This window comes from Bidens hawaiensis, unplaced genomic scaffold, assembly GCF_021521415.1.
Source record: "Bidens hawaiensis isolate Kalapana, Puna unplaced genomic scaffold, B.hawaiensis_p1.1 tig00024008_1, whole genome shotgun sequence".
NCBI classification, from domain to species: Eukaryota; Viridiplantae; Streptophyta; class Magnoliopsida; order Asterales; family Asteraceae; genus Bidens; species Bidens hawaiensis.
This window is the reverse complement of record NW_027493782.1, coordinates 258897-330985: the sequence shown is the minus strand read 5'-3', so window position 1 is coordinate 330985 and position 72089 is coordinate 258897. Positions and strand designations below refer to the sequence as shown.

General features: G+C 36.2%; 1 pseudogene; it reads left to right on the top strand.

Moving 5' to 3' along the window:
• The first annotated feature begins 37732 nt into the window (after positions 1-37732).
• LOC143568564 (very-long-chain aldehyde decarbonylase CER1-like) lies at positions 37733-47365 on the top strand (annotated as a pseudogene).
• The last annotated feature ends 24724 nt before the right edge of the window (positions 47366-72089 follow it).

The following is a 72089-nucleotide window of genomic DNA, read 5'->3' as shown; positions in this document are numbered from 1 at the left end:
AAAACAAGTGAGTAGGTTATTATATTTTATTTTATAATAGAAAGGGGATGATCAAAGTTTGATGAGTCAAAAGGATTGTATGTGTTTTGGTATAGAAGTTTGATTCTCTTATAAGTATATTTGTTTTTATTATAAAATTAAATGGATAATAGAAACACATGAAATTGATTGTGTAAGAATGATCTTTGATGATTTAAGAATCATAAGGATGTAAAAATCATAACTTTTGTGAATTGTGGTTTGAATCTGCTTGCTGCAGACTTTGTGTCTTAAATTGTATGGTGAATAACTTGATGATACGTTTGTGTTTCTGGTAGACTTTTGATTCTATGAACAAGTATTTTGAATCTAGTTTTCCGAAAGTCAAGAACTTAATTTTTGGACTTTGTTTGAATACTTTTTATTAATTTATAAAATCAGGTTGCAAACCTGATTTAGAGGTAAAGTTTATGAGTTGTGTTATAAATTGCATAACTTGATGTTAAAAATAGATATGGATATGATTCCTCTCCTGAGATGTTGTAAATTGGATTAGGAATCTAATCCAATTGGTCTTGCATCAATTGGACAAATATATAAATTTTGACAAATATTTGTGTACTGCTGTGTTGAAATAGAGATAAAAATTAGATTGATGTAGTGTGTGAATATTCTGTATGTTTTGGTGAGTTATAAAATTATGAGAAAAATATATGTTATACCTAATACATGTGAGTATATGTGTGATTTATATGGTAATTTAATTTCAAGTTTTGGTTGATGAGAAAAATTGGTTTTTGATGATTGAAATTTGTTAAGGATGATCAATATATTGATTAGTTAAAATAGTTGTAAATTGTAATAAATTGATTGTGGTAAATTGAATTTTGACTTTATGGGTCAACTTAGAACTAATTGACTAAGTGGTTAGTCTTACTTGTGAAATGTTGAAAGTAATAGGAGTTAGACTTAGTCATAGAATTGCATGAAAAATTACTAAGTGCACATTACTTGATTATTGTTGAAGTTGTGACTAGGAACATAATGTAAACATTCTAAGTCTAATGAATTGGTCAAGAGTCATCAACGGGTCGTCGGTCAACATTTTGGTCAAAGGTCAACAATTTGGTCAAAGGTCAACATTTTGGTCAACGGTCAACAAAACTCAATTTTTAGTCTTCGATCATCGAGACTTGGACTTTTTAGTCAACGGTCAACAACTTGGACCTTTTGATCAAAGGTCAAATGAAAAGTCAAACTTTTGTCAAAGTCAACAAAAGTCAAACTTTGGTCAAAGTCAACCAAAAGTCAAACTTTGGTCAAACTTCAAATAAACAAGGGAATTGTTTGGATACTAAGGGTTCTAGGAATCGCTTAGCAAATACTTATAGTGCTAGTCTGATTTAGGCACTAGAACAACATTGACTTAAGCAATTGACTTTCAATTTGAACCGCATTCGAGGTGAGTTTCACTACCCCACTTTTTACTTACTCCTTTTGGAGGGAAAGCATGCAACATACAAACTTTTTGGATAATTGTAGACTTTTTAATACCTCATGTGTACATTGTGAAATTAAACTGAAGTCCCCCATGCATATTGGACCGTCAACAATTGTATATTGGCTGGGTAATGAAAGGTAGTACTACTGGGTTTGACAAACCCCCTCGGGGCTCTCGGTTGAGGGAGTCGCCGGGCGTCTCATTTACTAGAAACACACTAGTCTTATATTAGACTTCGTGGGTGGCAAACAAACTAACAAGTCAGCCTCGGTCACAATGGAACACACACTAAAGTAACATGATTGCTAGCCTAATTAACTAGCGGTATTACTAATGCATACATTATCCATGCTTTATTGCCTACAATATTTACTTACTAAATTGTTTGTTTGAGAAACTTGTTTTTAAACTCAAACTGTGAACTCACCAACCGTTGTGTTGACCCGTTTTAGCATGTCTTTCTCAGGTCGCTGATAGTGCAAGGATAAGAGTTGCATTCATGATCACCAATAGACATTGCATCATAAGTTGGAATCTTTTTTATTTAATAATGTTATGGCTTGCGCATGTTTTGGGCGCTTTAGACTATTTGGATTTTCTCAGGGATGTTTCCCGTTATGTTATGCTTCCGCATATTAAAACATTAAGACATTAACTCTGAATGGTTTTCCCAAATATGTGACAATAAAGTTTATTTAAAATATTTAGACGTTGTTTGTTGTAACTAATGATTGAGATCCTGGTTTGTCACGCGCCTCGCGGTAAAACCCCGCATGTGGAAATTGAGGGTGTGACATATTGGTATCAGAGCCATTAGTTATAGTGAACCAGGTTGCATTCTAGTTAGTGATAAGTAAACTAGGTTGCATTCCTAACTATGACTGTACTTGTTAAGATAGTTACAACACACACATATTGGGTACTTATTCGTGCACCCGCCTATATTGCAGTATGTCATCATCCAACCCCGATCGTGCTCAAGGAAAGGAACCCATCACCGAAAGTGACGAACCACTGTCATCAATACATCCTACATCGCCTTTGTCAATAGGAATGAAGAGGCATCTTACCGAATTGCCGGAGGGAGCAACACCTTTTGGTGAATCGTCTCACGCTCACTTGCTTAGGAGACAGAAGACGTGGGACTGTTACCCGAATTATGTTTCTAGTCTTGTTTTGAAGGAGCATGTTCCACCTATGCCTAGTTTAACTAACCCTTCGTTACCTAATTATCCGACAGCCAATCCTACACTTCCAGTAATTCCGTGTCATGATTTACAAGTGATGGCGGCTGTGGTGTCTTCGTTGTAATGCCAACGTAGTCAAATGGAAGATAACAGATTAGGTATATATTACTTGAGGAAAGACTTAGATATGACTAAGCTTAGGATTACATAACTGACAGATAGGAACAGGCAACTTGGGGAATACCATCTTAGTATGGTGCGAGATTTTCACAAGGTGAGAACCGAAGTTGCTGAACTGGTTGGTAGAGTGCAGCATTTGAAAGGCCACCCAGGCCTAGCAGTTGATAGGATTATAGAGTTGTAGGAGCAACACGGACCTGAAGAGGATCCTAAGGAGGACCCTAAAGAGGAACCTGAGGAGGACCCTAAGGAGGAACCGGAGGAGGACCCTGAAGAAGGACCAGCAGATAGTGTTGGGTCTGGGGTGACTCACCGACTACAATTCAAGAAGCTATTCGTCTAGCTCATAAACTAACCGAACAAGCTATCAAGCAAGGGGCATTACCACCAAAGAAATCGACTGCATGATCAAGTGAAAACAAACGTAAGTGGGAGAGAAACAACAACCACAGTTATGGGAACAAAGCACCATATTCCAACAACACTCAGCATCGACAGAACAAACGATTCGAACCTACCCGGAACAACAATCACTTTAACCCTAACCAGAATCAAGGGGGTTATCAGGGCCGACATTCTAGATGTAACAAGTGCAATCTGCACCACGTCAGCCAGTGTGAAAAAGCAGTTTGCCAACGTTGTGGAAATCCGGGTCATGAAGCAAGAGTATTTCGGGGACAACTAAAAAATAAGCAACCACAAGCTCGAGAGAAATCAAAGAAATGTTACGAGTGCGGACAAGAAGGACATTTCAGGCCAGACTGTCCGAAGCTCAAGAATAAGAAAAATGGAGGGAACAACAACAATGGTAAAGAAAACAATGGTGGAAATGGAAACTCTGGTGGAGAAGGAAGAGGAAGAGAATTCGTGATCGGATCAGGTCAGGCTCTATCCGATTCTTCTACTGTTAATGGTAAATTTATGTTGAATGGGCGTCCTGCCCTAACCTTATTTGACACCGGGGCAGATGGAAGTTTTATTTCTACTAAGTTTTGCAAACTAATAGAACACAATCCATCCACATTAGAGTCGAACTATCTAATTGAACTCACCAATGGGAAAACCGTTGAGGTATCTCATATTCTTAAGGAATGAAAATTAGTATTGTCTACTCATACGTTCGACATTGACCTTATACCAATTGAACTCCTTAGTTTTGATGTGGTCATTGGTATGGATTGGTTGTCCGCGCATCAAGCCGCAGTAGGTTGTCATGAGAAGGTAGTTCGTATTCCAGTCGCTAATGGAGAAGTCTAACTGTTCAAGGAGAAGAGGGTGGTACCGCCATGGGTGTTATCTCGATTATGAGGGCGCAAAAGTTGATACGTAAGGGACACTTAGCAGTTTTGGCGATGGTGTCAGACACAAGGACGGAAGAGAAACGAATCGAGGATATTCCTATCGTCAGGGATTTTCCTGAGGTATTTCCTGAAGACCTACCTGGTCTTCCGCCCCATAGACAGGTTGAATTTCAGATCGAATTAACCCCAGGAGCAACTCCTATTGCTCGCGCACCTTACCGACTCGCTCCTAATGAGTTGGAGGAATTGTCAAAACAATTGAAAGACTTGTTAGACAAGGGTTTTATTCGTCCGAGTTCATCACCATGGGGAGCTCCTGTGTTATTCGTAAAGAAGAAGTATGGAACTTTCCGGATGTGTATCGACTACAGAGAGCTTAACAAGGTTACGATCAATAACCGATAACCTTTACCCCATATTGATGATCTCTTTGACCAGTTGCAAGGATCTGGTTATTATTCGAAAATCAATCTTAGATCGGGTTATCATCAACTCAGAGTTTGGGAGGAGGACATATCAAAAACGGCATTTCGCACTCGTTATGGTCACTATGAGTTTGCGATTATGACATTTGGGTTAACGAACGCACCCGCAGTATTCATGGATCTCATGAATCGCGTTTGTAAACCGTATCTAGATAAATTTTTCATTGTTTCTATTGATGATATCTTGATATACTCAAAGACTAAGGAGGAACATGAACGGCACTTACGGTTGATTTTGGAACTTCTGAGGGAAGAGCAACTCTTCGCAAAATTTTCAAAATGCGAATTTTGGAACCGAGAGTTTCAATTCTTAGGTCATGTGGTTAATGCGAAAGGTATTCATGTTGACCCAGCTAAGGTTGAGTCCATTAAGGATTGGCCGACCCCAAGAACGCCGACCGAGATTCGCCAATTTCTTGGTTTGGCTTATCGGAGGTTCATTGAAGGATTCTCAAAGGTCGCACAACCACTCACTGCTCTAACCCAAAAAGGCATTTCATACAAGTGGGAAGAGGAGTAGGAAGCAGCATTTCAAACGCTTAAGCAAAAACTTTGTAGCGCACCGATTCTATCTTTGCCAGATGGAGTCGATGATTTTCTTGTATATTGTGACGCTTCCATCCAAGGTCTTGGATGTGTACTTATGCAACGCGAGAAAGTTATAGCGTATGATTCTAGACAATTAAAAGTCCATGAGCGAAATTATACGACTCACGATTTGGAATTAGGAGCTGTTGTCTTCGCACTAAAGATTTGGAGACATTAACTCTATGGAACAAAGTGTACCGTCTACACTGACCATAAGAGTCTTCAGCATATATTTGAGCAGAAAGAGCTCAATATGAGGCAAAGGAGATGGGTCGAACTTCTCAACGACTATGAGTGTGCTATTAAGTATCATCCGGGAAAGCTAATGTGGTAGCTGACGCTTTAAGTCGTAAGGAAAACCTAAAGCCTCGAAGAGTTCGAGTAGTGCAGTTAACTATACATACAGGATGGCCGGATAGAATTCGAGAGGCTCAGATTGAAGCCTTAAAAGCAGAGAATTTTGATTTCGAAGCCTTGCGTGGAATCAATGGGAAATCCGAAGTTGAATCCGATGGAATTCAGTATTACAACGGCCGGATTTGGGTACCTCGCTATGGGAATTTGCGTGAATTGGTCATGATGAGGCACACAAATCTCGGTATTATGTGCACCCAGGTTCAGATAAGATGTACCAGGACTTACGAGAACTCTACTGGTGGCCTGGCATGAAGGAAGAAATTGCTAACTATGTAGCAAAGTGCTTAACATGTGCTAAGGTAAAGGTTGAGCATAGGAAACCATCTGGTTTGCTTCAGCAACCAGTGATTCCAATGGGTAAATGGGAAAAAATATCCATGGATTTCATAACCAAATTACCTAAGACTCCTAATGGATACGATACTATCTGGGTAATAGTGGATCGTCTGACAAAATCAGCACATTTTCTAACTATTCGCGAGACCGATAAGATGGATTGATTAGCTCGGATTTATATTAAGGAAATTGTCGCTATTCATGGAGTACCAATTTCGATTATATCCGACCGAGATGCTAGATTTACTTCAAATTTTTGGCAGTCATTATAAGAGGCGTTGGGAACATGCCAAGATATGAGTACAGCTTACCATCCGCAGACTGATGGTCAGAGTGAACGAACGATACAAACTTTGGAGGATATGCTTAGAGCTTGCGTCATCGATTTCGATAAGAATTGGGAAACTCACTTACCTTTAGTTTAGTTCTCCTATAATAATAGTTACCACACGACTATAAAAGCGGCACCTTTCGAAGCTCTGTATGGGCAAAAGTGTCGATCACCACTGTGCTGGGCAGGAGTCGGTGAAAGCCAGCTAACTGGACCCGAGATAGTCCACGAAACGAATGAACGAATTGTGCAAATCAGAAATCGTATGGCAGCAGCCCGAGATCGCCAAAAGAGCTATGCTGGTAAACGTAGGAAACCTATAGGATTTGAAGTTGGAGACAAAGTGCTTTTGAAAGTGTCACCTTGGAAAGGTGTTATCCGTTTTGGGAAACGTGGAAAACTAAATCCGCGCTATGTAGGACCATTCGAAATTATTAAACGAATTGGCCCTGTGGCATACAAATTGGAATTACCAAAACAACTCAGTGGAATACACAACTCAGTGGAGTACATAACGTTTTCCATGTATCGAACCTTAAGAAGTGTTTGGCAGACGAAACTCTCATAGTTCCTTTAGAGGAATTAGAGATTGATAAAAGGTTACACTTCGTGGAGGAACCTGTTGAGATTATGGATAGGGAGGTAAAAACCCAAAGACACAACAAAACCCCTATTGTTCGTGTTCGATGGAACTCGAAACGTGGACCGAAGTTCACGTGGGAGCGCGAGGATCATATGAAAGAAAAGTATCCTCACTTATTCAAACCCAATGATAAACCTTAGGTAGGATCTAAATTTTGAGACGAAATATATTTCAACAAGGGGATGATGTGACAATCTGAATTTTTTTTCTTTATTTTCCTCTCTTTCATTTCCAGCCCTTGAGCAACATTTTACAATTTTCGGGACGAAAATTATTTTAACAAGGGGATGATGTGACAACTGCCAATTTTCAGGTTAACTTCGTTAACTAAACACAGTTAAACCTTGTTGACTATGCTTGTAAACTTAGTTAGTTCTGTTAACTATGTTAATGAACTCTTGTACATGTGGTGTCATGTATCTGAACTCTTGTACATGTGGTGTCATATATGCGTACATTTAAGTTAATGTGTCGTTGGTGACTTAAACAAGAATAAGTGGCTAATTACAACTAGAATAATAAACTTGTCATGCATGTTATAATAAACGTGTTTGTAGGAATCGGTCTGCCCAAGACACATATTAGAGTTGATGTGGCTAGTACGTTATGATCCAAGTCAGGTCATACCCAATAACAAGCTAGACAAACACCATAATATTTATTGTAGATATGATCTAACAAGTAAATATTAACACTTATGATATTTAGAAAATGGGTTTCTAAATATTTGCACTTGAGGAATTGATAAATTATAAGGATAATTTATTTAGAGAGATTATCTTATGATATTATTTAAGTTGGTTAAATAATATATATATATATATATATATGATAATGGTTATGGTATGTTGCATGAAACTTATGACATGTTAAAAGTGTTAAATGTCACAAAGTTTCATTAGTCCTGTGAACTAATACATGGTGTATTAGTCATGCGACTGATACATGAAGTATTATGCATGAGACTAGTACATGGGGTATTAGTCTGTTCCAGGAAGAAAGAGAAAATAATATCTGGTAGGACCAGCCCACTTTTGGGGGGAAATTTCCCACCCATTTGTTTGAAATATTTTCTCTTATTAATATCTACCTTGGGACACAACATACACACAACCAACCACATTACATGCATTTTTGGTAATCTTTCTCTCACTCTTCTCTTTCAAAATCGTTCAAAGAAGAAGAACACAAGAGGGTATCTTTCAAAGTGCAAGAGTGATAAAATCCTAGCAAGCAAGGTGTTTGTTAAAGGCTTGGAGGGTATACAAGCTTGAGGCTCTTCTCCATTAAAGGCTAGCCATTCAAACCGTCATCTCCTTCATATTCATGCCTATTGAAAGGTTGTATTACATAAACCCCCTATGGTTGATAGTTTTGGTATGCATGTAATTCGTATATGGATCCGGGGCTCGGGTTTTATATATAAAATGGATTTTATATTAATCAATATAACAAGATTTAAATCTATTTTATCCGCTACGTTTTTCATATAAAAGGGTTTATATGGCTTTGATAATCTTGTTAAAACCCAACAATGGCATCAAGAGCCGCTTATACGGATACATGCATCAATAGATCTAAAACTTTTTCGGGTTTTATGGTGTGGTTCACCATATGGCCGAATTTTTGGGGCTTTTGGTTACCCCTTGGTTCTTCAAGGTTATACTTTACATGCATGTGATAATCTTGAAGAATTAAGTCATTTGGATGATTGATTGTTTTGTTTGGACAAAACCCGAAACTTTCGGTTTTACTTATCCTTGGCCGAAAGTTTGAGGTTCACAAGGGGAACCATTTAGAGATGTAATACTTGCATATTTGGATGTGCATTTGGATGTTCATAACCTAGCCATAAACTTGTGTTTGGATGTGTGTTTGTATTGGGATTTATTCAATATTCAATTTGGTTGTAATATTATTTTATTTGGGTTTGTAATCTATTTATTCATTCATATTGGTTTGTAATAATAAGTAGATTAGTTGTATTTCTTTTACTAGAAAAAAATGTATTAGGATATATTTTTTTTGTAAAAGAAGATGCAACAAGGTTATGGTTTTGGTTTTAGGCCTTAATGGACCTTAAAGTCCAAGATGGGATTTTAGCCCAAAGGCCAAAGCCCAAACGTGGAGGCCCAAGGAAGCTAGGAGCTGAAGTTGGAGCCCATTGGAAGCCCAATTAAAGTGAAAAAGTCACAACACAAGGTGGACACTTGAAGCATATGGATGCGGGATCAAGTGGGAGTTCACCGACACATACCTTGTGTCATTTCTCGTCCTTTAGGAGAGACCTTTTGGCACACTTGTTTCGGTCAACAAGTGTGGCCAAGATTAGGTGGCTAAGGTTATGAACTTGTGGTTGTTTATTTATGCTTGCATGGTTGATTTATATATTTTGTTTTATCTTATTTGGATAAGGATAATTAACAAACTTAATATCAACAACTTGCATAAAATTGGTTCCTTAGAAATCATTAGGTAATAAAATTGGTTTTATTAAAGGATAATGATTTCACTATAAAATGAGTTTTATTAAAAGGAATTTTGAAAATGGGTTTTCAAACAAAGTACCATACATTTGAATGCATGCAAATGCAAGGTACATAGTTTTCCAATCTAGAATTTAGAAAAATTAAATCTCTTTTAAAAGAACAAGTTAAACACCATTCTTTTATACAACACTTAAGTCACTTGTAGACTTGATGTGGGGTAAGGGTCACCTAACCACATTTAAGAAAACTTGTGATCTTAAGGTGGTTTTACAATACTTTTGGGATGAGGGTCACCTAACCACTTGTATGTGTAAACTCACACGTGTGTGTAAGTAGGACGACTTGATTTGGAAACCATGTGAATAGGGTCACCGACACATGGCGTTCAAAGGTGTTGATGTGATTAAACATGCCAACAAAACATATGATGTTTAACCGATCCCATAAAACTATAAGTTGCAAAGGATTGCAATCGTCAAACGTTGACTACCTTGTTAATTCAATAGTAGGATAAGGGTCACCTAACTACTATGTGAATGTAACGTTGGGTTCTAGATTTTAATTATTAATTGTCTTGGAGACATAAAGAGTATTAAAGATTAAAATTAGTTTAATTGATATCAAAAATACTAAAAGTGAACTTTATTAAATATGTAGATGTCCGCAATCTACAATCCACCTAACGCAATTATCCCACCTGTGCATAACCTATCACTAAGAGCATTACTTGATAAGGATCGTCTTAACCATAATATTTTGATGGATTGGTATCGAAATTTGAGAATTGTTCTCAAAAAAGAAAAAAAAGGTCCTACATATTGGACGATCCTATTCCCTATGAACCAAACATTGATGATTTAGATGCCTATAAAGATTGGTTGAAATACACCGGGGATTCGGTGCAAGTTTCTTGTCTCATGTTGGGAACTATGATTCCCGAGATTCAAAAGGGTTTTGAAAATCATGGGGCATATGACATGATCACCCAACTTAAGGAAATGTTCCTTACTCAAGTTAGGTTGGAACGCTTTGAAAGGGTTCAACCGCTTCATGCATGTCATATGGAAGAAACACAATCGGTGAAGAGACGTCACCCGGAACCTAAAGCAAAGGTTGCTAGAGGTAAGGGACACGTCAAGGGTAACGTCAAAGGGAAAGATAAAGCGGAACCACCCAAACCAAAGGAAAAGTAGCTAAAGGTTAGCTTAAACGACTCGTGCTTTGGTTGTGGTGAGATAGGACATTGGAAAGGGGATTTTCCAACCTATCTCAAAGAGTTGAAAGACAAGAGGGATGCGGGGCAAACCTCAGGTACAACTTTCATGATCCATATTGATCTTAATGTTATTTCTTCTAACACATAGGTATTGGATACCGGATGTGGAACTCATATTTGCAACTTGTTGCAAGAGTTCAAAAGAAATAAACATTTCAAGAAAGGAGATACGGGTATCTTCATGGGCAACGGAGCAAAGGTTGATGTCGAAGCCTAAGGAGACTATGTTTTGAAGCTTCCAAATGGTTTTGAAGTTATTTTGAAAAACATTTTGTATGCTCCTAGTTTGACTAGAAACATTATCTTCGTTTCTCTTTTAAGCAATGTTGTAAAAGTCGCTAGGCGGTCCCTAGGCGGCCGACCCCCTTGGAGGGAGTACTCGGAGTACTCGGGGAGTACTCGGAGAGTACTCGAACATGGTAAATATAAATAAAATTAATATTTGGTTATTATATATGTGTCAAATATCATAAGTTTACTGATATTTATAACAAAATAGGTGAATATTAATATAAATAAAAAATATACATTTTTAAATATAAAATATTCTAAAAATTACTAGTCATTAATTAAAAAAAATGATATTTGTTCTTTAATATTATTGAAATAACAATTATGTTTTATTTTTTTGAGTCAAAATCGGCCCAAGTTCACTGATAAGATATGATTATGGCTGAGGTTGACCACATTTGACCGATTCTTAGTAACTAGGCGGATTTACAGAAATTCGCCTCGGTGACATACCTTGTAGCGAGTACTCGGAGAGTACTCGGCCTTGTAATCCTACTTTTACAACATTGCTTTTAAGACAATGTGGTTATGATTTAAAGTTTGTAGACAATGGTATTTATGTTTTCATGAATGATGTCTTTTATTTTAAAGCGATGCCATCTAATGGCATTTATGAATTAGTTCATTATAACACATCCTTTGATAACATGTTGTACCAATCTAGCACCAAGAAACTCAAAGTGGATTTGAGTAAGACTTATCTTTGGCATTGTCGCCTTGGTCACATAAACAAGGGTCGCATTCAAACACTTCAATAGAATGGTCTTTTGGAATCAAATGATGATTCATTTGATAAGTGTGAATCGTGTTTATTGGGAAAGATGACCAAGGAGCCCTTTAATGTAACTAATGAAAGGGCGAAAGACTTATTAGGTATCATACATTCGGATGTATGTGGTCCTTTTAGGACAATGACAAGGAATAGTGAAAGATACTTTATTACCTTTACCGACGATTATAGTCGCTATGGGTATGTGTTCTTGTTAAGACACAAAAATGAAGCCTTTGAGATGTTCAAAGTCTTCCAAAATGAAGTACAAAATCAACTCAACATAACAATCAAAGTACTATGTTCCGATAGAGGAGGTGAATACCTCAATGATGAGTTTCTAGAACATCTTAGGAGTTATGGGATTGTCTCACAACTTACTCCACCTAGAACACCACCACATAATGGTGTATATGAAAGGAGGAATCGAACTCTATTGGATATGGTTCGATCCATGATGGCTAGAATCACATTACCTCTATCATTTTGGGGTTTCGCACTGATCTCTGTTGCTCGTATTTTAAATATGGCACCAACCAAGAAAGTGGAAAGGACACCTTTTGAAATATGGCATGGAAAGGTTCCTTCATTATCATATTTTAGGGTATGGGGCTGTGAGGCTTATGTTAAGATCTACACCCCTGATAAACTTGAAAGTCGTTCCACTAAGTGTATCTTTGTAGGATATCTCGAAGATTCGATGGGATATTACTTCTACAATCCAAATGAGCATAAAGTGTTTATAGCTCGCAAGGCTAAGTTCTTGGAAAGAAGGTTCCTTATGGAAGGAACTGATAGAACTATGGAACTCGAGGAGGATCGAGAACCAAAAGCCGATACAAGTTTGGTTGACACTAGCAATCAACAAGAGGTTGTTGATGATGATCAAATGGTTGATCGAAACACACAAATCGTTCGCAAGACTAGTAGAATTAGCACCCCACCTGAAAGATATGGATTTTTTCATGGATGGATGCTACGTGGTAGATTCGAATGAACGCATCACATACCGAGATGCAATGTTGCAATCTGATTGTGATAAATGGCTGGAAGCCATGAACATTGAGATGCAATCCATGCGTGACAACCAAGTATGGGACTTGGTTGCTCCACCTCTTAATTCCAAACTAGTTGGAAGCAAGTGGGTTTTCAAGAAGAAAACTCATATGCATGGAAACTTGGATACTTATAAAGTTAGACTTGTAGCAAAGGGTTTCACTCAAACTCAAGGGGTTGATTATAATGAAACTTTCTCGCCTGTGGCGATGTTAAAGTCTATAAGGATATTGTTTGCCATAACCGCATATTATGACTATGAGATATGGCAAATGGATGTCAAAACTGCTTTTCTAAATGGACATCTTGAAGAAGATGTCTATATGGTTCAGCCCGAAGGTTTTGTCGATCCACAACATCCTAATAAAGTATGCAAGTTAAAGAAATCAATCTATGGATTGAAACAAACATCTAGAAGTTGGAATCACCATTTTGATGAAGAAGTCAAGAAATTTGGATTCATCAAGAACGCTGATGAGGCTTGTGTGTATAAGAAAGCTAGTGGAAGCATCATTACTTTCCTAGTATTGTATTTTGATGACATACTTTTGTTTGGGAATGACATTCCAACCATGGAAGGTATAAAAGCATGGCTTGGGAGTTGTTTTTCCATCAAAGATCTTGGTGAAGCCGCCTATATTTTGGGAATAAGGATCTATAGGGATAGATCAAGGCGGTTGATAGGTTTGAATCAAAGTGCATACATTGACAAAATCTTGAAAAGGTTCAAGATGAACAACTCTAAGAAAGGTTTTGTACCTATTCAAAGAGGAACAATAATTGAGTGCTTCTCAATGTCCAAGCTCAAAGGACGAGCAAGACAAAATGAATGGAATCCCATATGCATCGGCTATAGGATCCATCATGTATGCCATGATATGCATTAGACCAGATGTGTCATGCGCTTTGAGCATGACAAGTCGATACCAACAAAATCCGGGAAGTAGCCATTGGATGGCGGTTAAGAGCATATTGAAATACCTTAGATCGACTAAGGATATGTTTCTAATATATGGCTCTAGTGAGGAGGAACTCGTTGTAAAGGGTTACACGGATGCAAGTTTCAAAACTGATCGAGATGATTCTCGATCACAATCGAGAATGGTGGTGTTTTCGTTATGAATGGTGGTGTTGTCTCTTGGAAGAGCGCAAAACAAGATGTGGTAGCATTGTCCACCACTGACTCTGAATACATCGCCGCCTCATTGGCAGCTCAAGAATCTGCATGGATTAGAAAGTTCGTGGCCGATCTAGGGGTAGTCCATACCATTCGGGACCCTCTAGAGATCTTTTGTGACAACGAGGGTGTGATTGCTCAAATCAAAGAACCTCGTGCACATCAAAAGACAAGGCACATTGAGCGGAGATTCAACTACATAAGGGATGAAGTTGAAAAGGGAAAGATATGTATTCGCAAAGTTCATGTTGATCAAAACATTGCGGATCCACTTACGAAGCTCCTTGAAAGGCCAAAGCATGAGGGTAATACTTGCGCCTTAGGACACGATATTCTAGTGATTGGATTTGATCTATTTTGTATTTGGATATGGGAAAAAATGTTATTTTGACTCATTCATATGATTATGGTTTATGATTATGACATTTGAGTTATGTTCCATTTTAGCATGTTTAAATCCGTGAATAAGTTAATTATTCTAAATGTCCGTAGTCGTTCATATTTGTGGGAACAAGTATGAAGGTAAGACTATTATGAACTTGGATTGGTAGATATTCATAGGGTATGAATATAGCAAGGGTTGCTGCCAAGGTTCATAGATATTTATGGGATAAATATTGGACTGACCTGCTCTCAATTTTACTGCATGGAATCCTTGTGATTTGTGATCATAAGTAAATTTGAGTAAAGGCGAACATCATAGTATCCTCCGACCTGAGATACATATTGGGTCTTGATATTCATCGACTATTATACTTTGACTTAGTTCTTCGCTGCTCTGAAACATGTCAGTACATAAGGCTGAGCTCAAGTGTAGTACAAGGTGATAGTGAGAGACGTATGTAGTCAATAGGGGATTTGTCCCACTTATTGTTGGGACTTATATTTTAGACAGACGCATCGAATTAATCTTTGGGTGAAAAATGTATTATTCGGTCTCAACCAAGGGTGGATGGCTTGAAGACCAAGTCATGCTAGGCTAGTATAAATAGATGTTTTTATTCATTTGTCTAGTATAAGTGACTGTATTGTGTATGTGTGAGATTTAGGGTTTTATCCCTTTGAGAGAGTCTCTGCCGCCAGGATGAGCTCTCCTGGTGGCGGCTGAGATATTTCTTAATCGATTGTATGTATGAATGTATGTATGAGTGTTTCATCTTAATGAGAATCATTCGGCTAATATTTCATACTACCGTTTCTATCTTGTTTGTGTTTTGATTACAATTGTTCATCCTACTTTATTGTTGATTGTTAATCAAATCAGGCTCTCTCCCAATAAACCACATCCGTCCAACTGATATCATCATTCAAGAGTGAATCTGAGTAAGACTCGATCCTAACCCTAGTTCCGAGCTCCACACCGTTGATTAGTATTGACTATTATTCACGCTTCCGCACCGGGGCTCGGAACTGAAAATTGGTATCATAGCATGGGTTACCGAATCGTTTAGACTAACCACTGAGCAGATTCATTTCGCTCTTGAATCCACCATGGACGTTAAATGATGAAGTTTGTTGAAATTATTTTTTGGGGTTTTGAAATTATTTGATGATTCGGAGAAAACTATATGGATTGATGTTTGGATTGATGACTCGTTTGGAGATCCAACATCAATTTCATGTTTATTTGGTCAAAACGGTCCAGATCTGATGTAACAGTGTTATTTGGCTCGTTTTGGGGCAACATTGTTCATCTGATTATTTCTAGATCTGAAAAGGTTGATTATGATATGAAGATAGGTTTCTTTGATTTCGAGATGACTTGGATAGGGCTATAGTGATTAATTTCATATTACGAAACTTGTTTCTGGATTTGAAAAATTAGGGTTTTGTGTGCTCGTGCTGCAAAAACAGTAGATGTTTGTTGAAAAATATTTCCGATGGTACAAACTAATAAGGAGAATGTACAAGTCAAGAATGAACAGGTACTAAAGGCAATTTCATCATTGTTTGTTGCAGCAGATGCAAAGTGAACATTCGAGCAGGTTCTGCAAGGGCAAATCAGTGACTGATGACGCAGAAATGAAGTTTTGATGTCTCGAGCACACTATGAAAAAAATAAGATTGGACTCGAGTATGGAAAATGACTAAGTGTTGCTTCGAGCACAGGAGGTGTTTTGCCCAAGCACATCTTTTTTTTGCTCGAGCACAGGTTATTTCGAGCACATCTTATATCGAGCACATCAAATTCGAGCACACTTTGTGAAACCTAGAGCATATCCTTTGTCTTCTCAAGAAAACTATCTTTAAGTCTCGAGCACACTTTGTTATTTATTCGAGCAGACTCTTTTTCGAGCATACTTTGTTTTGTCTTGAACAATTATGCTTGTGAAGAGAAAACTCAAGTTTGTGTCGAGCACACCCTTGCTCCCGAGCACACTTTTGCTCCCGAGCATGTTTGGTGGAAAATGAAAAAGAACTAAGTAATCCGAGCACACTTTTGTTTCCGAGCACTAAGTAATCCGAGCACACTCGTACTTCCGAGCACACTTTGTGCTAGTTGAAAATTGAAAAATCACAAGTGTTTCGATTTCCGGGTACACTTTGTGCTAGGAAAGTGCTTCCGGGTACATTTGTGCTAGTGCTAAAATTGAAAAATTCACAAGTACTCCCGAGCACACTTTTGCTCCCGATCATGCTTGGTGTTAAGTGAAAACTTGAAAAAATCACAAGTGTTTTGCTTCCTAGTACACTTTGTTTTCCAAGTACACTTTGCTTCCGAGTACACTTTGCTTCCGAGTACAGTTTGCTTCCGAGCACACTTTGTTTTCCGAGTACACTTTGTGCTAGGAAAGTGCTTCCGAGTACACTTTGTGCTTGGAAATTGAACCAGAGTATGCTTTGTGCTAGGAAACAGAGTTTGTGAAACATTTCAAAGTTTTGAAGAAACTTTTGATATTTTTGGTACCGTTGACTGTTTGACCAAGCTGTTCTCTACGGAAGATATATACCAGGGGTATTTTGGTAATTTTTCTCCAATCATCAACAAGCTTATGGAATTCAAACCTCATCCAATTTCACGACTTCATCAAAAGCTTTACAAGAACAAGTGTTGACCAAGCTTAAGGACTTAATCACTTTTAGTGTCAACCAACTTTTGAATATTTTTATCTGAGATTTTTACAATCTTGATGAGGATGATCAAGATTGTTTCACCCACACTTGATTTGAAGACACATTTATTAAAGATAATTGCAACGAAATTGGGGGGGTAAATGTAACGATTCCGACGAAACCAGTTATACCCTAACCGGTAGACGTTAGTTACGTCATATGTAATGTCGGGTACATGAGTTACCATAGTAACTATACGAGAATACAGGGTTCACTGTATTAATTGTGCGTGAATAAATAATTTATCGTATTGAATATGCGATTAATCGATTGATGGTTATTGAAACCCGAACGAATCGAGGTTTCAATTATAGACGAGATATATGATATTTAGTGATTTTACGAAGCATTAATGCTTCGGGATAAGTAAAGTACGGCACAGAAAAAGAATTTCGATTTAATGGTACGACGGTACATTAAACGAAACCTTTAATACCAAACCGAGCAAGAGACAATCGATCAAGCCGAAAAAGATGCGCGATAATTAATAATATGATGTTTTGAGTTAATAAATGTCATGGTTTAAGTTTTTAAAGTTTTTAAATCGGTTTTATATAAATTTCATTTTTAAGCCGAAAAACGACCATTTTAGCCTCGTTTTAAGCCGAATTAAACGTTTAACCGAAAAACGAACTGAACCAGATTATCCAAAACATTATCCAGATTTCGGAAATCGGAATATGTGGCTAGAAATGAAGAGGTGGGTCCCACCCCACCCCTCCCTTTAGTCCGATCGGAGTACTTGTCCACAAAACACTACATTTCATTTTTTTTACAAACACAATCCAACAATCCTTTAATTCTCTCAAGATCTTGAATCAAAAACCGACAATTCTAGCAAGAAAAACCGAGGTAAAATCGTGTTATTTACGTGTTCATATTCGTTTCTTGAGTTTTCTTTCAAGAAAATGAGGTTTCCAAGTGAAAAAGGGTGAAAACCCGAGATGGAACCGATTCTTGCACGATCAAGTGATGTATACGGGTTATACAAGGGATCTTGGTCCAAGAAAGGAGTTAAACGAATCAAAAACGAATTTTTACGGTTAAATCTTTGTTTTAGTATCTTAACCGTAACCATGAAAGAAATGGCTTGATCGTGAGTGTAACTTGCTTGGTATTGTGGTATGTTGTTTGTAGGCTCTGTATTTAGTGGTAGATATGGCGGAAAGACGAGTTTGTAGCTTGTAGTGGCGGAAAACGAAAGGTATATTCGGTTATGTTCGGTTTTGGGCAATTTGGACAGATTGTTGATACTTTAGAGTTAGGTCATCAAATTTTACAGGGATGTTCTACACATGAAAATAAGAGTTCTGTGAATTTTTGGTAATTTTTGGACAAAGGATGAATATTTGGTGAATTTAATGCTCGGTTTTGGCCAAAAATGGTGAAAAATAGTTAAATATCATGAAAAATTCTGGAAAATTGCAGATAAGCTTTTTATATCATGTATAAGTCACACACAAAATTTGAGGTCAGTTGGAGAAGTCTAAGTAGGCTTTTCGGTTAAACGAGTTCTAGGGATTCTAGCTCGGTTTTAGTGAAAATGGCATGTAAAAGGGGATTTTGGTTCTGGAAAAATTACAGGGGACTATGTGGATGGCAGGGGACATGCAGGAAAAATTTGGGATTTTTCTAAGATCGTTTGGTATTTACGACATATTTAGTGTTTAAATGGTGTTTAAAAATAGATAAATAAATTTTAAATATAGAAATTAATTCTGGAAATATTTTTATAAAATTCCCCACTGTTAAAAAGTGATTTGTGCAAAATTTCAAGATCCGAGAGTAAACGGATAAGTATTTGTGCTAATTATCAAACTTTTAAAGTTAAAACGCGTAAACCGGTGAAGTTCGCTTAAGCGAGCTGACTGGTGTATAAAAACCTTAAAAGTGGACTATTTTCATATAATTGAGTTAAACAAGTAAAAATGAATCATCCGAAAATAATTCGGATGATTTGGGTATTTTTAACCGATTTAACAGTTTCCGGTACGCCAAAGACGGAAACGGGTCCCGAGGTCAATCGGGGCGTCTAAACCGAGTACTAATTTCACCACTTTAATTAAATTATCAGTCAACAACTATTTTCGGGTCGTGTGTGATCAAACTCATTTTGAAACATAAAATTGGATAACCGTGCTAGGCACGCAAAACGGGGAAAACAAGCTATTAGAAGATTTGACTGTTGAACTCTAAACGACATCACAATCTGAGTCCGGAAAAGTGTTTCTGGGTTAACCTTGCCCCCAGAACGGGTACAGTGCTGGGTTAACAGTGTCCCCAGATGTACCGGTTAACCTGGTTAAAGTTATATTAATAATGAGTGTATAGTAACGATCGTAGGGATCATATTACAGATTGGACGTGTTAACTGATAATGATTGTTGTTACCTGCTTGCATGTGCTAAGGTGAGTTTCACGAGCCCCTTTTTCTGAATTGTTTTAAATGTTTTCCCGGGGCGGAAGCATGTTACTACTGAAATATTTAAGTACATACTGAACGCATGGATTTGCGTGGATTTTACTGAACGCATGGATTTGCGTGGATTTATATATATTGTTTATTGTACGGGAATCGTACGGAAATGTACTAAGATGGTAATTTTCTGAGTTGTTAATATTTTAAGGTCCCGCAACTGTGTTCTGGGTTAACAGTGTCCCCAGAGGTTATTGGAAGTGTTCTGGGTTAACAGTGTCCCCAGAGGTTATTGGAAGTGTTCTGGGTTAACAGTGTCCCCAGAGGTTATTGGAAGTGTTCTGGGTTAACAGTGTCCCCAGTGGTTATTGGAAGTGTTCTGGGTTAACAGAGGTTTCACTTGTGGGCTCAGCATAATTACATCGATAATATTATATTTTGATAATGATATATCATGGTTTACTAAAATTGTGAAACTCACCAACTATTCGTAGTTGACCCGTTTTCTCACATGCTTTTCAGGTACAATTTAGATGAAGTGATTGCTTACGTGCTAAGTGCTTGATGTGTGTAAGATTTGTGTGCGGGATGTTAGGATACATTATAACAGATAGAATTATGAATCGTATTGTATGATGTGTGTATCACCTAGACGGTAATGAAAGATGAGATAATGTAATTTTGAAGTATATTAATGCATTCAGTTTTCTTTATAAACAATGTGGTTGATATCAGACGAGTCTGTCGCACCCCGTTTACGTTTCCGCTGCGGTTGCGGGGTGTTACAGAAGTTGGTATCAGAGCAATTGGTTATAAAAGAATTAGGATGTCTTTAAAAGATACCTAAAATATAACCAGTAGCTCCAGTATTATAGGATATGAATATCAACTAATAATTTATAATGACGAGAGCTGGATGAACTTGGATGGACAAGTGGGTTATTATGGTCCGGAACATAATAACAGACTTGTCCGCACGAGGGAATTCAGGGGAAGTCACGGGGTACGTTAATAGGTAAAAATGGCAACATATGTGTAAAGTATATTATATTATTTATATGTGCTAATGTGTATATATATATGTGCATATCTTGTGGGTACAAGTATTGAGAAATAAGACCCGGATAAGGAACCGGGGGATGAGATAATAAAAAGTACCGAGGATGCTGAAATTTCTAGAGCATCGGTTGATGATAAGCCTGACTTATCGGGTCACAGCTATGATAGCACCAAGTTAGACCTTCCGTTTGACATTAACCAGAAATATCTAGTAACCGTCACTCCCAACCAAAATTGATGAATCCCTTACCCTACCAACACCGGTACCGTATATCCTAATAACCCCAAATGTTCACCCGAACCGTCGACCCTCACGTACGGACGGATCCGTACCTGAACCCATTCTTATTCCATTAAGGTAAATAAATAAATAAAATAATGATAATAATAAATTTGATAATTAATCAGCAGATAAAAATAATATATAGAAATATATATATGTATTTCTCACTCTCAAACATATGAGTCATACCCCTCCAGATCGAGAATTACCGATTTCAACGAACCTAGAACGCCTGAGGACATTGACTGAGCAAGTGATAGAGTTTTCCATAATAGTAATTAATAATATTTGAAGGCAACCCATGTTGCGCGATTACCTTGAACCTTGCAACTCCCTATGTTATCCTTACATCCGTTAGATGCCTATACCCATGTATACTCGAATAGAATGATTACCTATACACAAAGAGGTGTTGGAATCATTATAGCATTGTTGGATATTCGTTCGTAGGTGGTATGCCGTGTATGCCAGATATACGAATAAACACGGATATTATAACTCCGTGGTATGTAATCGTTTGGTGCTCACGGTGAGCAGGTATCGGTTATGCTAATATGCAGAAGGATATTGAAATCAAGCATATTAAACATTGATCTTTGTTGAGAAAGATCTCGATGTCAGTTGGTGACAAGGGTTATGAAGCATATTTAAAAGTTAACCGACGTCAGGTTAAGTCCATATGTTATTATATTTGTGGGACATATATACTAGATACTGGTGTGTGTAATATGTACGATAATATTCGGTGTGTATGCGTACCTGTTGTTATGATTGAGCTGGTAACGAGTTATATGGTGAGATTAGTATTGATTACTGCGTACGGGATGAGTACGGCAGAATGACATAAAATGAGTAACTCCAATGATGGAGATTGATATGATTCAGTTGATTGCTCAAGGATAGCAGATGATGATACCGAATGTCGTATCACAGATCACTGCTAGTGTTGATGCAAATGTGATCGCAGACTTATAGATCGAACAATCACATGATTATGAATATTTCAATTCTTAGTGTTATTACTAAGAGTGTTAATGTCCCACCGAATACTATTATGACTACAAGTATTAGTTATAAACTAAACATGAATAGTATTCGTAATGAATTACATCCGGTATGAAGGATATGTTTATCGGTTGTGTTAAGGGGATTATTAATAGTTTACTGATGGTAAAGGGAGGAATAGATTAGCGAGTGGATAGAAAAGATCGAAATGGTTAAGGATATTGGTAAGAGTCTAGAACATTGTGTAGTGAAGTATGCTACAGATATGTTGGTAGATTATGTTGTATCGTGATGGAACACGATGGTACAAAATAATAGTTAGAAAATTTTTGCTCAGATGATGTGGTCGGAATTTAAAATTCTTGTGCTAGAGCACTTTTATTCGAGTAATTAAGTTCAGAGATTGGAAACTGAACTATGGAAGATAGAAATGTTGTATGCTGATCACTTAGAAAACGCTAATCGTTTGAAGGAATTGTCATGTCTGGTAACATGGCTAATTACTCCTGAAACTAAGAGAAGTGAGCGCAATATTGGGGACTAACTCCATCGATAAGGAGTATAGTCAACCCTGTAAAATATACAACTTTTGGAAGGGTTGTGTCACAAGCCAACCTTGATATATTTGGCTCTATGGGAAGCGGAATGGAAGGACGTTAGGTGAAACGTCGAGTGTTAAAGAAGAGAAATGATAAAGGAAGAAGAATGTCGAGTGATAGTAGGCCACAGGTGTGGTAAAGATGGACGTAATGCCACAATTGTAGAACCAAGTGAAGCCCTGTGAACCGACAATCCCAACCCATTCGTGTACAACCACTCTGAACCCAACAACTTCAATAACAATCCATCCAAAGAAATCAAATTATGCCAAACAGTTGTACTTGCTATGAATGTGGCAGTACAGAACGTTTCAAGAGAAATTGCCCAAAGTGAACCAAGGTGTTGTTGGAAGATGAACCTCATGACAAGCATCAACCTTTGATCAAGCAAGGAGCCGTGCTTTTGTGACTAATTCAAATAAAGCATGTCATGATCCAAAAGTGGTATTAAGTACGTTGTAATTTTAAATCAATAGGCTTCAGTGATATTTTTACGGTCATCGATAGAAGTTAGTTCCTGCTAACCACCTATCAATTGGAAAGATACCGATTAGTGAAACTACAGAACCCCATACGGTAAAATCGCTAACGGTAAATCCCTAATGGTTAATTAAATTGTTCGGAATTGTCCTATTATTCTGAACGATTAACCTTCCCTTATTAACCTACGACCAGTAAAGTTAAGAAGTTGTGACGTAATAGTTAACGTGGATTGGCTAACTCAACATGAAGCTGAGATCAAACAGGACAAGAAGATGATTAGAAACTCTCTTTCGGTCGATCAAGCGATTAGATACAGAGAAAAGTGTACGGTATTATGTTACCACTCTAATCTCATCTTGAGATGTTATAATATTTACGACAAGTAGACGTGGTGTATTTACAAACGCGATTGCCAAAGTATTTAAAAGAAAACATATAGAAGATGTTTCGGTGATACTTAGATATCCAGAAGTTTTCCCAGAAGAACTTCCTGGATTACCGCCAACCCGACAGGTCGAATTCAGAATCGATTTAATACCTCAAGCTGGCCCTGTTGCTAAAGCATCCTACCGACTTGCACCGTCCGAGATGCAAGAATTATTCAATCAGTTACAAGAATTGTTGGATAAGGTATTATACGACCTAGTTAGTCACCATGGGGTGCACAGAGTTATTTGGGAAATGAAGGACGGAAGTGTTAGGATATGTATTGATTAGGGAGAATTGAATAAAGTGACGATCAGGAATAGGTATTCACTTCTTCGAAGTAAATGATCTATTTAACACATTGCAAGGGGCGATTTATTTTTAGAAAAATTGATCTTAGATATAGTTATCACCAATTGAAAAATCCGAGAGGAGGACGTTGCAACAACAGCGTTCGGACTCGTTACGGCCATTATGAATTCTTAGTTATGCCTTTCGGGCTAACAAATGCGCCGGCCGCATTCATGGAACTCATGAACCGAGTCTGTAAACTTTATTTTGACAAATTTGTCATAAAAGTTCATTGATGATATCTTGATATATTCGCAACGTGAAGAAGAGCACGAACGACGGATAAGGAAAATTGTGGAAGTGTTAAAGCAAGAGGAGTTGTACGCGAAGTTTTTCGAAATGTGATTTTGAATAAAGAAGGCATAATTCCTTGGTCATATTGTAAAGCAACAAGGATTTCACATAGATCCAAAGAAGATGGAAACCATTAAAATTGGCAGTCACCCAAGGCGCCAAAGGAAATGCGCCAATTTTTAGGACTAGCCGGATACTATCAGCGGGTTATTAAAGAAATTTTAGCATTACCCAACCCATAATCCTTTGTACGACGCAAATATACAAATTTTATAAATGATAAGAGACCGCAGTCTCATATTCATCGAAGATGGGTTGAGTTGTTAAGCGATTATGACTGTGACATCCGTTATCACCCCGGCAAGGCTAACGTCGTAGCCGATGCCTTGAGTATGAAGGATCGGGTTAAGCCATTGCGAGTGCGAGCGCTGAGGATGACAGTTCAGTCGAACCTTCCGGACCTGATTCGAGTCGCTCAACGTGAGGCGTTGAGAGAGGAACAATTGGAAAAGGAGGAACTTTACGGCAATGAGAAGAATTTCGAACAGCGCGTGGACTAAATTCTCTACTTCAAAAATCGGGTTTGGATCCCGACCCTCCATGACCTTCGTAAATTAATCATTGACGAAGCGCATAGATCGAAATAATCCATACATCCGGGATCGGATTTGACTATTGATGATACGGATATCTGAAATGATTTTTATTAATGGTCGAGTTTGGAGAAAGATATGGTCACGTGTGTTGGTGAATATTGAGTTATGCAAGAGATAAGGCTGCACACCGAAAACCCTAGGGAACGCCACAACGACAGAAAATTCGCCAATGATAGTGGGAATAAATTACAATGAATTCTTGCCCAGATTCCTGATGGTGAAATGGTATCTCGTCGTGGAGTGCCATTTTCAATTATCTCAGATCAAAATAGTCATCCTACTTCCATTATTGGAAGGCGGGGAAGGAGGCATCGAGAGCTTGAAGCTTTCTATGGGTGAAGTAGTTATCACCAAGTTGTTAAATTGAAATTGGGCGTCACTTAGGCCATAGGATTTGAATTGATTCGAGAAACAACCAATCGGATTTATAATATTTAAGACAAGTTGAAAGCAGCGCGTGATTGGCAAAGGGTTTATGCCAACGTTCAAAGGAAACCATTGTCACTGAATAGAGGTGACAAGGCATTTTAAGGCATCACCTTAGAGAGAGGTGATATGAGGTTTGGCAAAACCGAAAATAGCTTCTTAATATATTGGACCCCATGAGAACTATCTCCATGGTTGGTCATTTAGTTTATCGATTAAAGTACTCCAGGGGCTAAGTACTATACATGATATTTTGCCATGTATACGGATTGAAAAGTGCCTAAGCGATGAGGCAACGAAAGTACTAGTAATAGAGGTACTCATAGAAGACATGCTTGATATCATAACTAATTCCGTAGAGATAGTAGACGGGAAAACTAAACAGTTTGGACATACCAAGCTTTATTAATTAAGATTAAGTGGAATTCACAGCGAGGACCAGATTATACTTGGTAACGCGAGGGTGAATTCTGAAGGAAAAACCCCCCACTTTTCTCTCGAAAGGAGATAGTGGGCGTGTAAAATTTCGAGGACGAAATTTCTTACCGGGGGGAGAATGTAACGATTCCGACGAAACCAGTTATACCCTAACCGGTAGACGTTAGTTACGTCATATGTAATGTCGGGTACATGAGTTACCATAGTAACTATACGAGAATACAGGGTTCACTGTATTAATTGTGCGTGAATAAATAATTTATCGTATTGAATATGCGATTAATCGATTGATGGTTATTGAAACCCGAACGAATCGAGGGTTCAATTATAGACGAGATATATGATATTTAGTGATTTTACGAAGCATTAATGCTTCGGGATAAGTAAAGTACGGCACAGAAAAAGAATTTCGATTTAATGGTACGACGGTACATTAAACGAAACCTTTAATACCAAACCGAGCAAGAGACAATCGATCAAGCCGAAAAAGATGCGCGATAATTAATAATATGATGTTTTGAGTTAATAAATGTCATGGTTTAAGTTTTTAAAGTTTTTAAATCGGTTTTATATAAATTTCATTTTTAAGCCGAAAAACGACCATTTTAGCCTCGTTTTAAGCCGAATTAAACGTTTAACCGAAAAACGAACTGAACCAGATTATCCAAAACATTATCCAGATTTCGGAAATCGGAATATGTGGCTAGAAATGAAGAGGTGGGTCCCACCCCACCCCTCCCTTTAGTCCGATCGGAGTACTTGTCCACAAAACACTACATTTCATTTTTTTTACAAACACAATCCAACAAACCTTTAATTCTCTCAAGATCTTGAATCAAAAACCGACAATTCTAGCAAGAAAAACCGAGGTAAAATCGTGTTATTTACGTGTTCATATTCGTTTCTTGAGTTTTCTTTCAAGAAAATGAGGTTTCCAAGTGAAAAAGGGTGAAAACCCGAGATGGAACCGATTCTTGCACGATCAAGTGATGTATACGGGTTATACAAGGGATCTTGGTCCAAGAAAGGAGTTAAACGAATCAAAAACGAATTTTTACGGTTAAATCTTTGTTTTAGTATCATAACCGTAACCATGAAAGAAATGGCTTGATCGTGAGTGTAACTTGCTTGGTATTGTGGTATGTTGTTTGTAGGCTCTGTATTTAGTGGTAGATATGGCGGAAAGACGAGTTTGTAGCTTGTAGTGGCGGAAAACGAAAGGTATATTCGGTTATGTTCGGTTTTGGGCAATTTGGACAGATTGTTGATACTTTAGAGTTAGGTCATGAAATTTTACAGGGATGTTCTACACATGAAAATAAGAGTTCTGTGAATTTTTGGTAATTTTTGGACAAAGGATGAATATTTGGTGAATTTAATGCTCGGTTTTGGCCAAAAATGGTGAAAAATAGTTAAATATCATGAAAAATTCTGGAAAATTGCAGATAAGCTTTTTATATCATGTATAAGTCACACACAAAATTTGAGGTCAGTTGGAGAAGTCTAAGTAGGCTTTTCGGTTAAACGAGTTCTAGGGATTCTAGCTCGGTTTTAGTGAAAATGGCATGTAAAAGGGGATTTTGGTTCTGGAAAAATTACAGGGGACTATGTGAATGGCAGGGGACATGCAGGAAAAATTTGGGATTTTTCTAAGATCGTTTGGTATTTACGACATATTTAGTGTTTAAATGGTGTTTAAAAATAGATAAATAAATTTTAAATATAGAAATTAATTCTGGAAATATTTTTATAAAATTCCCCACTGTTAAAAAGTGATTTGTGCAAAATTTCAAGATCCGAGAGTAAACGGATAAGTATTTGTGCTAATTATCAAACTTTTAAAGTTAAAACGCGTAAACCGGTGAAGTTCGCTTAAGCGAGCTGACTGGTGTATAAAAACCTTAAAAGTGGACTATTTTCATATAATTGAGTTAAACAAGTAAAAATGAATCATCCGAAAATAATTCGGATGATTTGGGTATTTTTAACCGATTTAACAGTTTCCGGTACGCCAAAGACGGAAACGGGTCCCGAGGTCAATCGGGGCGTCTAAACCGAGTACTAATTTCACCACTTTAATTAAATTATCAGTCAACAACTATTTTCGGGTCGTGTGTGACCAAACTCATTTTGAAACATAAAATTGGATAACCGTGCTAGGCACGCAAAACGGGGAAGACAAGCTATTAGAAGATTTGACTGTTGAACTCTAAACGACATCACAATCTGAGTCCGGAAAAGTGTTTCTGGGTTAACCTTGCCCCCAGAACGGGTACAGTGCTGGGTTAACAGTGTCCCCAGATGTACCGGTTAACCTGGTTAAAGTTATATTAATAATGAGTGTATAGTAACGATCGTAGGGATCATATTACAGATTGGACGTGTTAACTGATAATGATTGTTGTTACCTGCTTGCATGTGCTAAGGTGAGTTTCACGAGCCCCTTTTTCTGAATTGTTTTAAATGTTTTCCCGGGGCGGAAGCATGTTACTACTGAAATATTTAAGTGCATACTGAACGCATGGATTTGCGTGGATTTTACTGAACGCATGGATTTGCGTGGATTTATATATATTGTTTATTGTACGGGAATCGTACGGAAATGTACTAAGATGGTAATTTTCTGAGTTGTTAATATTGTAAGGTCCCGCAACAGTGTTCTGGGTTAACAGTGTCCCCAGAGGTTATTGGAAGTGTTCTGGGTTAACAGTGTCCCCAGAGGTTATTGGAAGTGTTCTGGGTTAACAGAGGTTTCACTTGTGGGCTCAGCATAATTACATCGATAATATTATATTTTGATAATGATATATCATGGTTTACTAAAATTGTGAAACTCACCAACTATTCGTAGTTGACCCGTTTTCTCACATGCTTTTCAGGTACAATTTAGATGAAGTGATTGCTTACGTGCTAAGTGCTTGATGTGTGTAAGATTTGTGTGCGGGATGTTAGGATACATTATAACAGATAGAATTATGAATCGTATTGTATGATGTGTGTATCACCTAGACGGTAATGAAAGATGAGATAATGTAATTTTGAAGTATATTAATGCATTCAGTTTTCTTTATAAACAATGTGGTTGATATCAGACGAGTCTGTCGCACCCCGTTTACGTTTTCGCTGCGGTTGCGGGGTGTTACAGTAAAAATCTTTGAATTTCATTGCAAATGGCACGCTTCAAATCAAGTAAAAGACTCAAGTAAAGGAAAAGTTGATCAAGATCAATAATCTAAGGTATTTCAAAGATGTTTCATCGTTTGTCAGTTTTCAGATTTCCTAGTACGGATGAGAAGATAGAGTCATCTCAAGCGGATGATCAGTAGAGTCTAACCTCCTATGAAATAGTCACTTGAACAGTCAAGAACGGGTTATGGTTGACTTGAATGCTATCTTAATTCAGGGAATGGTTTGAAGATAATTTACAGGGGAAGAAACAGATTTGAAGAATGGAAGATTATTTGATGATCACATTGAGTTTATTTCTTTTTGTGATGACCTTGTTACTTGAAGTTGATCTTTGAAGTTCAAAGCCTCGTTCATATGCCCATACAACTATATCCAAAAGTGGTATAAGAGTGATGATTCGAAATGAACAATGGGAGAAGCTTAACGTGAGGGGGATAATTTCAATAAAAGACAACGAGTTATGAGGTGATCATGGAAGAAATTCGATGGCATCGGTCTAAGGGGGAGATTGTTGGGACTTATATTTTAGACCGACGCACCGAATTAATCTTTGGGTGAAAAATGTATTATTCGGTCTCAACCAAGGGTGGATGGCTTGAAGACCAAGTCATGCTAGGCTAGTATAAATAGATGTTTTTATTCATTTGTCTAGTATGTGTGACTGTATTGTGTATGTGTGAGATTTAGGGTTTTATCCCTTTGAGAGAGTCTCTGCCGCCAGGATGAGCTCTCCTGGTGGCGGCTGAGATATTTCTTAATCGATTGTATGTATGAATGTATGTATGAGTGTTTCATCTTAATGAGAATCATTCGGCTAATATTTCATACTACCGTTTCTATCTTGTTTGTGTTTTGATTACAATTGTTCATCCTACTTTATTGTTGATTGTTAATCAAATCAGGCTCTCTCCCAATACACCTCATCCGTCCAACTGATATCATCATTCAAGAGTGAATCTGAGTAAGATTCGATCCTAACCCTAGTTCCGAGCTCCACACCGTTGATTAGTATTGACTATTATTCACGTTTCCGCACCGGGGCTCGGAACTGACACTTATTCATTAAGAGTGAGATTTCTAAGGCCTGTTAAGTTAAATCAACAAAGAATGATCATTCTGTGTCTTTGGATTTGACATGACATCCATGGCAAAAGGATAAATGATAGATTCACCTAAATCATTTCAAGTAAGGGACTTGAAGGGGATGATGATATTTAATGGCACTTCGTCATACGTATTAGGGGTAGTAAACCGTTGTTAGGCGGTATTTGCTATTTGCATCAATCTTCTATGTATCTTGTGCAAGTGGGAGATTGTAGGAATCGGTCTGCCCAAGACACATATTAGAGTTGATGTGGCTAGTACGTTATGATCCAAGTCGGGTTATACCCAATAACAAGCTAGACAAACATCATAATATTTATTGTAGATATGATCTAACAAGTAAATATTAACACTTATGATATTTAGAAAATGGGTTTCTAAATATTTGCACTTGAGTAATTGATAAATTATAAGGATAATTTATTAAGAGAGATTATCTTATGATATTATTTAAGTTGGTTAAATAATATATATATGATAATGGTTATGGTATGTTGCATGAAACTTATGACATGTTAAAAGTGTTAAATGTCACAAAGTTTCATTAGTCCTGTGAACTAATACATGGTGTATTAGTCATGCGACTGATACATGAAGTATTATGCATGAGACTAGTACATGGGGTATTAGTCTGTTCTAGGAAGAAAGAGAAAATAATATCTGGTAGGACCAGCCCAATTTTGGGGGAAAATTTCCCACCCATTTGTTTGAAATATTTTCTCTTATTAATATCTACCTTGGGACACAACATACACACAACCAACCACATTACATGCATTTTTGGTAATCTCTCTCTCTCTCTCTCTCTCTCTCTTCTCTCTCAAAATCGTTCAAAGAAGAAGAACACAAGAGGGTATCTTTCAAAGTGCAAGAGTGATAAAATTCTAGCAAGCAAGGTGTTTGTTAAAGGCTTGGAGGGTATACAAGCTTGAGGCTCTTCTTCATTGAAGGCTAGCCATTCAAACCGTCATCTCCTTCATATTCTTGCCTATTGAAAGGTTGTATTACATAAACCCCCTATGGTTGATAGTTTTGGTATGCATGTAATTCGTATATGGATCCGGGGCTTGGGTTTTATATATAAAATGGGTTTTATATTAATCAATATAACAAGATTTAAATCTATTTTATCCGCTGCGTTTTTTCATATAAAAGGGTTTATATGGCTTTGATAATCTTGTTAAAACCCAACAGTGTTATGTGGCATGTACTGTATATGATAAGTATAATGTGTTATATGATCAATATGTTATTATTATAGTTGTTACATGATTATGTGATTTGTAAGAAAGCTAGGTGATTAAACAAGTTACATTATATGTCATGTTACATGTTGGTTATTTAAATGGAACCTTAGATTATAATACATAGGAAATGTTTTATAAATATGTAACATGTCACATATGGTTTAATAAAAATAACCTAAGGTATTATTATTCCATTAAATCAATAATAAAGGATTTTCAATAACAAAGAGGTTACAAACTATTGATTTTCTAAAGCTTTTCTCTTTCCCTTTTCTCTCTTGCTTGGCCGTGAACCACACACCCACACACACACTCTCACTTTGTTTTGAAAACACTCTCTTTCAATCTCATTTCCATACACAAAAGGTTTGGTGATTATTGCGAAGCAAGGGGAGTAAACATTTGGATCAAACAAGTGAGTAGGTTATTATGTTTTATTTTATAAATATGAACCTTGTATCCAAATGATTTGGATCATAGAAAGGGGATGATCAAAGTTTGATGAGTCAAAAGGATTGTATGTGTTTTGGTCTAGAAGTTTGATTCTCTTATAAGTATATTTGTTTTTCTTATAAAATTAAATGGATAATAGAAATACATGAAATTGATTGTGTAAGAATGATCTTTGATGATTTAAGAATCATAAGGATGTAAAAATCATAACTTTTGTGAATTGTGGTTTGAATCTGCTTGCTGGCAGACTTTGTGTCTTAAATTGTATGGTGAATAACTTGATGATACGTTTGTGTTTTTGGTGTATTTTTGATTCTATGAACAAGTATTTTGAATCTAGTTTTCAGAAAGTCAAGAACCTTAATTTTTGGACTTTATTTGAATACTTTTTATTAATTTATAAAATCGGGTTGCAAACCTGATTTAGAGGTAAAGTTTATGAGTTGTGTTATAAATTGCATAACTTGATGTTAAAAATAGATATGGATATGATTCCTCTTCTGAGATGTTGTAAATTGAATTAGGAATCTAATCCAATTGGTCTTGCATCAATTGGACAAATATATAAATTTTGACAAATATTTGTGTACTGCTGTGTTGAAATAGAGATAAAAATTAGATTGATGTAGTGTGTGAATATTCTGTATGTTTTGGTGAGTTATAAAATTATGAGACAAATATATGTTATACCTAATACATGTGAGTATATGTGTGATTTATATGGTAATTTAATTTCAAGTTTTGGTTGATGAGAAAAATCGGTTTTGGATGGATGAAATTTGTTAAGGATGATCAATATATTGATTAGTTAAAATAGTTGTAAATTGTAATATATTGATTGTGGTAAATTGAATTTTGACTTTATGGGTCAACTTAGAACTAACTGACTAAGTGGTTAGTCTTACTTGTGAAATGTTGAAAGTAATAGGAGTTAGACTTAGTCATAGAATTGCATGAAAAATTACTAAGTGCACATTACTTGATTATTGTTGAAGTTGTGACTAGGAACATAATGTAAACATTCTAAGTCTAACGAATTGGTCAAGAGTCATCAACGGGTCGTCGGTCAATATTTTGGTCAAAGGTCAACATTTGGTCAACGGTCAACAAAACTCAATTTTTAGTCTTCGGTCATCGAGACTTGGACTTTTTAGTCAACGGTCAACAACTTGGACCTTTTGGTCAAAGGTCAAATGAAAAGTCAAACTTTGGTCAAAGTCAACAAAGTCAAACTTTGGTCATAGTCAACCAAAAGTCAAACTTTGGTCAAACTTCAAATAAACAAGGGAATTGTTTGGATACTAAAGGTTCTAGGAATCGCTTAGCAAATACTTATAGTGCTTGTGTGATTTAGGCACTAGAACAACATTGACTTAAGCAATTGACTTTCAATTTGAACCGCATTCGAGGTGAGTTTCACTACCCCACTTTTTACTTACTCCTTTTGGAAGGAAAGCATGCAACATACAAACTTTTTGGATAATTGTAGACTTTTTAATACCTCATGTGTACATTGTGAAATTAAACTGAAGTCCCCCATGCACATTGGACCGTCAACAATTGTATATTGGCTGGGTAATGAAAGGTAGTACTAGTGGGTTTGACAAAGCCCCTCGGGGCTCTCGGTTGAGGGAGTCGTCGGGCGTCTCATTTACTAGAAACACACTAGTCTTATATTAGACTTCGTGGGTGGCAAACAAACTAACAAGTCAGCCTCGGTCACAATGGAACACACACTAAAGTAACATGATTGCTAGCCTAATTAACTAGCGGTATTACTAATGCATACATTATCCATGATTTATTGCTTACAATGTTTACTTACTAAATTGTTTATTTGAGAAACTTGTTTTTAAACTCAAACTGTGAACTCACCAACCGTTGTGTTGACCCGTTTTAGCATGTCTTTCTCAGGTCGCTGATAGTGCAAGGATAGGAGTTGCATTCATGATCAACAATAGACATTGCATCATAAGTTGGAATCTTTTTTATTTAATAATGTTATGGCTTGCGCATGTTTTGGGCGCTTTAGACTATTTGGATTTTTTCAGGGATGTTTCCCGTTATGTTACGCTTCCGCATATTAAAACATTAAGACATTAACTCCGAATGGTTTTCCCAAATATGGGACAATAAAGTTTATTTAAAATATTTAGACGTTGTTTGTTGTAACTAATGATTGAGATCCTGGTTTGTCACGCGCCTCGCGGTAAAACCCCGCATGTGGAAATTGAGGGTGTGACACAAACAACCATTAAGGCCGCAATCACTGTCATACAACCCCATAATCAGGTTGTCACACTGTCCAAACACACCGATAATAAGCATTTGAACTCTATAAATTTATCACAGACTGATGTAAAGACATAATTCAATCATACATCTCACTCCTTCTATGGAGGTTATTGGTTATAGCTATCGAGTGGTCTAATACCTGATCGGTCAACACTCCTAACCAAGCTGGGTCAGTTAAACAGGGTAGTTCTTGGCTAGGTGTAGGTGTACCCCATGTAGGGTAAAGTATCTTGGTAACCTGGATGCGTGAGGTTTCTCCCCTATGATAGGTCGATATGGGTGGGGTAATCGTACGATCAGGTGGTGGTACATTCATACGGGCACTCTTACGGGATCTATGAGTAGGTGTAGTCACTGGTGAATGGTAAAAAATGGTGGTTCCTATCTCATGCCTAGGTGATGCCTTAGGGGGATAATTGTCACATCTATAGTCTGATAAGTCAGGCTAATCAGTGGGTACCTTATGGATACAACATCCCCTAAACTCTCTCCTACTTCCTCCTTTTATTCCTCTTTTGATTATTCCTCCAGATCTTCTTCTGGTTCTTCCTTTTCTATTAATAATGTGGGTACTTCATAAACCGCATGTTCACCGGATCTCGACATCCGTCTGCACAAGGGTTAATAAACAAAATAACATTTCTTGATAATATCAATAATAATTAATAATAATATTAATCGTAAAAATATACGTACACGTATTTATAGAATTAACGCTCTATATATCGTCTTGTTTCATCTATTTGTACGTTTCATGTTCTGCGATTGGATCATGTCTGAGGCTATGACGTTTCCTCACCGTTTTCAATAGAAAAACTCTTGAGTTGTTGGGGCTATTATTGGCATGCAACTTTTGGTACTTACACTTGCAAGTTTATGGGCTAGATTGAGTTACGTTTTAGGTGTCAGCGATACTGATTTGGAGGTTGTTAAGAGCGGTAGATGTAGGCCATTTGGGGGCTAATTTTGGCGCCGGTTTTTTGGGGTACACGTGCCTTTAGGGGCTAGTGTATGGTTTGGGGCTGGTAAAGCAGCCAGTTTTGTAGCAAAAGGTTTGGTTGGCGACCAATTAAGTTTTAGTGATGGTTCTGGGTTGTTAATCTTGGAGACGGAACAATCGACTTGCCAATAAAAGTGTCCGACTTTGGCGGAGAACCAAGCCTCAAACTCCAGTGACACCCGCCGGAAAGGAGATATGTTACGGGAAGACATGATAGTAGGCGGAGGATATGGGTTCGAGAATAAAAACACCAATTAATACGGTTGAATCGAGATAACCATTCTCCAAGAAAATAATAGATTAAAGAAGAGACTTAAATAGTGTTATTCTTACGTGCTTTCTCTAGTTCATATTAGAAGACTATAAATACTAAAGAAATTACTAACGACAAATAAGTGCATTAAATATAGGACTAATGTCATATATAATATTTGCGAAGTCAAATGTTGAACCCTTGAATTAAGCATCTTTGACTTGACTTGTTCTTACATTCTAACCATTTTGACTGAGTTGTAGACTGTTTGATGGATCCTCATTATCGGTCGGGTCATGGACATTGGGTTAATGGCCTAAACATCATATCACGTAAATACTTGGGGCTGTTTGGTAGCCTATAGTCATTAAGAGGCTACTTTTTAATGATAGTATCTTAAAGGTTAGGAGGTAACCTTAAGTCTGAATTGTTAAGAGGTAACCATTAAGAGGTAGTCTCTTAACCATTCAGATTAAAGGTTATCTCTTAGCCATTAAGAGGCTATGTATTGGAAGTTAATCTTGAAACGTTTATTTAGTATGTTTATTTTAATACGTTTATTTAGTATGGTAATAATATTAAGAGTTATTTAGTTTCCTGGAATAGGTTTTATTTTTTTGCAAGTTGTTAGTTTAGTATAAATAGATTGTTAGCGTTATTTAAGATTCAAGAATTATAATAAGACAGGATGACAAGAGTTGATCTTGGTTGAAATCAAATATCGTGTTTTTTGGTTTGATATCCAACAATTGGTATAAGAGCAGTTTGACAAGAAAGCGGTTTTGAGAGTCGTTTATAGGAAAGGGGTGCAGCCCGGTTAGCTGGAGTGCAGGGTTGGAGAGAGAGAGAGAGAGAGAGAGAGAGCTTAGAAAAGGAAGCAAAGAAGGCATGTAATCCGCTTGAATAAGGAAGCATGTTGATAAGATTAAACTAAAAGAAGGTGATGGCTATGTTAAATATAGGTGCGTTAATTTTGGAGTTTGAGGGAGAAAGGAAATCGAAAAGCTAGAAGACATGGCAGGTGTTTCATGTTGAAAAAACATATTCACTTTCTTCGTAACACAACGTAAACAAGTAGCCAAACATCTTGGTGATTGGTGAATATATTAAAGGTGGACGGTGGATTGAATTAAAGCAAGGGATGTGTAAATTAATTTAAGCAAGTATTTTTACTAGAGAGTGGGATAGCTGAAAGTAGAAGAAATTGTAAGCATGCAGTTTGGAAGTAGTAGCCATGAGCAAGAAGAACCAACCGGGTTCACAAAATAGTTTCCGGGTAAATAGGTAATCAAGAATGCTTTTCTTGATAAAACAAAAATTAAAGTAAGTAAGAAAGTAAACGAAAACTCGTTTCTCGAAGAAGGTAATCAAGAACACGTTTCTTGGAGTAAGAAAGACGGTAAATCAATCATTTGTTTCTTGAAAGAAAGTAGAAGGTAATCAAGAATTCGGTTCTTGAAAGAAGGTAGAAAGGCGGTCAAGAGTCAATTCCTATATAAAGAAGGCAGTCAAGAGTCAGAACTTGAAACAAGAAGACATTCAAGACCCAGATCTTGAAAAGAAAGAAGGCAATCAAGAGTCAGACCTTGAATATAGAAGGAAGAAAGTAATCTGATCCTCTGATAAGAAGCTAGAGTAAGATACCCAGTTCCGGGTATAGTAAGAAAGAATTCCCAATAATTCAAACAAGAAAAAGAAACTCATAACAAGAAAGAAAGCAAGTTCATTCAAAGGAAAGCAAGACCATTAGCAAGAAAGTAAGAACGGACCGAGAAATCGCCAGAACAAGAAAGTTTAGCAAGAATTTAGAAAGAAAAAAAGATGCAAGAAAGACAGAACGAACAAAGATAGAAAGAAAGAAAGAAAATGAAACAAGAACCAGGGACGAATCTTCATTGGGGCCAGGGGTGCCCCCCCCCCTGTGTTTTTTGCGCAGTAGTGTAAATTTACCCGTTTTCGGGCGAAAAATGTTATACGTGGTGCAAGTTTAGCCTTTTTTGGCCAAAAATTTAAGTCCGCCCCCCCTCGTTTGTGAAAATTTGTATACATTTTGAGCTCGGCCCCCCCGGTGCCTCAGTCCAAGCTTCGCCACTGACAAGAACGATCAAGTAGCAATAAAGAAAGAGGACGGTTTGGTTTCAAGATTATGGGGGAATTTTGGAAGTAACTCTTGCGAAACGGATTATCGAGAATATTGAAGGGCTAAGTAAAAGTATTTTAGTATGTTTATTTTGATATGTTTATTTAGTATGGTGAGAACATTATGAGTTATTTAGTTTCCTATAATAGGTTTTTTTGTTTTGTAAATTGTTAGTTTAGTATAAATACATTGTTATGGTCATGTAAGAGTCAAGAATTATAATAAAACAGAGAAAAAGTTAATCTTGATTGAGATCAAATATCGTGTTCTTGGGCCTGATTTTTAACACTATAAACCGTTAAGAGCTAGCCTCTTATTAACCATTATTGAACAAATAAAAAACCAACTAATCGACATAAATGCTATACTCGCTAGTGTAGTTAATGCTTGATGGTAATTTGTAACATGATATTTCTCTATAAATAATTCTTAAAACGGGAAACAAAAAAGCAGGCATCTCTGAGCCATATATACCTTCTTTCAGGAATAATATCAATGGCTACCACTCCTGGCTTTCTCACAGACTGGGCATGGAAACCACTTGGTAGCTTCAAGGTACAACCCTTCATTTCTAAACCACTAATTCTTTTAGAAATAAAGTTGGAGATTATTCGCAAATATTGAACTCATAATCACTTCTCTAAAATATCAAGCTTATATATGAATAAAACGAAGTTGGATCAAGATGTTCTTACGTTCTCAAATAGATTTGCATGATGGATGCAAACCAGCCGAGTGATCAGTTTTAGTTTTTTATTTTATTTTTTATTTTATTTTTTAAATTAACAAATAATGTTATTTGAAAGAAAATTAAGCTGAATGATAAATAATGCGTTAAACTATAAAACGAATAGCGGTACTAGTTCCGATAACACCAACACTAGTACTAATGTACTAATGTTCGTTTGGATTCGGTTCAGGTCGTCATGGTATTGGTACGATACCAAACGTCCGAGGCCCCTACAATGACGGCCCAACATTTTTGGAGGCCTCAAACAAACAAAATATTTGAGGCCTTTTAATAAGCTTTTAAAGGTCTAAAACAGTGATTTGTAAGGTTCTTACACAAATTAATTTATGTTAAAATGTAGTAGCAAATAGCAAACTAATGTTTTAAACTTCTAATACTGTAGCAAATAATAGATGTAATCTTCTCTTCTAATTTCTAATACAAGTTAATGTTAAAATACAGTAGCATGTAGGCAAAAATCAATTTTCATTCCTTCACTAAGCTGTTATTCAATATATCTACTAAATAATTTAATATATTAAAATTAAAAACAGAAATTAGGGCATTTGTTGTTTGGGGGCTCAAACCCTTGCTCGACTTATAAATCACTTGGGCCGGCACTGGCCCCTATAGCTTATAATGACAAAGAATACTATGTTGATAACAGCTCTGCTTTAAATAAAATCTGTACTGTAATTTGAGGGGGAAAAATAAACATCGTTGCGAATTCATCTTTATAGAAAACGTTAACAAATACAAGTTATCAGAGAAAAATCAAATTGAATCTATAATATATATAAACGAAAACATAAAAATCATACGTGTCGCGATGTGGTCGCTCCCCTTTTATTTGGAGTCACCAGATTTGTTTGATTTTTAAATGAAGTCTTCTCATGCATTTGACCCGAATTCACGGTTATGGGTCTCATCAAACCCAGATATTTCTTAAACGGGTTATAACATCTCATTAAATTAAAAACTAATCTCACCAAATATTTGATATAAAAATCCTATAAAGTAGGGTTATACTACAAATTAATATCTGATTTATTTAAAAAATATATATATATTATTTATAATTAAAAACCAATTTATAGTAAAAAAATAAACGGGTGTTGAGTCTCATCAAACTCATATAGCTTTTAAACCGGGTTATAACATCTCATTTATTTGTGAAACAATTTATCATCAAGCCGGCCATAAGTATATTATTAACTTTCATACAATAAAAAAAATAAATAATTTCAAAAAATAAATAAATATTATAAACAAATAATATAAAACAGCCCTTATAATACGGAAGATAAAAACTAGTTACAAATAAATGGGGGGTTTGAGAAGCATATTATTTATAGTATGAATATGAAACTAAAAATTTAAAGAAAGTTAACACATGTGTTCATATCCAAGGCATTTGATTATAATTTTTATGTAATTTAGCTTCATTTTCTATTTAATATTTGTTTATCTTAATTAATTAACTATATACGATTTTGGTAGATTGGATTTTAATAAATTCATATTTGTGCGGTTGGCCAATAATAATATATCTTCATTGGATATCCATTAAAAAAATTATGGCATTAAGTTTTATTCGAATTTCAAATTGATGTTTAAGAGTTTTATCCTCCTTCTTGATCATTGTTTGGAATACTGTTTCGAGGTAAGTTTCACATCAATAGACTCGTATTCTCATTTCGATCAAAAGTACTAAAATATCCATTTGAAATTCGGATAAAATTTAACGTCGTTAAGCTTTTTTATAACGAAGTTCTAATATGACAAAACGTTTAAAAGGCGGGACTTTCGGCAGGAATATTCTCAGGTTGGGTTATTATTGGCTAACCATACAAAATGAGATTATTAAAATCTAATTTGCCTAAGATTTGTTAGCTAAGTTTTAATAGTTTATTTGGATATTATGTAATACATGGTTTTGGCACCATGGGCAGTGAAGGTTACGTATGACTTCGTGACTTCAGATGCAAATGAGCGGGATTTGGGTGCAATGTTAATTTTTCCCTTTCTCTTATTTCGAGCGCTCAACAATCAGTTTTGGATTTCACTCTCTCGGTACAAAACAACCAAAGGCAAAAGCGGATTGTTGACAAGACCATTGAGTTTGAACAAGTTGATCGTGAAAGAGAATGGTTGATTCTGTCTATCTATCTATATGATACAAATAAACTAGATATCAAGATTGGAACCGTGGTTTACATGAAAACGTACCCGAATTAATTCAATTTAATTTACATACTTTCCAGGGATGAGCAAATAATATTTAACGGAGTATTGTACTATGTGGGATATTATTCGTTAACCGGAGGTAAACACTTGCCGTTGTGGAGATTAGACGGAGTGGTAATTGTAATTTTGTTACATGTAGGAGTGGTGGAATTTCTATACTATTGGCTTCATAGAGCCCTCCACCATCATTTCCTCTACAACCGCTATCATTCTCATCATCATTCTTCTATTGTCACTGAGCCCATCACATGTAAAAAATCTCTCCCTCTCACACACACAATACAACACTATTATATATATATATATGCACTACATAGATTATTATTATTATTATTATTATTATTATTATTATTAGTATTATTATTTGAGAGCAATATCAATATATAAGAAAGGTAAAAGAAAAAAAATATATTTAATACTTTCAAAAAATAATTACAAATATTTATTTATTAGTTATACTATCTTTCATTAAAATGAGTTTTTTTCTTGATCTCATCTCTATTATATATAAAATAAAGAGTGAACTGTTGTTCCCGTTCTTATGATTTGTTTAAATTTGCGGTGTAGTCAAACAGTTTCTAAGTTGTAATTTGGGGGGGGGGGGGTTGCGAACTAGGGATGGGGTTTATTTGGGGAGAGAAATGACAAAACTGCCTCATACGTGAGGAGCACGTTGATAGGTTTAACGGCCAGACTTAACAAGGTTAGTGTGATCGGGTTCAATTGCAAGTGAAAAGAAACCACATGGACGAAAATCGCAAACTTGAAATTATTGGACTAAAATCGCAAATTTGGACAACCCATAATAACGAAAATCGCAGATTTGGACAAACCACAAGGATGAAAATCGCAAATTTGAAACTATTAGACTAAAATTACAGATTTAGACAAACCATAATAATGGAAATCGCAATATACTCTATAATAAATAACAAGGACCTCGTAAATTTAAGAGGTACAAATTTTTACTTTAGATACAATATATAACGCATAAAATTATGAGTTATTATGGGCAATTTTTAGTCAACAATGTCTACAAAATATTAAAACATAAATATAAAATGGGTCCATCAACTTCGATCACTATTTGTTAATTTAAGGAAGATTTACACATATACCCCCAAATTTAAAACTAACATTTTTAATGGCGATAACTTTTTCGCATATTAATTGTTTTTTTAATTGTACAATAAAAACGAGCATTTTATAATTTTAATTTGAGAATAAGTTTTTTATTTTTTTTTACTTTTAAAAATTAACATGTTACGTGATCACCAGTTAGAACCTGCAATATGTCGAGTCATGCGAGCTCAGGTCATGTATAAACTAGATTAAGGTCGGAACGAGCTGATACATAAAAAGAGTTAATTTGGTTCGTGTTAGGTGGGTACGGGTTCAAGTCAAAATGGTCATGTCAAAAAAAGTTTCAGGTTAAAATGGTGTCCGGTCGGAATAAGTTTCGAGTCAAAACAGGTTGGTTTAAAAATGATTAATTTGAAATTACTTTATAATTCAGCTTTATTTCTTGATTTTCGCTACCGATTAAGAGGATGCCATTGTTTACATGTATCGGGGACGATGAACGCGCTAACAATACCACGTAACGTGCGTAACCCATTCTTGGTTGGCGCTCAACAAAAATTAGGCCAAAAAATAATATATTGTGATAATAATTACTCTAGTTCAAAAGTTATTGTATAATAATAATAATTACTCTGGTGTTAACATAATTACTCTAGTTATATGTACATTTCTCGCGATAAAAGTTATTTGTATTTGATTCAAACCATATATATATATATATATATAACTTTTGAAATTTAGAGGTATACATACTTATAATATTTTGATGTCCACATGGAGCTCTTATCTAAAATCTTACACTTAAAACATGTCGGATTAAGCGTAAGGATTTTTTTTTATTACATCGAGAAATCAGTTGTTGAATATAGTTCAATTGCGGATGGATTTTAAACATTTAGTGTTTCTTAATTGGGGTTTGATGGTGCAGCTGTGATTCATCCATTTGGTGAGCACGTAGCCTACTTCACACTCTTCGCCATACCAATTTTCACCATCACCCTAACAAAGACCGGGTCTATTATTGCATTTGCTGGCTATGGGATCTACATTGATGTGATGAACAACATGGGCCATTGCAATTTTGAGCTAATCCCCAAAATAGCCTTCTCGATCTTCCCTCCCCTCAAGTACCTTATGTACACTCCTTCGTGAGTCTTTTTATTTCATAACTCTTTTCATATTTAATAATAATAATTATTATCTATTCTTCTTGTCCCTAGCTCATGTAATTTATTTAAATTCTACTCGATCCTTAGGTATCACTCTTTGCACCATACCAAGTACAGAACCAATTATTCACTATTCATGCCATTCTACGACTACATTTATGGCACACTCGACAAATCTACTGACACGTTGTACAAGAAATCACTTGACCGGAAAAATGAGTCACCAAATGTGGTGTGTCTTACGCATCTAACGACACCAGAATCAATATATCATACAAGGCTCGGGTTTGCCTCTTTGGCTTCTAAACCTTACACGTCTTCTAAATGGTACTTGCGGATGCTCTGGCCCGTAACCATCTTGTCCATGATAATTACTAGGGTTTATAGCAAAACGTTCGTGCTCGAAAGGAACACTTTTAAACAACTCAAAATACAAACATGGGTCGTACCAAAGTACAAGATACAAGTACTTAGATGGATATTCCAAACGTTTTTATTTTTATATGTATTTATTTTTACTTAGTTTTTATTTAAAACTTTTGCGTTTTTGTATTTGTTTTGGAAGTATTTCATGGAATGGCAAAGAGAGGCCATCAATGGCTTGATTATGGAAGCAATACTTGAAGCAGAGTGTAAAGGGGCCAAAGTTTTGACTCTAGGTTTACTTAATCAGGTTCGGTTTAATATTTTACTTAACTTAGAATATCAAAAAATACAATTGTAATAAGAGAAAATTATGATTTGCCCCTATGTAATATGGGCGGGAGACACTTGAATCACTGATTCTTAAATTTCGCATACTGAACCCTTGCAGTTTCTCAGCAGGCTCAGTATAGCCCCTGCCGTTAGTTGACCATCGGTTGACTAACGGATGACAAAGGCATTTTGGTAAACCTCTCTTAATAATAATAATAAGAGAAAATTCCAATTTGACTCCCTGAAATATATCGTCGGGAGATGGAAGAGCCCCTGAAAACGAAATTGCGCATTTTGGACGTCTGTGATATTTGGGCGGGTCAGTATGTGCCATTCCCGTCAGTTGACCGTGTTGACTAACCAAAAAAAGTTGAAATGACCATTTTACCCCCATATCTTCATCTTCATCATCTAACCCAGAATCTTCATCATCTAACACAGAATCTTCTTCATCTTCATCATCTCAATAACCCTATTTTTTAAATTTGGGGTTTTTTCAAATTTTGTCCAAAATCTACAATTCTAATTTGGTATAATATTATAATAGTAATCTGAGAACTAAAACTTCATCCATGGCTGCACAATTCTTAAGTTTGGTATAATAATAATAATAATAATAATAATAATAATAATAATAATAATAATAATAATAATAATAATAATCTTATGTCACGCACCACTCACCGGAAACCCAATGTCCTCCACCACCACCACCGTGGTCGTTCTGGATAACGACGGCGGCCAAGTAAAAGTCGGGTTCGGCAGCAAACGCGACCCTCGCCTGAAACATACAATTTCACCCTCATCGTTCTCTTATTTCACCCCCGCCCAAAACATAAAAGCACCAACAGACACATGACTGGAAAAACGAGATGGCCAGAATCCATGGCGGCGGTGGCTGTCGTGGCGGCGGCGTGACTGCCGGAGGTTAGGGGTTTTGATCGGAATGATTTATGGGTGCGGTGGTTGAATTATTGAAGCGATTGGCGGTGGGATTTGATAGATTTGAGAGTTTGAGTGATGAAATCTATGGTTTGAGGATTTGAGAGATTTGATTACTTGGTATGAAACTGGTAATGAAGATGATGATATTAAGAGGGATTACTTGGTGGTGGGTTTAAGGATTTGAGGTTGATGATGATGAAGATGAGATGCTGATGAAGATGAGATGATGTTGTTGTTCTAATATGAAGATGATATGATGTTATTGATGTTATGAAGATGAGATGAAGCTGTTGATGAATTCAGGAACATATATGATGTTGTTGTTCTAATTACTTGCTGCTATTCTACAATTATTATTATTATTATTATTATTATTATTATTATATTTATTATTTATTAGAAGAAGTTACTAAAATACCCTTAATATGTTGGTATTATTACTATAATACCAACAGTCAACTGACTGACCCGCCCAAATATCACAGACGTCCAAAATGCGCAATTTCGTCTTCAATGGCTATTCCGTCTCCCGGCGATATATTTCAGGGAGTCAAATTGAAATTTTCTCTAATAATAATAATAATAACAACAACATATTATAAATAATAACAACAAATAACATAAAATTCCCACCAACAATTACCACCGAGCACCACCATTATTTGTTATTATTATTTATAATATCTTTTTTTATTTTGTTATTATTATTATTATTATTAAGAGAGGTTTACCAAAATGCCCTTGCCATCCGTTAGTCAACCGACGGTCAACTAACGGCAGAGGCCATACTGAGCCCGTTGGGAAACTGCGATGGGTCAATACGCGTAATCTAAAAATCAGTGGTTCAAGTATCTCCCGCCCATAGGAGCAAATCATATTTTTCTCTTGTATTAAACATCTAAATTATAACCAAGATACTAGTCATTTGATAATCCCATTATCTTTTGATATTCATATTAATTACCAAATAGTTTTACCTTGTAAAAACAGTATTATTTTTTCTGCGATTAAACAAAAAGGATCGAAAAGTGTAAATATTTAGCAAAATTTAGATTGTTAGTCAGGTCGTCTCAATATTTTTAAAGGCATAAAGTGCATAATGAAGTTGAAGATTTTTTCTTAAGAAAAAATGTATTCGATCATGTGACTTCCATTTAATCTACATGTATTAGTAATTATAGACTACAAACTTTATCGTCAAACAATCTCAAAACTAAAATTACCAACATATTATTTGTTACTTAGTAGAATTTTGGAGCCGTAGAGAAGTGATGGCCTAAAGTCATTACTTTATTTCACACTCTCTTTAGCCACCTTATTAGTGAAGGCTGATTTTGTAATTTATGCGACTGATGATATATGTAGGAGGAGGAGTTAAATAGAAATGGTGAGTTATTTATAAAAAGATTTCCAAAACTGAGAATGAAGTTGGTGGATGGGAGCAGCTTGGCAGTTGCTATAGTTATGAATACCATTCCTAAAGGCACAACTCAAGTTGTTTTTAGAGGCAAGTTCAACAAGGTTGCTTATCACCTTGCCCTAGCCTTATGCCACAAGGGCATTTAGGTCTTTTCCTATTACTTTTCTATAGCAAGCATCTAATGTACGTGCTTAAATTTGATAAAATAACTATAATAAGTCCTAGCTAAAAATGATGTGTAACAAACCCACTGTAGGTTGCAATATCTAGACCAGGCGATTATCAAAAGTTTAAACACAATGTGGAATCAACTAACTTGGTTCTTTCAACCACGTACTCACAAAAGGTAAAATGTTTACACACGTCATTTTGTAAGATGCATTTATAAGTTTATGAATTATATCATTTATATTAATTAATTCATGTAATACACGGTCATATACCTACTAAAATGAAATTATTAATAAAATCATATATTTGGATTTTGTAATTAAAGGTGTGGTTGGTGGGAGATGGATTATGCAAGAAGAAGAGTTGAAGGCATCAAAGGGAACCATGATTATCCCTTACTCTCACTTCCCTCCAAATAAAGTAAACAAAGATTGTTTTTACCAAACTACCACTGCCATGTTGATTCCCAAACATCTTGAAAATGTTGACTCCTGTGAGGTTAGTAAACACTAATAAAATTTTATTATTATTATTATTATTATTATTATCAAATATTGGTGTCACAATATCTTTTTATGAAAGACTTTTTAAGCATTTAGGTAAACTATTTCACAGATTTAACAAAGTTCTCATATGGTGGGATGGTTAAGGGTGGTTTGCTAAAAGCTTTTTAGGTATCCTTTGCACATGATGACTCTCCTTTGCAACGGAGCTTTTTTGTTTAAATTTTCTTCTTTGTAATTCGTATGAGTTGCTTAAGTGTCAAGTAAATTTTTGTTCTTTCTTTTTAGTGTATATATATATATATATATATATATATATATATATATATATATATATATATATATATATATATATATTGTCTTACTAATTTATCTTTACTATTTTGTGTCAACACCGTAGACACTAATCAAATTCGCGTCGGTTCATGGCGTATTGGAACACAAGTCGGTGACATAATCCGATAGTGGCCGAATTCGCGTTGGTTAGTTGCGGAAACAAGTTTGTTTCTTTAGATATGTTAATTTGTTACACTTAGGTGTTGATGCATTTATTATTTTTGCTTAGTTCGGGTGCCGTCACCTCGATACCGACCAAATCTGCGTCAACTCGCAGCCGCACCGTTCGGGTTTTACCAACTGACTACAAGTTGTTTTGAATATGATTTTTAATCATAAGTTATGCGAGTGTCAATAGAGTATTCTGTGTATTTACTTTTTGGGTTGTTACCGTTACGAACCTAATCGATACATATCGAATTCGCGTCATTGCACCGCCAGGTGACTTATATCTAGCATGCATGTACCTTGTACGTCCAGCCAAACATTTCATTGCATTATACAATATTTGTTACTCCATTTCTTATGAAAAGTACTTTGTGTGGCTTGTGTGTGATTTTAGAACGTTAGTAACTAAAGAGAATATTATGTCAACACGTACGTTTGTATAATATCGTTACATGTCTCGGTCTGAATTTATAATGCGGTTGTGGTGCAGAATTGGTTGCCAAGAAGGGTGATGAGTGCATGGAGAATAGCTGGGATATTGCATGGATTAGAAGGATGGAATGTGAATGAATGTGGGAATGAGATGTTCAATGTGGACAAAATTTGGCAAGCAAGCCTTCAACATGGCTTTACCCCTGTAAGGCTGTAACCAAATCATTCAACTAAAACCATCTATTTCTACTCGTTGAGTCTATCATGATATCGATATATATATATATAACTTCTATCATATAAACGTATAATAATGTTAATGATATTGATATGTACCAGAGAATTGAAGTATTTCACTTCCCTAGCTATACTTTTATAATAATGTTCCGTGTGCTTTGTGTGTATGTAAAGTTCGTATATGAGTGCATGGAGAATAGCTGGGATATTGCATGGCTTAGAAGGATGGAATGTGAATGAATGTGGGAATGAGATGTTCAATGTGGACAAAATTTGGCAAGCAAGCCTTCAACATGGCTGTCAGGTCCCTGAATTGAAGATAGATCTTAAACAAATCATGTCATAACTCACACAATGATGTGTTGACAAGAGAGTTAATGACGGGTTTCTATATTTAGAAAGAAAACCGTTTGATAAAGGCGAAATCAATAACAAACGATTTGGTTGCTGAATAATCAATCAAAGTTAACTAACACACATAAGATTCACTCAAAAGATTTTCATTCATATAAATTTAATCATACAAATGATAATCTATCTAGGGTTTCTTGATGGAAAAGTTATGTCCGTACAATTCTAAGAACGGCTGTCGCTCAATAAATGTTCTCACTTAGTATCGTATTTAGCCGCTGTCATAGGTGTGCCCTAATTATTCCTTTTATAGGCCTGACACATCTGGACAACTGTCATTCCTTCTAGAAACCCTAAATATATCGTACATGTTCAAATTACATATTCAAAATAATCCTAAATGTAAAACAAGTCTTCCAAGTAGGCTTTGTAGAAGTAAACTTCTCCGAGTAGACTATGTGCTCTGTATTCCTTGTTAGACTTGGTACCCTTGAAGTGTGTTCGGGAAAAGTTTCCGGGTAGACTTAACTTTCACCGGGTACACTTCAATCTTCTTGATTATATTGGACTTTGACCGACATAATCTTACGAGCAACCTTGTTCTTCCATGGTCCTTTCAACTCTTTACTAGGAAATAGCTTATTAGCAAAGTGTGCTCGGTAGCACTATACCTTGCTTAAGTTGAACCCTGCTCGATGTTACTTGAGATATTTCATTATACATCAAGCTTGCTCGGACCACTGTTATTGATGAATACCTTGCTCGGTCTTCCAATTGGTTTCTTGAGCTTGGTTAGCCAAGAGCTTACTCTGAAGTGAACCTTGCTCGGCTATGAAGAACAAACTTGCTAGATAAAGTAATCCCTGCCCGGGTATACTAACTAGTGAACCTTGCTCGGGTATACACTAATTGGTGAAACCTGCTCGGATATGTACTTAAGAACACTTCTAGAAGATAACCTTGCTCAGTAGGAAAGATATCATGCCCGGCTAAGTGAAACCCTGCTCGGATGTCTCAGGTGTGCCCGGATCCATACTTAGCGAATTCTGAGGAGGTTGAGAAGATTCCAATCTTCTATATGATCAGTTTTGGGTCAAATCTTGACTCAACAATCTCCCCCTAGATTGGAACACCTCAGCTGTCCCAAAACACTTCTACAATTACTTACACAGGATTAAAAAATACACATCAAATTCAAAGTCAAATTACATATTCAAAATCAAACACAAACAAATTACATATCAAGTACTGTCAGAAGACATTACAAAGTAAAAACCTAAGCTAAGAATTCTTCATTTTAGCCAGAGGTGCTTGTTTAGGCATGGAAAGTCCAACTTTTCTTGCTCTCTCAAGAATCTTAACAGTTCTGATTGCTTAGCACTTGTAGGCCTTTGCCTTTCTTTATAATCAGAGAGATGCAGTGCTGTAATCAGATTGAATTTTCTGAAGTCATTTTTAGAGAAGATCTTCACAATCTATCCATTTTCCATCATAACATTCAGATTTTTAGTCATGGAGTCATAAAATACCCCATTTGGCATAACATTGTAGTTGACTGAAGGATTTTTGGCTTTTACTTCAGCCCTGATGAAAGGTTTATCCATCTTCAATTGTATCTGCTTTGTTTTCTCTTGAAAAATTATTGACATTTTCCTTTTCTTTGTTAAGTTCTGTTTCGAAACAAAGGATGTTGTCTTGTTGCAGATTAGCTTTACTTTGGATTTCCCTTTCATTGTCATTTTAGAAAGATCCATCATTTTTCTGGATAATCCCTTGTTCTTTGCTTCTAGAGACTGAGCAGCTCCTTTCTTCTTGTTCAACTGTAGTTCTTTCATTTTCTTGAAGTTGCTCAAAATCTCTTTTCTTGTCATGACTTTTACTGATTCAAAGGGAATTCTATTTTTTACCAAAAATTTTGGTTTTCCACCATACATGCTCAACATTTTCTGGACTTTCATTTCTTGTTCCAATTCATGTTTCAATTTCAAACCTTTCAATTCATTGTCTTGAGCAATCTTTTCTACACTCAAAGCTTTTGAAATTTTGTCAATGACAGTGTCTAGTTTCTCCTTTACCCCTGTCTCTGGTTCTTCTTGCTTAATCAGCTTGAGGAGAGATACAACACTCCATTTGGAATTTCATTATCATTTAAACATTTATCAATTACTTCTTGTGGAATTTCCTTTTGATTTTCATTCTTCACTTCATCCCTTACCTTTTTCTCATCTTCAAACAGTTTCATCAGGCTTTCTTGTTCTTCAAAATCTTTATCAGACAATATTTGGCTTAAAAATTGTCTGTCTTGAAGTTTTGTCATTCTCTGCACATAGACCCTTTTGGCTTCTATTTTAGATTCATCAATTTCTAAGATTGTTGACTTTTCTTTTGGTGAATTGACAATCTGATTTTCATCATCTTCTAGAGCAATTCCATTTCCTTTTAGTTTCTTTCTTTCTTCAAGATGTTTCTTTTCATTTTCTGGAACTTTGTCAGTTTCAGCATCTGAACTAACTTCTTCATAGATTGAGAGAAGCTTTAACGAATTCTCCCCCTGATTCAGTGATTTCTCCCCTGTTTTGGGGCAGCTGAGGTCTTCTCAACCTCATTCATTCGGGATTGAACTCTTTGTAATGCCTTCTTTAGTTCTTCAGAAATCTGATGTTTGTAGGAATTGGGATTGCTTAGAGTTGGATCCATTTCTGATTTTCTGTTAATAGATGAACACACAATCTTCAGTTAGATCTATAACAGTGTATATATATGAGAAAAATTAAGATTAATGAAAAAGAATATTTCAATTCAAACCGTTGTCTTGAATGGTATTGAAACCTACACACAAAATAAATGTAAGCAATCGGAAGGTTTAAAATTGAAATATATAAAGAAAATCTCTTTAATGGAAGTTAAGATAAACTTAAAGTACATATCTGCAATTTAATCAGAAAGGAAAACTATGAATAAAGTTCTTTTTAGTTTGCTTTTCTGTTGTATGTCATATAAAGAAAGAATCTTGAAAAGTGTTTTGTCTTTTAGCCATAAATTCCTTATCTATTTAAGGAATGGTTGGTTTGGAGTATGTCCAGAAATGGTAAAGTATGTAAAGATAAAGTAATTTAAAAATGAATTTAAGTAAAGTCTAGGACTCAATTAAGATGCCCATAGAAATTTCTCAAATATAAATTGAATAACTTAATCTAGCATAAACCCTATAAGAATAAGAAACACATTCAATCAAGTATACTTTGATACAAAGGGTGCCCGAACAACCATCCTAATGTATAGTGTGCCCGAACAACCTTATACAAAGTTTACCCGAATAACTTTCATAGAGTATAAAGTGTGCCCGAAATGAAATCTGACAGACAGTGTACTCGGAAAGTTATATTTTGAAATTACCAAGTATATTGAGGGAACAATAGTGTACCCGGAATATAAAGTGTGCCTGGAAGACAAAGTCTGCCCGAAAACACTTGTAATTTCAAAGAAATCATAATCAAAAATAATACATGGCATGCTCAGAATTAAACATAAAACACCTAAGTGTGCTCTAGTCTAAAATTTCAATGAGCTTGCCCGGAAATCCTATGTTAGTACTAAGCTTTCTAGGATAATCATATTCAAACATCAGGTATGCCCGGGAACTAAACTAAACAGTTTAGTCTGCCCGAAAAACTTCAAATCATCAAATCATACCCGAAAATGACAAACTTAGATAAAAACATCTAAGTGTGCCCAGAAAGGTTAAAAAGTATTAAACCTTACCCGAAAATACATATTCAACCATATTAAACTGTTTTGTCCCCAGAAAGGTTAGAGAACATCAAACCTTACCCGAACCTACATATTCAATCTATTAAAGGCAAAATGCAACACTTTTTGACTTAAACCACTTGTCAAAGACATTTGTTAGTTATGTATCATTACATATCATATTTTAAGAGCAAATGGTGCATTTAGAGATCAAATTTCAGTTATGTTTCTCTTCAAAACAATTTCTTTTATATAAGCTGAAAAGATCTCAGGAATGGGATCATATTGACTAAGTAGCCTTCTCAATACTTCATTCGCAGCATTATTATGACTACAAAGACAGGTCAACAGCAGGTCTAGACTTAACATGATTTTCATCTCTTTGGTGATATCATTAATTTCAATTAAGTTGCAGAAAATTTAATGGATAACACATGTTGTGTTCTGATGCTCCTTATCTATCCTCAAGGCTTATTTGGCTTTCTCCAGATCACCCCAATTTGACTTTGACACTCTGGTTTTGGTCAAAAACTTTCAATGACAGAACTTATTTATTTGATATTTCTTTTCAAATTGACAAACATATTTGAGGTTGAATGTTGGACTTACAGTTTAGATAAACAGGCCTTTCATTTAGGATGTTTAAAGGACTTATATTATTGCATCCACCCTTGTAGTTCTGTTATTAACCCTTATGTTTGTATTTTGTCAATAAAAATAAGTGAACATTGATCAACTTTTGGTTGACTTAATATTTGAAATTAAAGTAGTTAACAGCTGTTCTTTGTCATTCTTTAAAAGATGTTTCATTTTGGGTAACCAAAAACCAACAGGCTTGTGTATGACTGGATAATCACTTTTCTGCCTATCATTTGAAAAGATTTATCTAGGAACATGCATAGACAACAATGTAACTCCACATAAATCATAGCAGTTTTATGTTTATATCACCTTAGATTTTACATATCATGAGAAAGCAACCATACATGTTAATGACTGTACTGAGAGTCCTTTTAGCCTAATAAATCCATATGATTGGCTAAATAGTCAATGTACTATCATTTCCCATATTTAAACAGTTTTAAATTCAGACACCCCCAATATCTTCTACTTGACTGGTAAATTGCTGTCCTGTTTGACCACAAGTGGTCAACATGACCAAACATATATGAGAGTATATGTCCTTTCAAATCAGAATTATTGACATAATTTAAGTGAATGAATAGAAAACAAGTTATAGATTGCCCCAAATGCCTTCAGTTTTCCAGGTTAATGGCTATCCAGTCAGTCTGAAAACAGATGAAAGGACCAACATATACAAGTATATGCCTTTCCAACTTGTGAAAATGATATAATTCTCAGCAAAAGTAACTCTTGAGACTTTTCATTGAAAATCCTTTTAAGCTTCTTCAAAGCTTGAACTGAATAGTATTATCATATCTCAACACCATTAACAACTTGCTCATGTTTTTTATCAAAATTTAGTGATTATGCAAAAATTCATTTGAAAATTCATTTGAAAGCTTTAATTTTGACATAAAGACATATTTTGACACAAACAATTGTAACATATTCAAATCTTAATCATTCTTAACATAATCAAAACAAGCAGACATTTCTAACATTCATAGTCTATCCTATCCTAATAACATCAAGATGATCAGATAACACACATATTCAAGCAATCATTGACAAATAATCATTCATGATATCAGATAAGCATTTTATATCATAGAGAATTCAAACTACTTATCATAACATCAAAACAGTTAACTGATAATCAATCATTAGCATCAATGACACAAAACTTGCACAGATAATCACTTAAGCACATATCAGTTAACATCAAACAAGTAACATATTCATAACATATTCATTCAACATTCAATGTATGTGACCTCAACCAAGAATAGTCAATTAGCACATAGAGACACACACTAAGCACATATCCTCAATCAGACCTCATCTGAGTTGATCATCCCCAGAGCTTTCAAAGGAAAGTTGAATCTGGTTCTGTCAAGTGGCTTTGTGAATAGGTCAGCCAAGTTGTCACTTGTATCAATTCTCTTCATTTCAATCAAACCTTTTTCATTACAATCTCTTATGAAGTGATGTCTGATTTCAATATGCTTAGTCTTTGAATGTTGAATTGGATTTTTAACAGTAAAATATGCAACAGTATTATCAATAAAAATAGGAGTGTTCAGAAAATTCAAACCATAATCCAGCATTTGGTTCTGAATCAAGAGAACTTGGGCACAGCAGGCAGATGCAACAACATATTCAGCTTCTGCAGTTGAGATTGAGACAGTTGTTTGCTTCTTGCATTTCCATGACACTAGCCTTCACCCAAAAATTGACATCCACCTGAGGTTGACTTCCTACTCATGTTGCAACCATCATAATCACTGTCTGTGTAGGCAATCAGATCAAAAGATTGATTCTTTGAATACCAAATTCCTAAGTCTGGTCTTCCCTTCAGATATCTAAAAATTCTTTTGACAGCATTCATGTGGGAGACTTTTGGACTTGCTTGGAATCTTGCATATACACATACATCATACATAATGTCAGGTCTTGTAGCAGTTAGGTACATCAGGGATCCAATTTTGGCTCTACATTCATGTTCATCCATAGGCTCCCCCTTTTCATCAGCAATCATCTTTTTTTTGGTGTCCATTGGAGTTGAAGCTGTCTTGTATTCATGACATTTGAACTTGTTCAAAATGTCCTGCACATATTTAGTTTGGTGAATGAAGATCCCCTTAGCTTTCTATTGAACTTGTAGTCCTAGAAAGAAGTTCATTTCTCCCATAGAACTCATGTTGTATTTGGACTTCATTACCCCTTCAAACTCCATGCACATTTGTTCATTTGTTGAACCAAAAATGATATCATCAACATAGACTTGTAATAACAGCAAATCTGATCCCTTTCTTTTGTAGAAGACGGTCTTGTCAATGGCTCCCCTTTTGAAACCATTTTCAAGAAGATGATTTGACAGCTCATCATACCATGCTCTAGGAGCCTGATGTAATCCATAAAGGGCTTTATTTAGCTTATACACCCTGCTTGGATACATTGGATCCTCAAAACCTGGAGGTTGAGCAACATACACCTCTTCATCAATCTTTCCATTTAGAAATGCAGACTTAACATCAAGCTGGAACACCCTAATGTTCTTTGAGACAGCATATGCAAGGAAAATCCTGATAGCCTCAAGTCTTGCAACTGGTGCAAAGACTTCCTTAAAGTCTATTCCTTCTTCTTGAAGGCATCCCAGTTCCACAAGTCTAGCCTTATTCTTAATTACCAAACCCCTCTCATCCCTTTTGTTTCTGAAAACCCATTTTGTGCCAATTGCTGACCTATTTCTTGGCCTATTAACTAGATCCCAAACATGTAGATCTCTGAACTGTGCCAATTCCTCCTGCATTGCCTCCACCCAACTGTTGTCCTTTAGTACTTGAACAATGTTCTTTGGTTCTATCTGGGATAGAAAGCAGGAGTATAAACAGATGTTTGCAATTTCAAAGTGGCTTCTTGTAACTCTTTCATTTATATCTCCAATGATGTTTTCAGAGGGATGATTCTTTTCTACATAGGGAGTTTGAACTATAATATCAACAGACACAGTTGTGTCAAGATTTGATTCATTGATCTCTGGTTCTTCAATGATCAAATCAGATGTGTCACTGTCATTACTTGGTGCTTCTTCATGATTCTGTCTTGAAGTTGATGCACCAGTGTTGTCTAAATTCATCCTTTCAAACAAATCTTGAAATCTTGCAGTAGTCTCAGCTTCTTCATTTGATTGGTTGCTTGGGTTCTCCTCAGTCTGAACTTGATCATTCTCTACTTTTTGATTGTCTTGATTAAGATCTGCATGATCTTGTTCTGGACTTTGATTGTCCTCACTGTCTTGAACTTGGTCAACAGTGTCACTTGAGGTACCCTTAACAAATGTACACTCCTTTTCTTTGCTAGCAACCTTCTTCCATAACCCTTCTAAGTCCAATGTTTTCTTCTTTTTCTCTTCAAGTACATTGGTCTTGTAGAATGAGTCATCAAAGTCTTCATGATAAATCGTGAAGGACCTTATCAGCTTTTCATGATCAAACAGCCATGCTGCACCATCAACTGTGTTGAACTGATTCTCATTAAAGATGATGTCAGATGATTCAATAACACTCAAATGATCTTTAACATATACTCTGTAGGCTTTTGAGTGTGTTGAATATCCAACAAAGAATCAATCCAAGGATTTAGTTTGAAACTTGTTCAAGTAATCCCTGGTGTTCAGAAGAAAACATTTGCATCCAAAGGGCTTGAAAAACTTGATATAAGGCTTTCTATTGTTGAAAATTTCATATGGTGTCTTGTTATACCTTTTGTTAACAAGTACCCTGTTAGAACATAGCAGGCAGTATTGATGGCTTCATCCCAAAATGTAACTGGTAGATTTGCATCTGCTATCATGGTTCTTACAGCTTCAATGAGTGTCCTGTTTCTCCTTTCTACAATATCATTTTGTTCAGGAGTTCTAGGAGCTGAGAATTGCTGAAATATTCCCTTTTCTGTGCAAAATTGTTCATTGACTCCATTTTTGAAATCTGTACCATTGTCACTTCTCATTGTTTTAACTTTCTTATTCAGTTTGTTCTCAATCATTGTCACACAGCCGTTAATCAATTCTGCAGTCTCATCCTTTGTACTTAGGAAATAAACCCAAGTATATCTTGAGTAGTCATCAATGATCACTAGACAATATCTTTTCTTTCCTATACTTGGCACACTCACAGGACCAAAAAGATCCATGTGAAGTAACTCAAGTGCTTGATCAATTGAGTTGATGAGCTTTGTCTTATGAGAGGATTTATGCCGCTTGCCTTTCTGACATGAACTACAATGATCTTCTAGTTTGAACTCTCTTGTAGGTAAGCCAATGACATGCTCACCCTTAACAAGTCTGTTCATATTCTTCAGATTCACATGACATAGTTTCCTATGCCACAATTTTGACTCATTTTCAGTGGCTTTGGAAACAAAACAAGTACCACCCCTTGAAACAGCATCCTTCATGTTGAGCTCATATAGGTTACCATTTCTAGGTGCCATCATCATAATCATTTCAGGTGGGATTACAAATTCAGGTTTTAAGATGAAACAGTGTGAGTCATCAAAACCAACTTTGTAACCCTTATCACACATTTGTGATTGCTAAGCAGATTATACTGGAGTCTTTCAACATGAAATACATTGTCAAATGAAACTTTTCCATTTGCTAAAATTCCTTTCCCAACTATCTTTCCACCATTTTCATCACTTCCAAATGCCAAAGGACCTTCAAACTTTTCTTCATAGTTAACAAGTGACCTTCTGTCACAAGTTATGTGCCTAGAACATCCACTATCCATGTACCATATGTCATTCAGTGGAGTGGACTGTTCCTGCACAAAAGAAAAAAAAATTGATCAGTTAAGTGATGAAGTGCAAGTCATTTCAACTTGCAACTCATCAGTTTCAATTTCAGTGGTTGCACTAGAAGTGAGTGATGTTGGTTCAGGATCTTCATGAGTCAACTCAAGGTTGTCTGGGTTATCTGTTTCATATCCACACTCTCTTGGAGTTTTTACAAATGAGGTTGTGACTTGTGATTCTTCTGATGCATTGTCATGCTCTTGAACTACATAATCCTTTTTTTCTGAGTATTCTCTTACATCAGCAGTTCTTTCCACTTTAGTCTCAGCCTTAGGTTTCCAAAGAAATCCTTCTGGTTCATATCCATGCTTTAACAAGAACTTCTCATCACCTGTCAGTTCTGTTGATTTCTTTCTTGAAAATACACCTTTGTTTCTTGTCTTTCTACTAGTAGGTGAACCTTGAGAGCTATCAGACTTGATTGATTGTGTTTCTTGTTTGGGGCTGATTCTCAAAGGTTGAAAGTTCTTCTTGACAGCTTTCTCATGCTTCTTTGAAGACACACTTCTTCTTACTGATTTAGTCACTTGTTTATTTGATTTGACTTCAGTTTTCTTCTCATTTCTTGTCTCTTCAGCTGATTTCAACTCATCTTTCCTTGTGGTTTCATTTTCACACACCTTTCCTTTTCCCAGGTATGCTTCATACTTTTGCTTGTATAGAACAAAGTCTTGGCCATACTTTGTTTCATCTGGGACATGAAAGGGTTTGAATTTGAATATTTCATTACATGAGTCTGTGTGATGACCATATTCATCACACTTTTTGCACCAAACATTTCCTTTTAATATTTCATGTTCTTTTTGTTTCTTGAATCTTTCATTTGGTTTAGGTGACTTGACTCCAAGAGTCTTCTGAGTCTTCAGACCATCATAATCAATTGAAAAAGGAACAAATTCCTCAATCTTGATGTCTTGTCTTTCAAGTTTGCCTTTGACAAAGACAATTTTCCCCATAATCATAGGTTCCTCATCACTGCTTTCTCTATGTTTTGACTGTCTTTTCTCATATTCTTCCATGGTTTCCACTTCTCCAACATCAAGCACTTCATGACTGGAAAAGATTGGATAAACAGGGATAAAATTTTCTGCATCAACTTCTTCAGTTACTCTCTTCTTTTTGTTTTTTTTATCCTTTCCAACACAGCCTTACTTGGTGGTCTGACTGCATTGTAGCTCATCTTTTTCCTTTCACAAATGTCAAAAGAAACATGTTCTCTTTTCATTTTATCATTCTGTTTCTTCATTTTTGATGTTACAGGTGGATACATAGGAAGTTTGTCAATTGACTCTGGTTTCTTGTATCTTCTTCCTCTTTCAGCAGCTTTGATTTCCTCATTAGTGACTTTATCACTCAAATCACTTAAATCAACAGAGTCAAAGTCATCTTCAGAGACTTGAATTCCAATTGATTTTTCTTCCTTTACCTCTTCCTTTACCACAAACTCACCTTCTGCATTCACTTCAACATTTTTGTATAAATCAACAAATTCTTCTTTATCTTGAAAGACATCTCTGAATTGTTGCAGGTATGCATCTCTTTTCTCTTTATAAACTTTTGACATAAAGTTGTTGTTGAAGGGTGGTGGAACAGCTTTATATCTGTCTTTTTCACTTACTTGGTTTAGAATACCACAGATGTTTCCTGTAGAGACCAAGTTCTTCAGGAATTCATTCTCAACTTGCAATTTTGTGTTCTGCACCTTCTCTTCAACAATCATCTTCTTTAGCCCATCAATCTCAGTGGTGTATCTCTTCTGAGCTCTATAACTACTTATGCAGTCATCTTCTAAACTCTTGATCTTTTCTTCACTGATCAACTCACTAGACTCATATCCATTGATAATACTTTGTTTCCTAAAACACTCACTTTCCAGCTTGCCTGCTTTTGTTTTCAATTCATTTATTATCTTATTTAAATCAACAGTAGGAGCAGAGTGTACCTGAGATGATGATTCAACTTCTTTCTCAATCAAAGCCATGAATGCTACATTTGCCCTCTTTATGTCATCAGCAATATCTTCTTCATGATTGCTCCAATCAAAATTACCCTCATGCTGTGAAGTTACAGCCACATTTCCTTGAGTTCTGGGTTGATTTTGGTTGGCTGGAACTGAATTGTTTGGAACAGTTTGAAGATTTTGATTGTTGTTCCTTTGAAAACCTTGATTCTGTGGCATACCTTGATGTTGATTGTTCATTTGAGGCTGAAAGTTGTTGAAGTTGGGATTGTAGTTATTGAAGTTATTGGGATTGTTGTTTCTCTGCTGGTTCTGTTGATATTGATGCTGTTGATTTCTTGGTTGATTCTGGTATTGGTTCATCTGAATGTTTCTTGGCATGTTGCATTCTTTGGTAAATTGACCAGGTTGTTGGCAGTTATAGCAAATGGCTTTTGACTTATCAAAACCAATTCTTTCATTAGGTCCTGATAGAAGAGATCTACCAGTCCTGTTATATAGCCTTTTGCTTCTAAGAGCCAACATGGCTGCTTGCCATTTCAAATCCATGTCCACCAAATCATCAGCATCTATCTGTTTAAGGTCATCCTGGATAACACTGGTATGAATCAGATTTTTTTGCAACAAAAGCATTGTATGATTCTGTGAACATGGAGAGCAAAGCCTGTGTTTCATTTCCTTGACCACTTCCACCACCAGTATAAGGTACATGTCCACTTGCCATAGAAGCAGAATCAGTGTCATCAATTAATTGGACATTGAACCTTTGCTGGTTACCATGGTGACTTGTACTACCACCAACAAAAGATTTTGGTGTGTCAACACCATGCTCAACTGGTTCTTCTATGATGGGAATCTGCTGTTGGTTCTTGGTTGACAAGTTGCCCATTGGTGCAATAAGAGCATTACTGACTTGGAAACAAGGCTTCTCTTCTTTGATCATCTCATTTTCAGTCATTTCTATTTCAGCAGCCTGAAGGAAGCACACTACATCATCCACTTTCAAATCATTGAAATTGGGCTTTTGAAGGATGAATTTACAGGCAGTGTACCATTCCTTAGGCATTGAGTTGACCAACTTGGTATTCAAGTCAAGATCAGTCATGACATAATCAGTTGTTCTTAGCTCATTCACAATTGCTAAGAATCTTTCAAGGATTGACTTCAATCTCTCTCAATCCTTGTATTTGAACCTCTCCAACTGTTGCTTCAATCTTTGCTTCTTTATGTTCTTCAACTCAGTGTTTCCCTTAAACATTTCAAGGATTGCATCATACATAGTCTTAGCTGTGGTGTGATGTGCAACCTTGGTCAATATCTCCCAAGACAGACCTAGCTTTATCATTGCTAATGCCCTGTCATCTACTTTCCTCATTCTGTCTCTAACAACAGTAGTTGCATTAGCACCATCAGTAGTGTCTTGTGGACCATTCTTGATCGAATTCCACATATCCACATCATTATAGCCAAGGTTGCAAAAGTCGCTAGGCGGTCGACTGGGGAGTTGGGAGTACTCGGCCTTAGTCGGTGAGTACTCGGCCTTAGTCGGAGAGTATTCGGAGATGGCTCACCGAGAACTCGGCCTAGGCGGGGATTACTCGGGGATTACTCGCTGAGTACTCGGCGCCTAGGCGCGATTTTTACAACCATGATTATAGCAGACTGCTGCCTCAAATAAGACCTTCCATTTTGTGAAATTTTCCTGTCCATAGAGTCTAGGAATCTTATTAGTAGACACTTCTTTTTCTTCGTAACCAAACATTTTTAAAATCAAAATCAGTTGATTTGAAAAAGATAAGTTTTAAAACAACCAGATCTGAAAACAGGTTGTTCAGATTTGATGAATCTGGTGCGAATAAAACAGGAAAGGAAAGTAAAGATTCAAACTTTAATTGAAATAAGGATGAGAAAACACCGGAGAGATGTAGATCTGGACAGAAATGAAGAACAAAACAGCTGACGTCACTCTTTAATGGAACAGTGTTTTGCTTACGTCATTGTTCTTCAAATCTTCAATCAGCAATAATTTCTTACTAAAATAGCAGTGACCAGCTCTGATACCACTTGTCAGGTCCCCGAATTGAAGATAGATCTTAAACAAATCAAGTCATAACTCACACAATGATGTGTTGACAAGAGAGTTAATGACGGGTTGCTATATTTAGAAAGAAAACCGTTTGATAAAGACAGAATCAATAACAAACGATTTGGTTTCTGAATAATCAATCAAAGTTAACTAACACACACAAGATTCACTCAAAAGATTTCCATTCATATAAATTTAATCATACAAATGATAATCTATCTAAGGTTTCTTGATGGGAAATTATGTTCGTACAATTCTAAGAACGGCTGTCGCTCTATAAATGTTCTCACTTAGTATCGTATTCAGCCGCTGTCATAGGTGTGCCCTAATTATTCCTTTTATAGGCCTGACACCTCTGGACAACTGTCATTCCTTCTAGAAACCCAAAATATATCGTACATATTCAAATTACATATTCAAAATAATCCTAAGTGTAAAACAAGTCTTCCGGGTAGGCTTTGTAGAAGTAAACTTCTCCGAGTAGATTATGTGCTCTGCCTTCCTTGTTAGAATTGGTACCCTTGAAGTGTGTTCGGGAACAGTTTTCGGGTAGAATTAACTATCACCGGGTAGACTTTAATCTTCTTGATTATATTGGACTTTGCCCGACATAATCTTACGAGCAACCTTGTTCTTTCATGGTCCTTTCAACTCTTACTAGGAAATAGCTTATTAGCAAAGTGTGCTCGGTAGCACTATACCTTGCTAAAGTTGAACCCTGCTCGATGTTACTTGAGATATTTCATTATACATCAAGCTTGCTCGGACCACTGTTACTAATGAATACCTTGCTCGGTCTTCCAATTGGTTTCTTGAGATTGGTTAGCCAAGAGCTTACTCTGAAGTGAACCTTGCTCGGCTATGAAGAACAAACTTGCTAGATAAAGTAATCCCTGCCCGGGTGTATACTAACTAGTGAACCTTCCTCGGGTATACACTAATTGGTGAACCCTGCTCGGATATGTACTTAAGAAGAATTCTAGAAGATAACCATGCTCGGTAGGCAAGATATCATGCCCGGCTAAGTGAAACCCTGCTCGGATGTCTCAGTTGTGCCTGGATCCATACTTAGCGAATTCTGAGGAGGTTGAGAAGATTCCAATCTTCTATATGGTCAAATCTTGACTCAAAAATGGCTTTACCCCTGTAAGGCTGTAACCAAATCATTCAACTAAAACCATCTATTTCTACTCGTTGAGTCTATCAATATATCAATACACATAACTTCTATCATATAAACGTATAATAATGTTAATGATATTGATATGTACCAGAGAATTGAAGTATTTCACTTCCCTATCTATACTTTTATAATAATGTTCCGTGCGCTTTGTGTGTATGTAAAGTTTGTATATGAGTGCATGGAGGATAGCTGGGATATTGCATGGCTTAGAAGGATGGAATGTGAATGAATGTGGGAATGAGATGTTCAATGTGGACAAAATTTGGCAAGCAAGCCTTCAACATGGCTTTACCCCTGTAAGGTTGTAACCAAATCATTCAACTAAAACCATCTATTTCTACTCCTTGTGTCTATCAAGATATCGATATATATAACTTCTATCATTTAAACGTATAATAATGTTAATGATATTGATATGTACCGGAGAATTGAAGTATTTCACTTCCCTAGCTATACTTTTATAATAATGTTCCATGCGCTTTGTGTGTATGTAAAGTTCGTACTCATGGAAAATTGGGGGCTTTCCGTCTTAAGTTTCTCTTATACGTATAACAAATTTCACTAAGGGCAACAAAAAACACAAACAAACCTTAGGAGTCAACAACAATGAAGATAAGATAAATCCCTGTTGTGTGAGCTTAGTTAAGTAATTATGATATACCGGCCGGAAAATATATCGGGAGTCAAAAATGATGAAGATAGGCCTGTCATCCAGGGTCGCCCCTTAGAATTTTTTTTAAATTTTTATGATCTGGCACTAGTAAAAAAACGGGACCCTAAAATCGCGTTCTCAGTTAGAAGATTTGGCAATTTTATGAACATATTTACCTTTCAAAAACCCAAAACGGACCAAAACAAAAAAAAATAATAACTAGAGTTTCACCCGGCGCGTTGTGCTGGGCAGGTTAGTAAAACCCTGGTAATGGTTGTTGGAATACCGTATGCCCGAGACACATAATTAGGTTAATGTGGCTAGCCGTGTTTGATCCAAGTCGGGTCATACCCAATAACGAGTTAGACACACACCAATTATGTATTTGTTGAGATATGATCTATAAAACAAATACAGAACACAACACATTCAGAAATCGGGTTTCTGAATAATTACTTGAAAGTGTTAAATAAATTAATTGGTTAATTTATTTATTCAAATAATTATTATTGGAATGATTATTTAAACATGTGTTCTTTTATAAAATGGTTTATAAAAGATGGGATGTTTATATATTTTATAAGGTATAAAATATATATTATTTAGACATGTATGCCTTACACCCCATACACTTGGTCAAAGTTGGTAAGGACTTGATGGAGGTTGAGTAACTTTTACTTGACCAAAAACCTAACTTAAGATATGAATGAGATATGATCTCATTTATATAAAGATCAACATACTTTCAAGATATAATAAGTAACCACAACTCTCTCTTTCCCTCTAGCTTTTGGTTCGGCCGAAGTCAAGAAACAAAAGAGGTTCGAGTCTCGGTTTCTCGTGTTCAAGCTTCCTAACATAGCTCGGTGTGTGTTGGAGGCTCGGGGTATCTTCCGTTTGAGGATTTTCCCTTTGAAAGTCTAGCATCAACATCATCATCTTCTTCAACCATCAACTACATCTCTTAAGGAGTTAAGAATGTAAGTTTTACAAGCTTTGATAGTTTAGTTTTTCCGTATTATTTGATCCTTAGTCTCGGGTTTCTAATCTTAAGATTAATGGTAATCTTGAAACAAGAATAAAGGGTTATTCATAGATTAACACACATATGAACTTGTAATATACATATGGATATATGTACATAAAGTTTATAGATAATCACGCTTCCGCCTTTAATGACTAGTTAAATGATTAACTAAGTCTAAAATATCCATAGAAATCCAACAATTGGCATCAAGAGCCGGGATACGGGAAACTAAGCTTCGGGTTTTCGGTTTTATATTTTCCCCTTGAAAGATTTTATACAAAAAATTAACATGCATGATTTTTTTTTGTATTTAATCTTGTTATATTTTTGGCTTTGTTCAAAAAATAAATAAATAAATAAAACCGAGCTATTGGGCCGAAGCTCACTTCTTTTGGTTAATGGGTTAACCGAAAAAAGGGAAGAAAGTTAAATGGGCCGAAGCCCATGAGACTTTCTTATGGGCCGAAGCCCAAGAACAAGTTATTGGGTCAAACCCAAATGGGTTGGGCTAGGCCCGATAAGGTCAAGGGGTTTTAGAACGGGATCCTAAAACATAACGGGTTATGTTTGTTTTTTATTAAAACTAGACCGAGCCGTAGACCAAAATGGATGTTTGTTTGTGGTTGATGATTGTAATTGTAATTAATTATTCAAGTTTCGGTTTGTAATAATTAATTAGGGGCAGTTTTGTAATTTTGTAATTATTTATTCATATGGGTATGTAATAAATAGATTATTTGTAATATCTTTATTTTATAGAATAAAAAATGTATTAGGACATTTGGTTTTGTAAAATTAAAGAAGATTGCAAAATTGGAAGTTTGGGCCTTATTGGGCCGGGTATGGTGATAATGGGCCTCACAAGCCCATTAAGGGGATTCAAGCCCAAAAGGACCTAAGCCCACCAATTGAGCCCAAATGGAAGCTTATGGAAGCTAAGGCCCAAGTTCAAGCCCAATGGATTACAACGGGGTTGAAGAAGATGCTTGACGCATTTGGATGCGGGATCAAGTGGGAGCTACAACATCCATGTGTCGTGTGTCCCTTAGGATTGGACCTAAGACACACACTTGTTTTGGCTAACAAGTGTGGTCTAACTTAGTGGCTCGTGTCTAGTATAATTGTGTATGCTTGTTAATTGATTGTTTGATTATGTGGTTGTTAGATATTAGGATATCAACTTCGTCACATAGAATTAATTAACAAAGCATAAAACGGGTTCTAACAATTATCGGTAATCACGTGACACGTAGTTTAATAAAATGGATTTATTAACTAGCCGTCTCACGCCCATAATAAAATGGTTTTATTATAAATTAGAATTTTGAAAATGGTTTCAAAATAATCATGTTACTAAATGCATGTTAGAACATGATTTAAAGTTTTACAACTAGAATTATTAAAACTAAAAATCCCTTTTAAAATTAAGGATAACAAGTTAAACACCATCCTTTTGTATAACGCTTAACATATTAGTAAGCTCTTAGTGGGAAAAAGGTCACCTAACCGCGTAGAGTAAATTAATATGTTGAGGTAATATTGGCATATAAATGGGAAAAAGGTCACCTAACCATTTGTATGTTGATATTACAAGTTGATACAAGTAGGACGACTTAAATTAGAACCATGTGAAGAGGGTCACCCAAGCATGGGGTCTAATAGGTGTTTATGGGATAAACATGCCGACACGAAATATGATTTCGAACCGGTCCCATAAACTCTAGAAGTTGCAAAAGGGTTTGCAATTGTTATGAATAACTACCTTGATAAACCGACAATGGTAAAAAGGTCACCTAACCGGAGTCGGGTTTATCGTTGGATTCTAGATTTTAATTATTAATTATATTTGGTATATATAATAGGGTATTAATAATTAAAATAAGTAAAACACTAAAATGAACTTAATTAAAATTCTGCAGATGGCCGCACACGTCGACGACAACATAATCCCTAACGTCCAAAATGTATCTCTCCGATCTATTCTCGCTAAAGACCGTCTTAATCACAATAACTTTTCGGATTGGTTCCGAAATTTAAGGATTGTTCTAAAACAAGAAAAATTATATCATGTTTTGGAAACACCTATCCCCAACGAACCGGAAGAGGGAAGTGAGGTCGAATACATGAATTGGGTCCAACACACGGAAGATTCCATTCAAGTGTCATGCCTCATGTTGGCGACTATGGTTCCCGAAATCCAAAAGGATTTCGAAAACCATAATGCGTACGACATGATTACTCAACTTAAGGAAATGTTCCTTATGCAATCGAGGGTTGAAAGGTTCGAAACGGTTCGAGCCTTGCATGCATGTAGAATGGATGATAATCAACCAGTTTCAACTTATGTACTTAAGATGAAAAGTTACATTGATCGCCTCGCCAAGCTCAATTGTCCCATCTCAAAAGAGTTAGCAACGGATTTGATCCTTAACTCTTTGTCGAAAAGGTTCGACACTTTCGTGTTAAATTATAACATGAACGGGTGGGACAAAAACATTGGAGAACTTCACTCAATGCTTAAAACAGCCAAGGCGAGCATGGGTAAAAGGGTTTTACCCGTGTTTGCGATCAATGAAGGTGGATCCAAGAATCGATCTCAGCCCAATCCTAAGGCTAAGGTAGCAAAAAGAAAGGGTCCTCCTGTGCATCTTAAGGGTAAGGGCAAGGCACCGGTTATGGCGAAGAAACAAAAGGTTGTGGAACCGAGGGGTCATAAGGATGATCCTTGTTTTGGTTGTGGGGAGACCGGACATTGGAAACGCAATTGCCCGGTCTACCTAAAGGAGCTAAGAGACAAGAGGAATGCGGGGCATGCCTCTGGTAATGTCTTTATGATTAATATTGAGCTAAATCTTATTTCTTCTAACACATGGGTATTGGATACCGGATGTGGAACTCACATTTGCAATTGGTTGCAGGGGTTCAAAAGGAATGAAGACTTAAAGAAGGGCGAAGTGAGTCTTTTCATGGGCAACGGTGCAAGGGTGCACGTGGTCGCTAGAGGAGACTTCACTTTATCGCTTCCAAGTGGTTTGGAAGTTGTTTTGAGGAATGTTTTGTATGCTCCTAGTTTGACTAGGAACATTATTTCCGTGCACCTTCTTAGACAATGTAATTTTGACTTTAAATTTGTAAAATCAGAAATGCATGTATCATCTAATGGTATCTTTTATTTTAAAGCTGTACCAAACAACGGTATTTATGAATTGGTTCATGATAATACCTCAAATAGCTCATTATATCAAACTTCCACCAAAAGACTCAAAAAGGATTTGAGTGATTCCTACATTTGGCATTGTCGCCTTGGACACATAAACAAGAATCGTGTAAATACTCTCCAAAAGAATGGTCTTTTGAAAACAAACGAGTTAGGTTCGTTTGATGAGTGTGAATCTTGTATTCAAGGCAAGATGACCAAAGAGCCTTTCAAAGGTACAAATGAAAGGGCTAAGGACTTGTTAGGTATCATACATACGGATGTATGCGGACCTCTCAAGCCCACTAGTAGGAATAGTGAAAGGTACTTCATTACCTTTACCGACGATTTTAGTCGATATGGGTATGTGTATCTAATGAAACACAAACATGAAGCCTTTGAAATGTTCAAGGAATTTCAAAATGAAGTACAAAATCAGCTCGACCGAACAATCAAGGTACTCCGCTCCGATAGAGGAGGCGAATACCTAAGTGATGCCTTTCAAAGTCATCTTAGAGATTGTGGAATTGTTTCACAGCTCACTCCTCCTGGTACTCCTCAACATAACGGAGTATCCGAGAGGAGGAATCGAAGACTGTTGGACATGGTTCGATCAATGATGGCACAAAGCTCACTACCACCATCATTTTGGGGATATGCACTACTTACAGCAACTCGTATTTTGAATATGGCCCCGACCAAAAAGGTGGATCGAACACCCTATGAAGTGTGGCATGGAAAGGTTCCATCCCTTTCATATTTAAGGGTATGGGGATGCAAAGTTTATGTTAAACGTGACACCCCAAATAAGCTTGAGGCTCGATCCATCAAGTGTATCTTCATAGGATACCCAAAGGATGATATAGGATATATATTCTATGATCCTAGTGAACAAAGAGTGTTTGTTTCACGCAAAGGATACTTCTTAGAAACTAAGTTCCTTATGGAAGGACCTAGTGAAAAGAGAGTGGAACTTGAAGAGGTTCAAGAATCACTGGATGATACACAGTTGGTCGATACTAGCTTTCAACACGAGGATGTTGAAGGTGATCAAATGGTTGATCATACACACGTTGCTCGCAGATCTAGTAGGGTTAGTCAACCTCCCGAGAGATATGGATTTCTCGTGGATGGTTGCTACTTGGTCGATTCGGATGAACCGATCTCCTACAAAGATGCTATGTCACAACCTGATTGTGAAAAATGGCTTGAAGCCATGAGCGCCGAGATGCAATCCATGCACGATAACCAAGTTTGGGAATTGGTTGATCGTCCACTTAACTCCAAACTGGTTGGATGTAAGTGGGTCTTCAAGAAGAAGACCGATATGCATGGAAATCTAGATACTTACAAAGCACGACTTGTAGCAAAAGGTTTCACACAAACTCAAGGGATTGATTATGATGAAACCTTCTCGCCGGTCGCGATGCTTAAGTCGATCAGGATATTATTTGCCATTGCAGCCCATTTTGATTATGAGATATGGCAGATGGATGTCAAGACCGCTTTTCTTAATGGATATCTTGAGGAAGATGTCCATATGGTTCAGCCTGAAGGTTTTGTCGATCCATCTAATCCTGACAAAGTATGTAAGTTAAGGAAATCAATCTACGGGTTGAAACAAGCATCACGGATGTGGAATCATCGTTTTAATGAAGAAATCAAAGCATTTGGTTTCGTCCAAAACGGTGACGAGGCGTGTGTGTATAAATGGGCTAGTGGGAGTATAGTCATGTTCCTTATTTTGTATGTCGATGATATACTTTTATTTGGAAATGATATACCAAGTATGGAAAGCGTTAAAGGGTGGTTAAGTAGTCGTTTCTCAATTAAGGATCTTGGAGAAGCGACATATATCTTGGGAATAAAGGTCTATAGGGATAGACAAAGGAAATTGATCGGACTCAATCAAAGTGCATACATTGATAAAATCCTGAAAAGGTTCAGGATGGAAAACTCTAAGAAAGGTTTGGTACCTATTCCTAGAGGAACCGTGTTAAGCTCATCCCAAAGTCCTAGCTCTAAGGAAGAGCAGGATAGGATGAAGCATGTTCCTTATGCTTCGGCAATAGGATTTATTATGTATGCAATGATGTGCACTAGACCGGACGTCTCGTATGCTTTAAGCATAACGAGTAGATACCAGCACAACCCAGGTGACAGTCATTGGATGGCTGTCAAGAATATATTAAAATACCTAGAAGGACTAAGGATATGTTTTTAATATATGGGTCTGGTGAGGAGGAACTCGTCGTAAAGGGTTACGTGGATGCGAGTTTCCAAAATGACCGAGATGATTCTCGGTCACAGTCGGGATATGTCTTCATTTTGAATGGAGGCGCTGTCTCTTGGAAGAGTTCGAAGCAGGATGTTGTCGCGTTATCCACTACAGAATCTGAGTACATCGTCGCTTCAATGGCAGCCCAAGAGGCTGCATGAATGAAAAAGTTCATCATGGATCTAGGGATTATCTCTACCATTCAGGAGCCCCTAGAGATATTCTGTGACAATGAGGGTGCTATTGCACAGATCAAGGAGCCTCGTGCTCATCAGAAAACGAGGCACATTGAGCGCAGATTCAACTACATAAGGGATGAAGTTGAAAAGGGAAAGATATGTATTCATAAAGTTCATACCGATCAAAATATTGCGGACCCACTCACGAAGCTCCTCGATAGGCCAAAGCATGAGGGTCATGTTTGTGCATTAGGACTTCGGTATTCTAGTGAGTGGATTTAATCTGTGTTTAGTGTTTGTATAAGAACGAATGTAATGGGTATCTCATGAAAATTAATTATGTTTTAATTATTCAATGAGTTATGTTCTATATTTGCATGTTTAATCCATGAATGACTTATGTTGTTCTAAACGTCCGTAGTCGATCATACTTGTGGGAACAAGTATGAAGGTAAGACTATTATGAACCCGGATTGGTTGATATTCATGTGATGAATATAGGGCATAGGTTTGCCACCAAAGTTCATAGATATTTGTGGGATACAAATATTGGAGTGACCCGCTCTCAAGGATCACTGCATGGAGTTAGTGTAACTGATCATAAGTAATCCTTGAGTAAAGGCGAGTATCATTGTGTCCTTTGACCTAAGATGCATATTGGATCTGGTCTTTCATCAAGTCTGATAACTTGACTCTCTTCTTTGTTATTTCGGTAACATGATAACGTGTAAGAAAGAGCTCAGATATCATACGAGATGTCAACAAGGGTGTATGCAGTCAAGATGGGATTTGTTCCTCTTATGTGTTGAGAGTTTAGATGTCTAAGGCCTGTTAAGTTAAATCATTGAGAGAATGATCACTCTGTGTCTCTTCGATTTGACAGGACATCTAGTAACAAAGGGATGTAGTGATAAGACTTACCTATATCATATCAAGTATGGACTTGAAGGGGATGATGTTATTGAATGGCACTTAGTCAAACACACTAGGGATGGTGAACTGTTGTTAGGCGGTATTCACCATTAGCATTAACTTCCTATGAGTCACGTGCAAGTGGGAGATTGTTGGAATACCGTATGCCCGAGACACATAATTAGGTTAATGTGGCTAGCCGTGTTTGATCCAAGTCGGGTCATACCCAATAACGAGTTAGACACACACCAATTATGTATTTGTTGAGATATGATCTATAAAACAAATACAGAACACAACACATTCAGAAATCGGGTTTCTGAATAATTACTTGAAAGTGTTAAATAAATTAATTGGTTAATTTATTTATTCAAATAATTATTATTGGAATGATTATTTAAACATGTGTTCTTTTATAAAATGGTTTATAAAAGATGGGATGTTTATATATTTTATAAGGTATAAAATATATATTATTTAGACATGTATGCCTTACACCCCATACACTTGGTCCAAGTTGGTAAGGACTTGATGGAGGTTGAGTAACTTTTACTTGACCAAAAACCTAACTTAAGATATGAATGAGATATGATCTCATTTATATAAAGATCAACATACTTTCAAGATATAATAAGTAACCACAACTCTCTCTTTCCCTCTAGCTTTTGGTTCGGCCGAAGTCAAGAAACAAAAGAGGTTCGAGTCTCGGTTTCTCGTGTTCAAGCTTCCTAACATAGCTCGGTGTGTATTGGAGGCTCGGGGTATCTTCCGTTTGAGGATTTTCCCTTTGAAAGTCTAGCATCAACATCATCATCTTCTTCAACCATCAACTAAATCTCTTAAGGAGTTAAGAATGTAAGTTTTACAAGCTTTGATAGTTTAGTTTTTCCGTATTATTTGATCCTTAGTCTCGGGTTTCTAATCTTAAGATTAATGGTAATCTTGAAAGAAGAATAAAGGGTTATTCATAGATTAACACACATATGAACTTGTAATATACATATGGATATATGTACATAAAGTTTATAGATAATCACGCTTCCGCCTTTTAATGACTAGTTAAATGATTAACTAAGTCTAAAATATCCATAGAAATCCAGCAATGGTAAATTCAAGCATTGTCGGTCCTAAGCATTAAAGTGGTAAGTCAACACGAATTCGGTCGGTTTCGATTACGTACGTTATTATACTAGAACCAAAACCAAATATAAAACCAAAAAATTCTAAAAAAGTAGGTGGACTAATGAGGCGGAGTTGGTTGGTAAAACTTGATTGTTGGTAAAATCCGACCATTGTCGAACCCGAGCGTTGATGCGGCGAGTCAACTCAAATTTGGTCAACTCCCGCCACTTTCGTTACAATACCGAAACTAAAAAAAAGTAGGCATTCGGTCGATTTTGGTTACGATTCTTACGGTACTGGAGCTAAACATGAATTTGATCGGTTTCCATCACATTCATTACGAACCTGAACAAATTCTTAACAAAAAAATGTCTTCCGCCAAGTGACCAAATGGGGTACTATGACACCAAAACTCTTATTTATACTAGCATAGTTAAATAAAAAAACACAAATGAAATATTTGAAAAAAATAAAAAGAAGAAACCAAAAAAAATCTATCATAGAAAGGAGTAACAAAAATGAACATAAATAAATTTTA